Consider the following 72,089-nt stretch of genomic DNA (forward strand, 5'->3'; position numbering starts at 1 on the left):
AAGGGAGGTCCAGGAGGAATAATGTGAGAGTGGTGGGTTTACCGGAGGGCATGGAAGGCCTGAGTGCGGACTTATTTGTGGAGGTCCTGGTCTTGAATAAACTCAAACCAAAGTGATTGTCCAACTTCTTCTCAGTGGATAGGGCACACAGGGTCCCAGGCCTCCCACCAAAGCGAGGGGCCCCACCGCGCACCATAGTTGTCAGGATGTTGAACTACATGGACCTGCAGGCGGCCAGCGCATTTGGGGAATTTAAAACAGGATAATGAAATCATTTGCTTCTTTCCTGACTTCACCCTCTATGTACAGTACCAACGGAAGAATATTGAAGTTAAAAAAGCGCTGAGGGCCAAGGAAGTGAAGAACATAATGCTGTTTCCAGCCAGACTGCGAGTGGTGGCAGACAGGAAGACCTGGCACTTCGTGTCCCCAGAAGAGGCGTAGGACTGGCTGGAGATCATCAGGGAAGAGACAGGGAGACAGCGGGAAGCACAGACTCAATGACGCAGAAGGAGCTGCACAACCCAAGCTGGGTAGAAGGCGCGGGGGCGCCTCTCACAGTCAGAGGACTGAAGGACTCTAGGGAATGACTCTAGAGGTTTGGAGCTCCTGTGGGGCAAGAAGTCCCTCGTGAGGTGGAGGGCTGGGAGAAATACTCAGGGAACGCTTCACTGTATAGCGACCAAGGGCAAAACAACTAGCTGAAGTACAGGGGTAAACATTGGCTATTTGCTCAGATGAAATCTGCTGAGTGATACTATAGAGGCGGTGACACCCCACCAATGAGAAATGGTTTATTTAGGGTAACAGGCGCTCTGCAAGTTAGGGTGTCGGGCACTATCGAACCCATGAAGCAGGGTTGCTGGGAGGTGGTGAGTGGGGGGAATAAGTTTTACTGTTTGAGCTTTTGAGCGCAGTTATGTTTTTTATCCTAGTTGGTGGGCAATTTGGGTTAGCACAGCACCATTGGGAGGGACCAGGCCCCATGTCAGGGAGAGGAAGGGAAGGCCGTGGGGAAAGCACTCCTGGCCCCAATACTGGCAGATGGGAAGTACTTCACATAACTTGACCATATGGTCCTATAACATTAATGGTCTGGGTAGCAGGATCAAGCACAAGCTGGTCTTGCAGCATATAAAGAGTCGCACACCAGACATTGTTCCATTTCAGAAGACACATCTCCGAGGGAATTACTATAAGGCACTTGATCAATTTGGCTACACGCTCAGGGCACATGCAGGGTACACCACTGACTCCAGGGGCGTGGGCATACTTGTTAAGAAATCAGTAGCCCTCACCACACACCAGATATGGCATGATAATAATGAAAGGTATGTGGCGCTATTAGGGACTTGGGAGGGAATCACACTAAACATTTGCTTCTTGTATATCCCCCCTCGCCTCCAAGAGGCGGCGTTCCTGGAGGTTGGGGACCTATTGCTTGGACTGCCTCCCGGGATCCTCATCTTGGGGGGGTGACCTAAACTTGACTATGGAAGCGGGGATAGACAGGTCCGGAGGTTCAGAGGATGGAGAAGTCAGAGGGCTGCTTTGCCAGTTTGCGTGGGCACTGGGCTTGATCGATCTATGGAGGGAGGGCAGCCCCCACACAAGACAATACACATATTTCTCCACAACTCAAGGGAGCTTCTCCTGACTAAACTACATCTTCACATTGAGTGCTCATAACTCCTCATTCTGGGACTCGGCCATTCATGTGAGAGGGATCTCAGACCATTTCCCGGTTGAGGTCACACTGATGGGTTCTGTGCAGGACTTCACGCTACTGGGCTGCCTGGATGCCTGCGGCCTGCAGGATAAGGAGACCAGAGATAGCCTGCGAGAGGGGGTGGCTCTCTCCTTTAAGGAAAATCGGGGCTCGGTGCCCTAAGCGGCTACGCTGTGGGAAGCCTTCAAGGCATCTCTGCGGGGACAGGAACAGGCATTAATTGGGGTGACAAAGAAAGAGTTGCAGCTAAAGTGCGCAGCTATTGAGAGAGACGTAGTGAAATTGGAGTGAGTCGCCCTTGCTTCAGGGAGCCCAGAGGACCGAGAGAAACTGCAACTGAGACAACTGGAATTGAGGTCTCTGGTGGAAAACCATGGCAGGAACTAGGCTATCGTGGTCCACCATCGACTGTACGAGGTTGGTGAGAAAGCCGGCAAATTGCTAGCATGGCTGGAGGGAGTACGAGTGGGTACTAAAGGTAGAAAATGCTTGTATAGATAGATAGTTAGATAGACAGGTAAATAGATACATAGATATCAAAAACAAAGAATAACAATTGCCCAGTATCGAGACTCCTTTTTCCTGCCACGGTCATTGAAAAACATCTTAAGAAAACCTTGTCAAAGTACCTGGATAATATTACTATTTTGAATGAGTCTCAATTCAGTTTTAGATTAGGCCACAGTACTGAGTCTGTATTAGTAGCAGTCTCAGAAGAAATTAGGCTAATCATGGACAATGATGGGAGGGCTGCGGTGGTCCTTTTAGACCTTTCGCCAGCCTTTGACATTGTGAGTCACTCAGTGCTCTTGGAGCAGTTAGCAGAAATCGGTATAACTGGTTCAACTTTGGACCTCCTTTCGTCATTTTTGGAGGGCCGTGAGCAAAGAGTGGCCTTTGGAGAGTATAATTCTGAAGCCTTCACTCTTCTTTGTGGAGGCCCTCAGGGGTCATCACTGAGTCCAACGCTATTTAATATCTATGTGGCTCTCCTAATCAAACTCATCTACTAGTTCGGTTTTGTCACCATAGCATATGCTGACGACACCCAGATTGTTGTGTCTATCTCCAGTAATGTTGAGGAGGTCGCTGACCGATTCAACAAATGTATGCAAGCCATTGTAAATGGCTGAGAAATAACTGCTTAAAGTTAAATTCACAAAAAACCAAAGTCCTTCTTTTTGGGAAAGACCTTTCATTTTGGAATCAATCATGGTGGCCTCACTCTTTTGGTCTTCCCCCTTTACCAGTTTCTAAAGTTAGGAACTTAGGGGTTGATGTCAAGCTGTCATTTATGGAACAGACCAATAAATTAGTCTCATTATGCTAAGAAAGGCATTACCCTTTATCTCTCCCAAAATGCAAAAGTCAGTAGTCATCTATCTAGTTTATCTAGTTTAGATTATTGTAACGCTTTATATGTCAGCATCAAACAGAGACCACTAAATAAACTCCAAATGCTGCAGAACACTACCTGCCATCTACTTTAAAATATTTCAAAATACCAGTCTGTAAAAAATGCTTTGGTGGAGCTTCATTGGCTCCCTATCAAAAAAGGATTGATTTCAAAACATTATGCCAGGCACACAAAGCTTTGCATGGACACGGGCCTGAGTACCTTAAAAAGAAATGTACATGGTACTCGCCTAAAGAAGCACTTCGATCAGCAGCAACAAGATTTGTGGACGTTTCCAGGGTAAAGAGAGTAATGTGGGGCGGTCGTAGCTTTGTTCATTCCACCATCACACTCTGGAATAAGATGCCACTTTCTCTTTAAGTTCAAGATAATTTCCTCTGTTTCTGTAAGATGCCAAAGACTTGGCTGTTTATGACATCCATTTAACAAATGATGATCTCAAAGTTATTAACTCCCTGGCAGGCTATATGATGAAGGCTCCGGATTACGGTAGCACCAAGTAGCCAAGATGCTCCTCGGCAATTGCGTGCTCTATAAATTCAAAATTCAAATCAAATCATAGATAGATAGTTAAATGGGTTTAACTTACATTTAATAAACTTACCTTGCATGATAAAAGGTATACCCAATGCAAAGGCATGCATAGTAAAGGCATTGTGTGGTAAATGATGCTTGGTAAAGGCACGTGTGGAGAAGACATGTTGACAAGTGGCTCTAACAGACCTACTGTCAGCGCAGTGCTGGCTCTCCTCTCAATGTGAGATCGGAGAGTGTGGCTTCGGACAGAGTGTGCAGAGGGTGGTGTGGATGTGTAGCAGAATACCAGGTATTTTTTGGTCCACTAAGTTTAAAGAGGGGAGTTGTAGGGGGCATATGCATTGGGTGGTGTTGGTGGGTGGAAGGTATATATCAAGGGTGGTGTGATGGGAGGCCAAATTATTTTTTCTACTTTTTTTATAGGTCATCTATGGCTTACCCACTACTCCTCTGCCAGTGTGCATATGTTGCAAGCAGAGGCTGATGATTGGGGGGGGGCATTACAACACAAAACTAGACTAGGGTAAAATGTGAATAACATGATGTTCTTCAACTCAGGGATATGTCAGACAACCCGAACTGCACTCTCTTTGGGGCTGATTACGAGTTTAGCGGACGGAAATATCTGTCCACCAAACTCTTGATGAGGAGGTTACCGTGGTGCTGGCAACCGCCCCCGGCCCCATTACAACTTTCAGTGGGACAGGTGTGGCAGCATTGCTGCCGGCTCATAACAGAGCCGGTGGCAATGCTGCCGCATGCAGGGGGCACCAGCACCCCTGAAATGCGCTCTGTCTACAGACAGAGCGCATTTCAAGGGTGCTGTGCAGGGGAACCCCTTTATTGCCCATGCCATAGGCATGCGCAGTGCAGGGGTCCTCCTGTGGCCCCCTGCACTTGTTCTCCACCAGTCTTTTCATGGCGGTGGAACCCCCATGACTAGGATGGCAGAGAACAAGGTTGTAATCAGCAGGACGGCACTGAGTTCAGTGATGCCCTGGCTAACTACAACCTGCACTGCTGTCAGCCCGTCGGGACCTAGGATCCTGGCAGTGACAGCAGTAGTTTGGCGGGTCTGCCCACCAGCCTTCTAATGTGGCAGTCAGACTGCCACAGCCACGGGGGTCCGACCACCACCGCAAGTCTGCCAGTCCTAGGACCGCCAGACTCGTAATCGGGCCCTTAGACTATCTGATGTCACTCAAAACCCAGAGTGAAAAACATACCTGTCATTCACTGTTACCCATCATTCCATTATTAATTCTAACATCACATTACGGAAATAGTAAAACATAGCATGAAAACAAAGAGAAATCACAGCCTGCTAAAAAAGAGAAAATATAAAAACTGCTGGAAATACAGCGAGGTTTCAAAGAACAAAGATTAAGGTCTGCTACATCAAATTACTCTATTTAAGATGCCAGGAAGGATGTTCTGTGATCAAATTGTTTATAATACATTATTAAATAATGTTACAATATTTTTTATAATAATTCATGACTTAAGAAAGGTTATATCAATGATCTATATTATACTCTAGTTTTGACAATACGTCAGTCTTTGTGGCATTTTTTTTTTTTAGAGAACAATGGTAAACACATATTATTTGCACACCAGCAATAAAATGGTACATTTCTATTGAAACAATTCTCTTACCATTTTAAAACAGGTAAATGAAGGCAGTTTTAGATGTTGCAAGAGTTCGCGAACTGGAACAATCTGATTATTCTATTTTCTTTGACATTATATACTTGGCAAGCTTTACTCTTTCTTAGAGACTTAACCTCAGCAGAAAACATGTAAAAAAAGGCTCTTTTTCAGCCCGGTCATTTTAACAAGCCTATAATGTGCAGTTTCAGCACACATGATTGTCCACATTTGAAAAAAAAAGTTGACCTGATTAGAATATTAAATTAAGTTGAAAAGTAGTAAATTCAACAATGAGAGTGCATGATTATGTTTTGTCATAAACTGTTTTTCATTTAATCTTTCTATACATTTCTATTTCTTAAACATGAATACACATTAACAAATGTAGTAGTTTTTATGAGTTCGTTCACAGTTCTCAACTTTCTTTCATTCATAGTAAACTGCATAGACGTTTGCGACAGCAAACAAGGAGCTGTTCTTGAAAGCATAAGATGAAAACGTGTCATATGCGGGATCCCAAATGCAGCGACTTCCAATGCGCATGCTCTGATCATTTAGTTGTCCTATATGGATTAGCACAATAATTTTGTACCTCGGAATCATTAATTCTTTCACTCTAGCTTTAACCACCTGTAAAAAAAAAAAATATCTGCTTATTCAGGGGAAAACAAATTATACTTTACAAACGTACATACATACATATCTTTGGCCATTATTAGGTTTACCTTCTTGACGACTGAGCCATTACATTCTTGTACGTCTTTCTCGTTCAGTCCTTACTGCATGAGCACAGCTCTTCTCCCACATATATAGACAACTCTAGCCAGCCAGAAAATACACCCAATACGGCCATCCCTATCCTAGCATGCCATATAACCAGAAGCCCCACCTAACCACATCCTATTTTGTTTTTATGTGACCCATATTGATGCCTGACACCAGCCAGCAGAGGTAAGTGTTCTAGTGAAGTTTTCATGGGATGATTGGAATGATTTGTCAATTACATTCATCTTGTTTCCTTCTGTTTTTACTATTAAACCTGCTATAGCATTTTTTTGTATTATATGGAGTCTTACCGAAGCGCTGGGCGTGCGTTCGGGACTCTCACACAGGGATTTGGCCACGCTGGATGGTCCTTTGGTTTAAACGGCACTCAGTGACGATTCCATGATGTTTGGGTGCATTTGCTCCCTTTGCGCATTGGGGCAGTTTACTCTTAATGGAATGGCCGCTTTGCCTCTTCACGCGAGCTTTATAGCGTGATTTGGCGACGTTGCTTGGGAACACAGCCAGTTGCAGGAAGTTGGTACTGGGCATGCTGCCGGATGTCAAGGGGAGCTTTGTGCAAGCCACGGACTCGATGGACGTTCTGGCTCAGATAAGGGGTAGTGTGGGTTTTTCTGCTCCTGTGGAGGCTTCTACAGAAGAGGATTTTCTGGTGCAGTGTCATCGCCCTGAACCTGAATCCCTTCCTTTGCACAGTTCTGTTTGAAGAGCATTGACCAATGAATGGCGGGATTTGGAACACCAATCCTTTACTTGTTTCTTGCTGAAGAGTTATCCTTTGGAGGGGTTTTCGCAGGAGTGTCCTTCTAGTGTTAAGGTTGACAACCTTGTGGCAGGTCTTTCTACTCAGGGGTCAGTTGTCTCTGAGGATGCCCTTCTCTCTGAGCCTGTGGACAGGAAAATCGAACTGCTGTAAAAAGGTCTTATGCTGCTTCTAACTTTTCAGTCGAGGTTAATGCCTATTTTATGTACACTGTGCAGTCTCTGTTACTGGATTTTCGGGTGTTAGCTGAAAATATGTTGGAAGGGACTGATTGTTCCTCTTTTCTTGGCCATGGAGCAAAACAGGTCCATTATCTCTCAGACATTTATTTTGACACTTTATGTTTGTCGACAGCAGCATCTGTGGTGGCTTTTTCGGCATGCAGGAATATCTGAATGCAATCATGCAAGACAGATGCCTCACAGAAGGCAATACTTTTAAAATTGCCGCCTTCTGGGTCCAAGGTGTATGGCCAGGAAGTGGAGGATCTGGTGAAAAAAAATGTTGACAATAAGAAGTTGATCACCCCACCTAAACCTTTTGGTAGGGGATTTGGTTTTTGTGATTTTTTTGGTCAGAGCTCTACTATGGGTTCCTCTCAGCCCTTTTGAGGCAGGGGTCGTAGTCAGGGTACTTTGGGTTAGGATAAATCCCAGTTCCAACATCAATCCAGTTTCACCGGACCCACCCTCCCGCAGCCCCCTCCAAAAGCATGACTAGTGCGAGGCCGGCTCCAGGCTTACAGCCACATTTGGCTAATGACTGTTTCAGATGCTTGGGCTCTAGAGGTCATATACTGTGGTTACAGGATTATCTTTGTCTCTCCTCCTCCTTTTTTCAGGATCTCTCCTGTTCCACTGGACTTAGGAGAAGCTGTCTGCTGGAGTGTGTTCAGTTGCTTTTGGACAAGGGTGCAATTTCAGTGGTTCCTCAAGGGGAGGAAGGCTGAGGGTTCCAGTCAATTCTACTTTTGGTGCAAAATCCTTCAGGGGCTTTCCGTCCTGTGCTGGATTTGAACAGATTCATTCCTCACCAGTCATTAAAAATGGTGTCTCTCCAGTCCATGATGCTGTTAATTAGTCCAGGGGATTTCTTGTATTCCATAGATCCCCATCCATTCAAATTCCCATCAGTTCCTCCGGTTTGCAGCGAATGGTATCCACTACCAATTCAAGGTTCTGCTCTTTAAGCTGTCCTCTGCCCAAGGGTTTCACCAAGGTAGTGGCTCCTCTGATGGGTATTATTAATTCCACAGGTATTCGAGTTTTCCAATATTTGGACGATTGGCTCATTGCTTCTCCTTCTTCCTTTAAGGCACAAAAAGATATCCAACACGTCTGTGCAGTTCTGGAGAAGCATGGGTTTCTTCTCAACATGGAAAAGTCCCATTTGTCCTCTTCACAGTGGCTCCAGTTCATTTGGGCAGCGTTTCAGATGGATCTGGGACTGGTACTTTTGTCAGATGAGAGTAGGATAAGATTGATGTCTCATTTGACATCTCTGCTGGCTCAGGCAACTGTTCCTGTAAGGACTTGGTTGCGCACTGAAGGAGAGATGGCGCTGACTTTGCCCATCATTTCTTGTAGCTGCTTAGATTTGTTTCCTTTAGTTCACCACCTGATGCAGTATCGGGATCCATTCTCACAGGACTACGGGTTCCTGGTTCCAGTGAAATTGGAGATCAAGGCACATCTCCAGTGGTAGTTGGTGGAATGTCACCTGCTTCAGGGGTTTCTCCTGATTCCCATTCCTTTGTGCATAGTGACTACAGATGCAAGCAAGGAGGTCTGGGGGTGCCATTTGTTGGCTTCACTCAGCCCAGGGAAAATGGTTGCCTGCTCAACCCTCCCGGTCATCCAATTGGAGGGAGTTGGTGGCTGTCTGGATGGCTCTTCTCAGGTTTGTCACTGTGATCAGCTCCTGTGCAGTTTATGTCCAGACAACCAGCTGGTTCAGGCCTATATCAACAGACAGGAGGGTATGGGGCCTCAGAGTCTGAATCTCCTGGAGGATTTGCAGTTGGGCAGAGCCGGATTTGTTGGCTCTATCAGCAATGTATCTTTCAGGGAGGGAGAATGGGCCTGCAGATCACTTGAGCCGTCATTTTTCATCTTCGGTAGCCCACTGTCTGTCCTCTCCTTTTTCATCAGACCACTTTGAGGTATGGAGCCCCATGGCTGGACCTGTTTGCAACAGAGTCCAACACTCTTCTCCCCTCTTTCTGCTCCCTGATTCTCTCTCAGACAGCATAGGCCAAAGGCACATTGTCAGTGAGGTGACTGGCGGGTCTCTTTTATTGTTTTCCTCTCTTCCAGCTGATATCCAGGATAGTGAGGAAGACTGAGTCAGACCTTGCAGAAGTTCTTCTGGTGGCTCCAGGTTGGAGCAGGAGGTCTTGATTTCCCCTATTCATTCAGTTGCCTGTCCTATCACTGCTGAGGTCCTGCTGCCTGTCACTGGAGTTAGTGAAGGGACTGAAATTGGGGAGCTGGCATTTGAAAGGATTAGATTAATTTCACAGTGCTGATTTGCGGGAGTGACTGAATCCATTCAGCAGACTTGCCGTCCCTCTACATTGAAGACGTATGGGTGTAATTGAAGGAAATTTGAGAAATGGTGTGGAGATTAGGTGGTCTCTCCCTATGTGTGTGATCCCAGTATTGCCTTGAAGTTCATGAAGAATGGGTTTCTGTTAGATCTGGCAGTTTCCTCGATTCACAGCCAGTGGGCTGCAATCCATACTATCAAGGGTCCTGATGTTTTGGTCATTTCTGGTCTTGCTTCACAGTTGTTGCGGAGTTCTTTCCTTAAAAGGCCCTTTTTGCATTCTCTAGTTCCTCTTGGGATCTTCCCTTAATGTTGCATAGTCTTCGTGGTCCTCAGTTTGAGCCACTTGAGTTCTCAGATTTGAAGTTTTTATCTGCTAAGGTGGTGTTTCTGGTTGGCATCTGTTCCGGTAGACGAATTGAAGAGATTGGTGCTTTGCTGTCTTTCTCCTCCGTTTCTTCGTTTTTTTTCCTGATCAGGTGATTTTGAAACCTAGCCCATCTTTCATCCCTAAGGTGCCTACAGCTTTTCATTGTTCGGAAGACATAGTTCTGCCTGTGTTTCTTCCAGACCCTTCCTCAGATGAACCGGGGTGGTTGCATACCGTTGATGTTCATTGGGTTTTGTCCATTTATTTGTCTCAAACACAATGTCATTCAGAAAGGTGACTTACTTGTTTGTTATCTTTGGCCTCTACTAAAGGTTTTCGTCCCTCTTCTGCCACCTTGTCCAGGTGGGCTAAGCTGGCAATAACGGAGGCTTATAATTCTGTGGGTCGGCAGCTGCCTGCTTCTGTTCAGGGCAGGTCAACCAGGGAATGTCTGCTTCCTGGGCAGCAGTTAAGGGAACTTCACTCTGTGATATCTGTTGTGCTGCCACTTCGGCTTCCCCTCATATCTTTATGTCCCACTACCGGTTGCAAGTGGTCATGTATTGTCTGTTGTGAATGATGTCTGATTTTCAGAGTTCCGTCATGATTAAACACCTGGTGCTGCAATTATGGTTCAGTGTGTGCTCTTTTTGGTGTGTCGCTTCTTGAACCAAAATGTGTCTGTTTGGGTATTGGCTCATGCAGTAAGGACTGGAGAAGGAAGGCGTACGAGGAGGCCATGCCTGTTTTACTCACCAGTAAACTTCATTACTCCGAGTACAGATCTTCTTTGTCTCAGTCATGACTCCACGCTCCCACCCCCCAGTCCCATCCTGCATTTTGGTTCTTTTGATTTTCGCTATGTCAGGGTGTGGTTAGGTAGGGCTTCGGGTTATATGGCATGCTGGGATAGGGGTGGCCACATTGAGTGTATTTTCTGGCTGGTTAAGGTTATCAATATATGTGGGTACATCTGTGCTCATGTACCAAGGGCTGAGACAAGGAAGACCTGTACTCGGAGTAATGAAGTTCACCGGTAAGTAACCGAGCTTTGATGCCTACTTATTACATAGAACATACAAGAAGAGATTAGGTGGTTTATATATAGACCAGTTTATGATTGCTTGTGTCAAAATGTGAAATGGCATCTTGGCTTAAAAACTCAGTTTACTTTTCACATTTCCTAAAATAGTTTTCATCATGTTTTGCTTTGGGCCCACTGGACAATGGAGAAATAAATGGGCTGATTTTGTGGAGTGGAAACTGAGTATCGTCTGCACCTTGCCCTATTTAGGGCAGGACAAACCAAACATATATCAAGATGGAACCTACTCTGGCTTCATTACCGACATACTCTTAAGACATCCTAAAGGAGTATATGCTGTCAGTGGTAAGCCACTCCACAGTCCGCCCAATTTAAAGTGGGCAGTCAAATTACTTTTTTTGTTACTATTCATCACTGCCAGCGCTGAGGGACAGTAAAAATAAAATATGACCTCTACACCATGGGAGAAAACTCGATTGGTATGAGGGATACTAGTTTTATATTTTTGTAAAACAATTCAAAATTTTAAAAGGTTGACACCCAGATGTCGTGCTTGACAGCGCCATCTGTCTAAACGTTCAAATATTGACAAGAACTGCTGTGATTGCAGTTCCTGCCAATGTACAGAGATGTTTATCGACATCTGTAAATTAGATGGACAGGATGGAGTAGAGTACTGCTAAACTTTAGATCAGGCCCAAAGCTTTGTAGATATAGCATTTTGACGAGGCATGGGTTATGACAGCTCAATGATTCACAGCAAAGCCCTCTGCCAGATGATAATATCCTTATTTTTAAAGCATGCTTATCTGTGTGCCACCCTCTCCTCATATTTCTGTGTTTTGCAGTAATTGTCCAAAAGAAACAAATGCAGCAACAACGCAGTAAGAATGGTAAAAGAAGGAAAATAACTCTTGTAGAAGTTGCTATTCTTGTTGTCCAAACCAAACATATTTCATGTGAAAGTAGGAACACTAAATAAGACATCAAAATGCTAAATACACATATGATTGTGCTCAACATTTTCAACTTGTGTAAAGCTGAGGCATGTATAAATTGCTTCAAAGCAGGAATGTCAAAACAAAAAAACATATTTAGTTTGCTTCATGTAGAATGGGCTTTCATTTACCACATCAATACCTTTTGTGTATTGTATTCTTCAATTCTTTCGAGTAAACAAAGCATTTGATGAAAATAATTAGTAACGAGAAAGTCATATGTATCTATGAAAGATCACATGAGATCAAGACCACTTCAGGTCAAAATGCGTTGCAGCACAAAATGTAACTAGCTAGCAGCACGCTGTGTGTTTTTAGACTGACGTAATTGTACAGGCCCGGTCCACACAAGCTGAGAGTCTTACATTTCGTATTCTTCTTGAAAATAAAAAAAAATATATATGTATGCATGCACCCATATAGACATATATATATATAGATTTATATATATATATATATATATATTTATATATATATATATATATATATATATATATATACACACACACACACACAGGTATATTTTATATGTCTATATATTTTTTTCACTAAAAAACAAATAACGAAGGTTTAAGTAACATTTCATTACACAAAAATTTCAGTGGCGATGTGACGTTTTACACTAAAAAAATACTGAAGTTCACCAGTTACAGTTAAAAAACACTGAAGTTCACCAGTTAATTATCTCAACTAACTTTACCGCGTGCTCTAAAGCAACTAAAACACGAGCCCCTTCCATGCATCAATCATGTCATTTCAGCAGTTGCAGTCATGTTATCAATTGTTCTGAAGACCTCTAGGACCCGGGCTGGTCACCCCTGATTAGCTAATTTTAGTGTTCATATTTTATTATTTCAGTAAGGCTGCTTTTAGCGATGATTTTTACATACTTTTTCTCAGCTGGCTTAAATCTAAGAAAGCGAGGAACAAGCTGTTTGTTTAGTTAGCCTTTGCACAACAAATAATCAGAACTTTCTGTCCAAGGCTAAAGAACTCTGCATACAATATTCAGAGTTTGTGTGCCTGTTCAGGAGACTTCTTCTACCACTTAGATATGGCATTTCACCTGGACTGTACTTCCAACACGGTATGGTTTATTATATAAACGATGCACTGCCCTAGAAGGGGCAGAAGGCATTTCAGCCAAGACGATCCTGGGATGCATGCTGTGCAACACGCAGCACGCTGGCGATGATCTACAAGCCTCCTGAGGGGATTGTCGTCTACATCACAGACTCACTCCAGACACGATACAGGCACTGGGTTGAAGCTAATCCCTTAGATCAGACCGGCAACACAGTGCATCCACTAAGTGTCAGCAAATACAAAGGGTTAGGTAGGACCCTCTAGAACCACATACATTATGGCTTATATATTTTACCATATTCGTAATGCTGATTACCTTGCTGGGTTTCATCTGCCTAATTATCACAGCTCACTCTCTATATGATAGATTGTGATTGTTTCAATGAATGTATAGAAAACCTCTCTCACGTCTTTTGTGTTTTGCCTTGACACGCATGAGTAACAGTGCAAAAAGCGGTAAGATTTGTTCCTATGCCTTCCCTTTGGGAGTCAGTGTCATGTTCAGGTTGCCATAATCACCTTTAACCTTGGTAGGGTTGGGGTTCGAGTGAGGCCTTGTGAGCTACCCAGAAAGTAGGCCAACAGTTACTAATGGTGTGGATGGATTCAGTCTCCCACACTCAGCCATCCTAAGCACACAGTTCTATTACCAAAGTAGGAACCGCATGACACAATGATGTTATAGATCATGTTATGATTTATGTAATATAAGGGGTAATTAGCAGTGCATGGTAAGGGTGTGAGTTATAGTTACTCTAGGGCACGTTTATAGTTACTTGTGATAACTATAACCGGCGAACGTAAGTGTTTTTTGAGTTTAAGACTTTGGTCTCTAGCAGACTTACTGACTTTGTCAAAGAATCTCAACACCACAATATAAAAAATGGGCCCATTGACTTTATCAAAGGGTGAGCATATCAATATATGTTTGTTTTTCCAACAATCACCAATATTTGTATTCAAATGTATATTTTAGCAAAGCAGATAAAGCAATGTGGAATAACAGTGATTATTAGAAAAGTGTTTAATAAAGTTTCAATTAAAAAAAATATCAACACGTCGGTAAGTCTTTCTTTTAACATAGTTTTTATGATTGCATTTTGTGGGCTGAAAAATGTTAAAAGAGACTCAGACTTAAAAAAAAAAAAAAAAAATTACATCAACATATCTAAGGGCCTGATTTGGAACACGGCAGACAGGTTACTCTGGCACAACGGTGATAGATATCCCATCTGCCAAAATCTAAATATCTAAATCCCATTCTATCCTATGGAATTTAGATTTCGGCGGACGGGCTACCCGTCACTGTTGTGATGGAGTAACCTGTCTGCAGAGTTCTAAATCAGGCTCTAATTCTTTCTTTTTAAGTTTTTTAGGCCATAAAAAACAAATATATAGACTGAAAAAACAAAGGTTACAGGAACGATATAGTTGGTTTCTGAATTTACTCACACAAAACCCTAGAACGTCAGTAGTTATAGTTATCTGAAGTAATCATAACTTGTGCCCTAAGGAAACTTAAACTCACACCCTCGCCAGGCACAGTTTTCTAATCACTGATTTTATTGTAAATGTTGCAGTGAGAATATCAATGAAGCCATAAGAAGATGTCATGAATAATGTAATATGTGGGGTAATTAGCTGTGCATGGCGAAGGCATGAGTTACAGTTATGTTAGGGCACGAGTCATTATTATTATTAATTTGATAAAATGCACAAATCACCCAACGGGGTATCTTGGCGCACAGTCAACCTGAAGCGGCTGAATGCAAGTATTAGGACATTGACATTTCAAATAATTTCCTAAACTTGCTGTAATCAGGGCAGGTTCAAACAGAATGGCAATTTATTCCAAAGGGTGGGAGCCAAGTAGGATCTTCCACAACATCTAGTTTGTCAGTCATCAGGCATACAGACAATAACTCATTGTCACTGGAATGCAAATTCCTAAAAGGCTGGTAGCGCTTAAGCCTCTGACAAAGGTACTTAGGACCTTTCCCCTGAGTGGGTTAAACTGCATATTTTAATACTATTCTTTTCTTTAATGGAAGCTAGTGTAGAGATCGTAGAAGAGGAATGAAGGCCATTCTAGGAAGCGGATTACAAATAGCCATGTTTTGCACCACCTGTAACTTATACAGTAGTGACTCATTGGAGCAAGGCAATAATGCATTCCCGTATTCCAGCCAGCTCACAAGAGCCTGTACCAAGGTCTTTCTGTCTGGCAAAGGGACAAATGGCAGAGCTTTCTTCAGTAAGTGTAACATGTGAAAACAGGTACTTGTTGTGGATAGCACTTGTTGTTCCATAGCAAGCTTCTGGTCTACCGTAATTCCAAGGTCTTTACAACCTTAATTGGAGTAGGGGCCTTGCCTAACTCCGACGGCCACCAATCCGGAGTCTACAGATGTTGGGCTTTCCCAAACAGAATAATCTCTGTTTTCCCTGGATTCAGCTGAAATAAGTTATCTGAGCTTCACCCTTTGGTAGCTTTCATTCCAGCCAAAATGTGGCCCCTTATCTTGTCAATATCCTCATCAAAGGAAATGACCAACTGTGTGTTGTCCTATATAGATGTACAATAATACATATGAAAGTGCTCATTAATGTGTTTTTGATCATGGGAGAGACACAAAGGGTGAGCTGTAAGAGAGGATGAGCTGACATTACATACCCTTGGGGGACAAATGTGCTATATGTGCAATGTGTATTGTAACCACTGAACGTAATTCTACGTTTTGGGAAAAGCTAAATAAAAATATACTTTAAAAAAAAAACAGTGTGTCGTCCGCATATGATAGGATATCAAACCCAAGTGCTTTGATGACTTTGTCCAGGGGTGCCACATAAATGTTAAATAGAGTAGGGCTCAGACATGAACCTGGAGGTACTCCTTTATCGACCAACCTAGGCCTGAATTTGAAAGCTCCTAGTGAGACACGCTGCATTCTTTCTTTCAGGAAGTCCTGGAACCAGGCCAGGGCAAACCCAACAATCCCAATCTCTTGTAGTCTTAGAAGTAATTTAGCATGGGACACTGTGTTGAATGCTGCAGATAGGCCTAAGAGCAGGAGCATGGCTGTGATGTCTGCATCCAGCAAGTACCTGATGTCAGTCAAAGCAGCCATGGGCGACTCAGTGATATGCTTAGCTCTAAATTCTGATTGTGAAAGATCCAGGATCTTATTCTCTTCAAGACGGTCAGTCAGTTGTTTGTTAATTAGACCTTCCGGCTGCTTGCTCAAGAGTGGAGGTAATGAGATGGGTCTATAGTTTGAAATAATACATGGATCCAAGTTGCTCTTCTTTTGGATAGGGATGATCTGTGCCAATTTCCAGGCTGAGGGAATTTTCCCTGTCTCTATATAGATTCAATAGCGGTCTTATCGCTGGGGCAATATGGCTAGCCAATAGGTTTATGATCCTAGGTGGGCAGGGGTCCATTGAAGAACCAGATTTTGCACTTCCAAGCACATGCTGAATTTGCTTCAGTGTAAAAGTTTTAAACTTTTCCTGCCTGTAGCAACTGGAATTAGGAGAGGGGCTACAGTTTAACTCAGCAATGGATTGGAGTGACTTACTAGCAAAGTTTTGATAAATTAGCTTGATTTATTCTCAAAGTAATCAGCAAGGGAATCGCATAATTCCTGCGTAGCCTGAAGTGACTGGGTACCGGCAGGAGGATGGATAATTTCCTTAAGAGTTTTAAACAACTCTTTAGAGGGATTACCTGCCTGATCAATTGGCTTGCTAATAAACATTTTACGTGCCTTTTTAATATTTTGATGATATACATAGAGTGCCTTCTTAAGAGCAACTTTATCACCTAAATCATACGTCAGATGCTAAAGTCTCTCTGACGTCTTGCAGAACGCTTTTTCAGCTTTAAGCTCCATGGTATACCAGGGTGCAAAAGGTCTGTGTAGAATATTTGTCCAAGTTCTTAATGAAGCAATGTTATCAAAGGCGATACTTAAGGCAGACTGGAATTCCGCCAGCATTTGATTTACTTCTAGGGCCTGTCTAGCTGTGGAAATTCAAGGACGGCAGAGGAAGAATTTGGAGAGAAACAATGCCATTGTCATGTAGCAACTTTGTTACCGGGTTGTCTCAGATCTGGCTTTTCCAGATTAGCAATCTGGAAACATATCAAAGCATGGTCAGTCCAAGTAAGAGGAAGAGGCGGCTCACAAACTAATGCATTGGAATTAGTCAAAATCAGGTCCAAGGTGTGGCCAGCCGAATGAATGGGAATGAATTATAGTTACTTCAGATAACTATAATTATAACTGCTGAATTTCTATGGTTTCATGAGAGTAAATTCAGAGCCTTACTATAGCATCCTTGTAACCTTTGTTTTTTTCAGTGAATTTGTAAGGCTTTTTAAATGCTAATTCCCAACTATAACGTCCCTGTAACATTTTTTTTTTTCAGTGAATTTTTATGGTTTTTTTAAGGCATCAGCCCTAAACCCCCCCCACCCCCACCACCCCCATTCTTGCCTACAGCCCCTTGCGGCCCACGACCTTTGGTCGTGGGCCATGTCAGGTTGGTGCAGGGCTTGGCCTGTGGCCAGGTTCTGCACTCTTCCCCCCATATGCTCCCAACTCATCGATGTGCACAGTCTTTGGCTGTGTACAGCTGGGGTTTGGTCGCATGGCCTGGCCGCAGGGCAGGCCCTGCACCCAACCCCGTGCACCCAACCCCGTGCTCCCAACCCCGTGCTCCCAACCCCCGTGCTCCCAACCCCCGTGCTCCCAACCCCCGTGCTCCCAACCCCCGTGCTCCCAACCCCACGCTGCACACAGCTTTTTGTCGTGAGCGGCTGGGGGGGTCAGCAGCAGAGCTTCTTCTGCTGCCAGGCCACATGCCCAAACCCCACTTGTGCTCCCAACCCCACACAGCACATGGCCTTTAGCCGTGCACAGCTGGGGGTTGGCAGCAGGGCCAGGCCTCCCAGCCCCCCATGTACTCCTCACCCAACAATGCAAACGGCCTTTGACCGTGAGCAGCTGGGAGGTTAGCCGCAACCCCCCATGTGCTCCCAACCCCACACCGCACACACAAGTGAGTGTGCACTTTTTTGGGGGTTTATTCAACGATAATCGCAAATTCTTTGCGACGGTCCAGGTTTGCAGATATTCGCTTATTCGTTGTGACGTTACAAGGGGGGCCGTGCTGAGTGTCACAACAAATTCACGAATATCGTGTGTGAAACCCAAGAGGTCAGGGTGCCTTTATCTTGACCCCTTATACTACATTTCTTTGTTATTTTCATCCCTCTGGACCGTGTTCTGAAAGATGAAATGGCGTCCACAACTTTCTGTTCAGGTGAAGGTAGCATACCAGACATGGCAGGGATTGGGGAGATGGAAACCACTGTAAATGGTATGCATGTTTCTGGATATTTTACCTCGGAGATGGTCTTCGTCATTTGTCTACATAGTTCTGCTTCATATTTTTCTTCTTGGAGATAACTTGTAAGCACATCCTTTAAAATATTGTTCACTGTGGCCACGGGGAAACGTTTAGTAGGACCTATTAAAAACAGCACAATTATATAATATGAATGGTATTATGAACTGTTTGGTTTATGAACAGTTAAAAAACGCATACTTTGAAGTCAATTAAAGGATACAACATAGGAATTATTAAAACACAGAGACATATTTACAAAATAATGACGCAGCCGGGCACCACAAGCCATCTTGCAGCGCCAAACTGCACCATTAGGAAAGTGCAGAGATGTGTTGTATTTACAGCAATATGACGCATCGCTGTACTTTCCTCAGCGCTAGCACACAACTGGCAGCCTAGCACCAACACAGGCACCGTTGCACCATGGTGCAAGGGTTCCTGTGATGAATGTTTATGTGCAGGAATGGAACCTTTTTCTCCTGCTATGTGTACAATGCAGCACATGGGTACTCCTTGTTGCGCCACCTTTACGCCACCCCTGGGGTGGCATAGGAATCTGACACATTCCCAGCCTTGTAAATCTGGGAATGCGTCTGATTCCATGGTTGTTGCGTAGGAACACTCAAAGCAACACCCATGGAATGCTTCTTTCACACAGACTAAGGCCATGAAAAGCGATACAAGGCCAAGCAAAGCCAATTTGCAAGTATGGGCTGGAACACTGCACCACAGCAGCGTAAAAAAAAGTGATGCTCCGGTGGCGCTAGGAGCTTGTAAATATGCCCCATAGTATAATAATACCTTTAAAGTTATGATCATCACAAATAATAATAATTTACTTTTATTACATTTATTGTCACAGGCTTGTGGTTTTGTAGCACGGTAAGTATCAGATGTAACAATTAGGAGACCAGCACTATCAACAAGGAAATCACACGAAGGAGGCAGATGAAGATTACAAATAAAATGACTATTTGATCTCCATCCTGTCCAGGTGGGGAATGCAATTAACAAGGTATCTCTCCAACAGTCCCCTAGGCCACACTACCAGAGTGGAGTCATCGTCACTCAAGAAGACTTGTTGTCTTCACAAACATTAGACACTGAAATGGCTTGTACGTTATTCTAGACAAAGCAAACGTCATTAAAACGGGAAATCACAAAATGACAAGTTTGATAAGTATGGCAGACTAAATTAAACCTCTGTCTCCACGATATCGACGCATCCATGTGGATGTGAAATTCAATATAAACAGGAGTTTGACTGAACAAATTCACATGCTTAATTTGAGATCGAATCAATTTATCTACAGCGTATTCATTAATATGTATGAGTCACTGGGATGTAAATACACTGGACAGTCTGTATCAGATAAAAGTTATGTTCTTCAAGTATCCACAGGATTAGATTTACCAATCATCCTTCTCAATTTAAACTGTTGCCAAAACGATACAGCCCTTGGATACATCGCCAAGGCTAAACCATACAAAACCTCTTTTTCAGATCAAAAAGGCCCATTAATTGGAGTTACTGGACATTGGTTCTTCTGGTACAAATTTAGTGGTCATGCTGTACCAAACACAAAGGAACATCTGGGTGCAGGAAATGGCTGCCTAGGGGCGGCCAAGAACACTGTCACCTACAGAGGACTAAATTATGGCATGTCTATGCTGCAGTTACTTGACTAAAAAGCAGTTTACTCATCAGCCTCCGCTATGTTTTACTGACCAAACGCATATGTTCCACTGTCCTTAAAAGGATATCAGTGAAGGAGGCACACTGGGATTCGTTAGCCCCAACAAAAAGTTTCCTTCTGATGTTTCAAGTGCCCTTGGAACTTATAAAGCATCAAATGGAGCACACCATTTAACAACATATAAGATGGAACTCAAGTAATGGATGGGAAATGTCGTGGTTTTTCAAGGTTCAACTCTCAATTTGTATAAGTACATTACCATGCTAAAGGCAGAATATGTCTTCAGTGCATAGTTGCAGGGTTTACTATTTATCTATAATTCCACAGTAAGTGTTCGACATACACACAAAACACTTTATAACACCTCGGGAATCCTGGCACATGAAACCTACTAATAATGCAAACAGCACAAGTCTGTGACAAATGGAGACTGAACACTTGAACTTGGCTGTGAAGCAGTGCAACACACATAATTATCCTCAAGAATATCATAGGAGTTTGCAGAATTACTGGGGAATCAGTAATTTCCTGTCCCCCCATTAATTCCTAATTTTCCCAATATTTCACCCACGACTCCACTTGCTAAAGGCAGGTGGAGTTTCTGTGTGAAATACAGCAGATCATGAGATCTATTTGATTAGTCAGGAAGATCCAGTGCATTTTAAATGGGTGTGTACCCCAGCCGTGAGAATCCATTTGCATGTAAGACTGGTATCCCAACTTTTTATATTGGCCCCGTTTCATGCTAATCTAGCTAGTGGGCAGAGGCCTAGGTCTGCCCCTTGTAACTCAAAGTCCAGCACCTGTTCTCTGACCTGAAGGAACACTCAAAGCATGTCATTGCAACAGGCAAAGGACTACCATCAATGCCCTAGATAATTCACGTAAAGCGGTAGTGGCAGTGTACCAAGTTTTTGTAAATTTGTTGTGTTACAAGAACTTATTCTCTCTTTTAGGGAGAGAAGAGTCTAGTAACCCCTCTCATGTAAACTTCCAATGTTATGTGAAACCTAGAAAATTGCACTGACATTCCAACAGAGTATCGACAGCATTTATGTGAAGTGAGTTAGTAGCACATGTACAGTAGTAGGAATTTGTGGGATGCGCGTCTAAGTGCTGGACCAGTGGGCTCCATTGGATGCCTGCTGGTTTAGCTTGGTACAAGGTGGAGGTTGATACAGTTCCCTCCTAAACAGCAGGAGTTTTTTAACTGCTTGCCTGTGTTTGGAGTGTGGTGATCAATATATAGAAGTGAGGGAGGATGGAAACTGGGCTGCCTTGAGAAATTTAATGGGGTCCTTGTTAGCAAAAGGTTATGGTTAGTTCTTCCTGAGCACTGCCATTTGGGAGATTGTAGGGGTGAGGGCTGGCACTGCAATTCAGTGTGAGGATGTCTTTTAGCAGCACTTTCCCTTTTGTCCGTCCTTGGTTACTGCTTCAGAAAGGGTGATGAGCTAGGTGAAGACATCTCAGATTTTAGTGTACTCCTGCTTTGAGCCATCCCTACTGCTACCTGCTGTTGGAGTCATCACCTTGCATAATTGCTGTATCACAGGCAAAATAACATTTGAAATAGAATTATCCTAAATCAGTTCTGTGAATTTAGACAAGGGACCCACATCACCTGTCTGGAAAATGTGTGTAAAAGTGGGTCTGAACTACCCATCTTTTTCCCAGTTAAAAGCTTTTCTTGACCAAGGAAGGAAGTCCTTTGCAGAGTACTCGAAGAGCTACTGTATGACCAGTGGTGGTATCTGCATGATGCCAGTCTCCTGAAGATGAGTGGACAACACCTGAAGTTTGCAAAACTTGCTGGAGAAGGTGAAGGCCAGTCTAGTGCAGGGGTCTCCAACCTTTTAAATACATCAATTTCAATTTTGGAAACATCTAATTCAATCAAATAAAATATTTTAATTTACTAAGATAGACTACAAGCAGGGGAGCTACTTGTGCAACTCCCAAGCTATTCACTGGAGAACACTGGTCTAGTGCTTAGTAGTCTGCATAACTAGAGAGGGAAGGAGTATGCTTGACCCTGCAGGATTAAAGACTGTCCAGGAGGAGAAGCCAGCTGTGCCCCTGAAGTAACCCAAAAGTTGCTGACTACCCTTAGAAACAAAGTCTGAACTGAACCCTAATTTGAGGGATCTCATGTCGCAGCCCACACTGTGGATGCATGCAGATATCAAACCAGAGAAGTAATCCCTTGGAAAATCCAAAGACTTGGTACCACTGCTGCTCAACTGCAAGCGAGTCCATTGGAGGAGATGTGATCCACACAAAGGCAGAAGCCTGATCCCAGCCGGGAGGCTGCACCTGCCAGACAAACACCCTGAATGAGCCTGATTGGATGCTGCAACTGCCCGCAATGAGCTCCCCTTTCAAATCGTAGCTCAGAATCTTCACTTGTCAGGACAGGTGCTGCTCATCTGTTGCTTCCCGAGGAAAGCCAACACTATGGTCCCATGCAGGGGAGTTGCTGTTGAAAGTGCCGGCCAGGACTGTGTTGTGCAGTGGCAACATCAACTGTCATTATTGGAATCCCATTTTGGGTTGGAACTGTTAAACTGAACTACAAAATACTCAGCAGGAGTAAGGACACAGGCTTAATTTATGCCTATTCGTATGCTTCAGTAGAAGACACTTGAGGTGGTCCTAAAATGGGGAGAGGACTAGTGTGTACAAGCTTACCTAGGTAGAGTAGCTGAAATCACAACCCCATAGCTGAGCCCCATTGAATTGTATAGAATTAGCGATTAAAGTGCTTTAGTTTTACTAAGAAAAGCAATGGTCTGGACAATGAATTATTTTGTCTACTGTCTGACTTTTGGGGTGTGAGCCCTCATGACCCATACTATCTCCCTGAAAAGCCATTGACGGCTCACCATCGATACCTTGAGATTTGAGAATAGAAAGTGTTTACTTGGCCCAAATTGCAAAGACATTCTAGGATGGACCCTGGACACCAGTGGCAAATTACCTCAACCGCAAAGGCTGGGACTTAGTGGTCCCTATAAACCCTGTGGCTGCCCGAACTGGCTCCACACAATGTTTAGTCATACCGCTTGTTAGTGTTCAAATCAGGATTAAGGGCAATCTTGTAATGAGGTCCTAGATACCAGCAATGCTTGTTCAACTTGCTGAGACACCTTGTTGCTAATAACTCATGAAGGGAATATAACTAGTTTATTTCATCCAAAAGCTGTGAAGGGCATATTGAGATTTTTTAAAAATCTGTTACAAGGTGTTTTGTATGCGTGTGGGCCGTTTAATGGGGAGCTATAAATAAGACATCTTGAAACTGTGCACTGAAGACATATGCTCTCTTTAGTATGGTAATGTACTTATCCAAACTTGGAGTTGCGGTGGTATGCATAAGCCAATGTTGTAACTGAAGATGGCGTTAATATTTTTTTTCCAAAGACAAGTATGGCAACGGGGAAAGCTTGTGATTTTATACTTCCTTTGTGACCCAGTCATACTCACTCTGATCCTTTGGACTCACATTGTGATTACTATATTTTTTGGTTTGTTTTCATTTTCTGGTATATATCCCATACTTCACAGATAGGTCTTATCTCTGTTCTTTTGAAAAGAATGTACATTTAGAGCACACATCAGCTTACATGCTTAGAAGCAGTCAAAGGTGGTTTAGTTAAACTTGAATGGAACATTACTAGGTTGGGATAACGTCTGATCAGCTCAGCAGTCACGTGGATTGCCTGACTTATCCTTTAGTCCACATCATAGGATTTGCTGTCGAAATAATTGGTTTTATTTGATGCTAAATAATTCTCTAAAGAATAAGTGTGCAATAATCACATTTACATGTTTCATAAAATGTTTCCTCATTTTAGGCAGAAAAAGCACCTGTAGATTTCTTGCATTTTGCAAATATGTTCTCTTATGTTATGTAGCTTGTCAATACTCATTTATAAATAATAACATTGACTTAGGATCCGAAAGATTAAGATTGAATAGAATACCAACTAGTTCCTAAATCTACACCTTTTAGAATAGCCTGTTAAAAGTTAACATAACTTCAGCTCTTCGGCAAGTCATTTAGGACATAAAAAAGCCAAAAAATAAATTAGAGCAGATAATTTGCAAGTATTATTTGGTCAATGTTCAACCTGTATTACTAAAACATATAGTTCCATGATTGCGTACTCTAAAAACCAGAAGCAATATCTATGCTACACAATGTGCATGTTCCCAACATATTCACTGCAACCATCTTGAAAGAAGAGATGGATACGAGTTGCTTACCTAACTGATAAGTATTCTCCATCTGAACAGCAGGACGGGGAATATCATCATGGTGTCCAGGTTCATCAATATAGGAAACTGTGCTCATGGAACTGTGAGTAAAACAAGGACGGTTTTGTGATGATTAACATTTAGATTCATAAACACTTATTCGCCAGACCACCATATATTAGTGAAAAGGTTTGCAAAGCTATCTCTAGCTATGAGAAGACATTACAGTCATCCCACTTGGTAGGTAACCATGCCCACTGCAAGCCCGGCTAACTACAATGTGCCACATGCCCTCGCTTTCCCATGAAGGTAGATGATTCGGTATCTTCATGTCCAAAAGCACAACCTGTGCCTAAGTTCATGAAGAAAATAAGTTCAGGAGCCCAAGGTTTTTTTTAGGAGGCAATCGAATACCGAGGTTGTTAAACACCATGGCTCCCTAGCCTTGAATTCACATTATGCCTCTTTCTTCCACCACCCCACACTTCCTGTCTAATTATCCCCTTCTGCGGGTTCTTTTTCATCTGTGTTCTCCCTTTGGCAACATTTTCCTGTTATTGTCTTCCTTCTTTGTCCATTTTCTGTGTTTATCTCTCTTGCTGTGGCTCAAACTCAAATGATGAGCAATAAGCCCCAGTCCCCAAAAATGAGTGCCGGTGTCCATTACCTGCAGCTACCTATACAAACTAAGCACTAGTCAAAAACTGCAAATTAATGAGAACTAAGGGCCTGATTTAGTGTTTGGCGGACAGGTTACTCCATCACAAATGTGACGGATATCCTGTCCGCTGTATTACAAACTCCATTGGCTATTATGGGATCGTAATATGGCGGATGGGATAGTCGTCATGTTTATGACAGTGTAACCCCCCTCTGCCAAACTCAGGCCCTAAGTTATTAGGCATGGCAGCTGAAATAACTAGCCAAGAAGACACAGACCTGGTAAAGTAAAAAAAGATCTTTATAAGTTAGTCCTGTTCTGTTGATGACCACAAAATCAAACACAATGCTCGTAATAAGTAATGCAAATACTGCTTCACCTTCTCAGATTTCTGTAGGAGAATCTCTACATCTATTGTTGATACTGAGTAATGTTTACAATGATGTCTGTACATTGTGTATAGAGGTGGACATTACGGATGGAAGATAGAAGAATTTAAAGATGTCTAAGGATTACCAGGGGGGAAAACCAATAACAATTGAGTGGTGTATTTTCTCAAGAAAATGTGCCACTTAAAGTGTTGGCTTGCGCAGGACATAAAAACCTGAATGAATTTTGCTATCCTGCACACCTACTCTTTTACATATGAACGCACACATGGCATACTGTGAGATCCTTAAATAACAAATGAAAGTGCAAGGGTGAGAAGAGAGACAGAGGGGAGAACTAAACAGAGGAGAGGAAGAGAAAAAATGAGATAGTCAGACCTCACACTAGGGACATCCCTAACATAAATGGCTTACTTGACCCTTGGTCAGATCTTGAGTGCTGGAAGCTTAGACTCGCCGCCCTGGAATTGGAGACCTCTAGGACATGTCTGTCAACACCCTGGGGCTTGTTTCTCCCTGTTCCTTTTGTGTAAACGCTTCCCAAAACTCCCAGACTCTTAGAGTTAGAGCAAAATAGTTTGCAAACAACTCCATTTTTCTGTCTTTCCAACCCTCTCTCCAACTCTGGACAGAAAACTATATAAATGAATAAGATGGTGTATGAAGTTCCTGTCCCTCTGGCCTTCTTGGGCAGAGTTCTGGTAAAACAACAACACTGGGACAATAAAAAGACATAACAGGTCTGGAAATATGCCTGAACAGAGACAGGAAATATGCCTACAGTTACAAGGAAGGCACGAGCTCTGGCACAGGGAGGGCTCTGGCACCAGGTGATGGTATATACTATCACAGTGACAAGGAGACTAACATTGTAATTGGGAGCCACTGACAATGGCTTAGATGACATACCAACTACAGCAGGCAGTCCATTAGCACTGGGACTGAGAATTCGTATAAACCATAGATTTGTTGTGTAATGACTTTTTGGAATTTATTATGAAGATACCGAGGTGAGTGTTGGACCTGACCACCATGTTGTGGTTTTCCCTCACCTTTTAGCCTTCTATGCTTCTGTTTTTAACTCATCTTGTTTTTGCTGACTTTAGGACTATGCACACCTTACCACTGTTAACCAGTGCTAAAGTGTGTATGTTCTCTCCTTTAAACATGGTAACATTGGCTTACACCCAAATGGCACATTTAATTTACTTGTAAGTCCCTACTACAGTGGTACTACATTTACCTACATCCTGTGAAATAAAAGCACTTATTCTGCCATCCACTTAAGTAGTCTCTTCAACATATCTCAGGCCTGCCATTGCAGCCTGTGTGTGCAGTTTTAAACTGCCATGTCGCCCTGCCAAAATAAACCTTTTGCCAGGACTAAACCTTTCTTAATTCATACAGGTCATCCCTGGTTGGGCCCTAAACAGCCCAGAGGTCAGGGTGCAGTGTATTAAAAAAGTTGGAAATGTACTTTTAGGTTTTACATGTCCTGGTAGTGAGAAACTCTTGATGGACCATCTCTGACTTGACAGGGGGAGAAGCTATCACCTACCACACTTGCACATCACAAAGCCTCTGCCTGAGCGCACACACAAAGGGTTTGACATTACTCTTTAGTGCCTCCAGACAAGCATGGCAAGGACAGAGAGGCATAATATTACAAGCAACTCTGGTGGTGGATACCTTCCAGGAGTGATTGATATTCATAGGCAAAAGAGGTGTTGCCCTGGCACCCTTTGGGGAGAGGCAAGATCAGGGAAATAAACACAGAGCGGGTGAAAAGAAATCACTGCTCTGAGACAGTGCTGAATCTCTTGGGTAAACTTTAGTGAACTTTGAGGATGTCCTACTGCGAGCGCCAGTCGGGCGAGGTTTTCTTCGACCTGCAGGCACAAGCTACAGCAGTGACATCATCTGAGAGGGAGTGCTGAATTACAAAGCAAGTGATCACGTTGCTTTTGGGGAGTATAAACCGTGGCCCTGGGAGGATTTACAAAACTCCATTCACTTCAATGGCTGGAGATGGGGCAGGCCAATGAAACAAGGAGGGAGAGGTGGCAACAATTTGTTGGTCATCACAGATGGGGCAGGTTGTAGGAAGGTGGGAAGACGGGGCTGATCTCCTGGCAGTAACAGACATTTAGTACTGCATTTGATTTCACTTTGAAAATGGAGCTGAGCACGACAGAGTAGTCCTTATTTTGATCGTGGAGGCCCAACACAGGGCAGTAACCAGCTTCAGACAACAATTGCACTAGTGGACTAAGAGGTAAGTGTGCAGTCAAGCTTCTGCCTGCATGAGGGGCTTCCTGATCCCCTCCCCCAGATCCCCTCTCCACTTCAGCAGCTACAGTGGGGTGGGGTTCTTGATGGGCCTCTATTGTCTGCAGCTGCAGAAAAAGGCTCGTAGTTTACTTAGGAGGGTGAGATAATGAAAGGATGGATGAGTGAAAGGATGGCTGTAAGAATGGAAGAGTGAAAGGCAGGGAGGGTCTATGAGTGAAAGGGAGGATGGATGGAGTGAAAGGGTGGGTTGATGGATGGTGAGAAAAAGCACGGATGGATGGTAAAATGAGTGAAAGAATGGATTGAGGTGTGGAAGGGTAAATTGATGGATGTGTGAATGGATGGGTGGATGGAGTGAAAGTATGGATGGGTGAGCAAAAGGATGGATAAGTGAAAGGATACATGTAAAGATGGAGGAGCAAAACAATGGATAGATGAGTGAAAGGCAGGGTAGATAGATGTCTGGATGAAAGGATGGATGAGTGAAAGGGTGAATTGGTAGATGGATGAATAGATGGATGAGTGAGTGAAAGGACGGATGGCTGAGTGAAAGGGTAAATGGAGGGATGTATGAATGGATAATTCAAAGGATGGAAGATTAAGTGGATGGATTGGTTTGATGGACAGGTGTCCCTGGACCAGTGGCAGCTCTCCTTTATGGGCTCTACAGCTACACTAAACCCTCCTTGTTTTGTTGTCCATTTTTATTGTATCAAGAGGGTGAATAATTATTCACTCTTGAGGTAATAAAAATAAAATGCAGACCTACTTCGGGTCCAGCAAAAAGAGGCAGCTAGTGACATTGTTTGATTGCTGACACAGGTGCATGAAGTTGCCTTCGGCTGCCATCAGAGATACTGTTCAGAGCCGGTGAAATTCCAGCACTGTGAGCATGTCTGTGTGACTATGTGTGCGAGTTAAGTGAGAGAGAGTCAGTAAAGGAATGAGTCAGAGTGAATGAGTAACACTAAAAGATGAATATGTGTGAGAATGAATGTGAGTGAGGGAGGGAGAATGACAGTGAGGGTAACTGAGTGCTACTGTGTGTGAGACACAGTAAGACTGAGTAATTCAGAAGGAGTGGGACTGAGTGTGAGTGGGACTGAGTGAGACAGAGTGGGTCAGCGTAGAATGAGTGAGACTGCATGAATTAGTGAGACGGAGTGAGTCAGACTGAGGGATTAAACTTAGTGTAAGAAATTGTGAGGGAACCCTTCAAGAAAAAGCTCTTTGGAATTCGAACCAAGGATTATGTCCCACCACTTTTAAAGGTCACCAGCCTCCACTAATACCTTCAGAACCTTCTCCTACCTCAAAGCTGTCATCAGGTATAAATATTGGACTCTCAGAACCAACTCTTCAGGACTCCTCTGGACCTGTGGAAGGCTCAGAAGGACTGCTGTGCTGTTCTGCTGCAAGAAAGACTGCTATTCTGCTGCCTGAGTGAAAAGTACTGGGCTTGCTTTTTGAACCCACAACCACCAGAGTGACTCCAAGGACTAGTTGGCTGGCCTTCTGATCAAAGCCACAGAGGTACAGAAGGCTCCCCCTTGACCCTGGCATCTGGACGCTGTCTGCTGTGAGTCCTACCCCCTGGACCTTTGGAAGTGGGCCCTAATGTGTTCTGCAAGCCCAGCTGTGATCTTTTAGGCAGAACCGATGCAGTGCGATGCATCTACTTGCAGCACTATATCGGAACTACTGCTTGGCAACACATTCCCGAAGCAGGACATTGCATCATGGCCCGCAGCTCTTCAGAACTGCAGCTGCACAATACAACGCCACGCTTCACATCGGAAGCCCCCATTGGGGGCCTCCTTGATGACGATGCAGGACATTGCATCACAGCCACAGCCCATAGCTACGCAGAACCGCCACTGCGCAATACATTCTCGATACAGGACTTCGCATCACAAGCCCCCTGTCAATGGTATCCTTGACGTTGATGCATGACCTTGTATCGCAGCCCCACAGCTCGTCAAAGCTGGCGCTGTGCAATGCATCCTCGACACAGGATCTTGTAACACTACACAATCAGGATTTAGGGTACTTCATCCGGAAGGCCTAACGTACCTGTACCAACCCTGCTTTCCACCACGGTCAGCCTGAACTTGTGAATTTGTCCCAGATAACTACAGTTGTCACTTGGTGCTTTTAGGCACAATTTTCACTTACATCTCCGGTTCTACTGATTGAATATTTGTCATTTTGGTGTTCAAATAATTTATTATATATTTTCTAAATTGGTGTGGAATTTTTCTTGTGTTGGGTTTTCACTTTATAAATGATTAGTGATGCAAAAATACTTTACACATTGCCTATAAGTTAAGCCTGACTGCTTTTGTGTCAAGCTACCAGAGGGATGAGCACAGGTTAATTTGGGGGTTGCTTGTGTTTTCATCCTGACAAGAACTGTGGTTGCTGCTTGAGTAGGGTTACACCTCACTCATTCAGTAATCCAATTTCCTACACTGAGGATGTATACAGTTGGCATACAGGATGCTTAGTAAGGGATGGGAGTATAGATTTTATCTCTTAGCCCTTAAAAGGAGTCAAGATTTAGGCCAGCCGGTCACATATCATCATGTATGTAAGAGTAATATGTTGACATACATTACTTAATGTCTCTCGAGATTCTTGCATTGGCTTTTGAGGGTCCGAAGCCCCAGGTGAACCAGTTAGCCTGTTTGGTATGTTTGCTGGTGGTGGTGTTTTTCAGGGGGGCGATGCTGTGGGCGGCTAAGGAGAACCAGTTGGTGAAGTTGTATACGCTGTTTTCTAGGATATTTGTGGGATGGGGATGGCTTCTTTGAGGAGGAGGTCCAGATGGGTTCTGTGACCTTGTCCCAGCTCCAGGAAAGGTGGCTGGGGGGTGCTGCCTGGGCTTTTTGTTGGCCGTTGATTGTGAAGTGGACGATGCAGTGGTTTATCCAGGTCAGCTCAGTGGTGTGGGAGAATTTGACTCTGTCGTTGGTGGAGAAGATGGGGTCAAGTGTGTGTCCTAAGCTGTGTGTTGGGGAGGTGACCAGTTAGGAGAAGCTGACGATGCTCCTGTTTTCCAGAAGCGTGGTGGAGTTGGTGCCCTTGAGGTCTTCGAGGTGGAAGTTCAGGTCACCCAGGAAGATCCAGTGGTTGGAGTCGATTGGCAGGGGGGCGATGAAGTCCGGGATGGAGATGCAGAAGCTGTGGTAGAGGCCGGGGGACTGTATGCAAGGGTTCCTCTGATGGTGATTTTGGTATCAGGTTTGATCTGGAAGTTGTGGTGTTCCATGATTAGTGACATGTCGTCGTCGTCCGAGGCGGAGCAGTTGAGGGAGTCCTTTCTGTGATTACAACGCCTCCACTGTGTCTGTTGAGGTGGTCGCAGTGGATCATCTTGTATCTGGAGGTGTTGCTGTAGCGATGTCGGGAGCAGACGTGGGGGTGAGCACGTTTTGGTGATGAACATTACCTCGGGGCAATGGTAGTTAAGGTATCCCAGATTTCCATGGCGTGCCTGCTGACGGATCGGATGTTGAGCAGCGCCCGGTGGAGCTGTGGTGTCTGGTCAGGCGTCTGCTGGGTGGTGTTCGTGGTTGTTCTTACGTTGCAGTAAAAATGTCAGTGGTGGCAGCTGAAGCGTCCTTATGTGGAACAACGTGATGCGGTGCAGCAGTACCTGATGTTGTTCTTGGTTGAGGCCTCGGAGCTCATTGGAGGAGTACCGTGGCGGGCTGGAGATCCAGGGATCCTGGCGCTGGGCTCAGTCCAGGTGCAGTATGTGCAGACGGGCTTGCCGTTGATGCGCCAGTGGTGTGCACACCCGCTGTACAGTCGCGCATTGACCGCCATTAAGTAGGTCTGGTCTGGATGGAGGGTGAACGAGGAAGCTGGGAGAGGGCAAGGGAAGGCGGGAAAACAATGGCGAGTGAGCGGGGTGGGGCTTAGCAGTGGCCTGGGTAATGCTCGAAGGAGAGGCCAGGCAGGGTCAGGAACCCAGGGAGAGAAGGCCTGCAAGGCCAGGCAAAGTCAGGCAAGGTCCAGTGGTGCCTTTGGTAGCAATGGCAACTAGGCAGCAACACCAACATTAGGCAGCAGTTAGGGGGCTGACCACGCGGAGGGAAGCTGGTCGGGATATGGTCAATGGGGTCGCGCAGCGACTGCCATTAAGTAGGTCCTGAGGTGGGCGGGGAAGCTGGGAGAGGGCATGGGGGAGGTGGAAAAACAATGGCGCGTGATCGGCATTTGGCTTAGCTGGTGCTTGGCTGACACTCAGAGGAGAGGCCAGGGAGAGAAGACCTGCAAGGCCAGGCAAAGTCAGGCAAGGCCCGGCGGGGCCTTTGGCAGCAATGGTAACCAGGCAAGAAGACCAACGCTAGGCAGCAGCAAGAGAGAAAACCACACATCAGTGGTAGAGCGTGGAGAGCGGAGGACAGCTGGTCAGGTCAACCACATCTACTACTAAGTAAAACTTAGGTACACTACAAAATCATGTAAATATATAATTTACTAAATATATAACATGGTCACATAGCTTGAGAGTCGTAAAATCAATAGCTTTGCAATCATAAAACGTGTTGCAATGCACAAAGCATGTTTTTCAAGTTTGAAATGGTTTTCTAACTCACCTAGATGATCAACACATAAATCACACATGAATCACAAAGGACAGGGAATGTGTAATGGCATTCTTCTCTCCTTTGTGAGTTGTATACAAATTAGTTAAGGATAAGGACAAGTCATTGTTCTAGATTTAACTTTTGTGAACCATTATGTTATGCAATGCGTAAAGCTCAGAAAGGCTATCATACCAAATGGATTTTGAGAGACCTTTGTGCTACAACAACCACACAGGCTGTCCATCTTATTTCTGTAGTTCACATGAAACATCTAGTACTAGTGATAAAGCACGATTACGAATTCAAAATAAATAACTGTCATCAGTATTGCAGTGTAACTTGATACAGCATTTATAATGATTCACACTCACAAAGGCAGATCAAGCAGGTGTAGGCATTTTTTTATGGGTTTGAGTATGCTGGCAGTTTTTAAAACCTCTTTTTTTTTTTATAACTCTGTTTTATTGAATTTATCAGAAACAACCAAAATAAAAATAAAACAGACAGTGCATTTTCATATGAGATATCTGAATGTCCATTGTTCTCACGGGCGGAGGCTGATGAAACCTGTAGGCAGAAACATGGGACATCTCCAAGCAGACTAGCAAGAACTACCCCGCTCCCCTCCCCCAGGACCTCATATGTAACCAAACGTTCATACACCTCATTTACAACGTGACTCTTTTACCACAGTTGGTTGGCACTTATACGCATAGTATAACATCCCATAATAAAGGATCGTCATCTGTGCTCCAATCAGAACCGGACTCCTGGGCACCCGTGAAGCATTATAACAGTGCACTCCAGGCCGTTATATCCGCCAATGCCCCTTCTTCCCTGCGTTTGAGTCTCATATTTTGTTCTTCGGCTACACCCCATTCCAGAACATCACAAGACCAGTGAGTGGGGGATGGACTTTGTGTACCCATCCAACCCATAGCCACCCTTCGCTTAGCCAAGACAAGAGCAAGCTGCGTGAATCTGTAAGGGACGCGCCTACCCTAAGGTCTCTGTATTATACTCAGGAGGCAATCTGATGGCGTTGCCTCAAGCCCCAGACAGATAACCCCTTCCAACTTTCGAACCACCACCCACCAAAATTGCTGTACCTCCCTACAGGCCCAGGCCAAGTGAAGAAAAGAGGCACCTGTCTCCCACATCTAGGACACCCTGCCTCCCTTGTGGAGTCCATCTTATTAAGTCGAGCAGGCGTAATGTATACATGATGGACAAAATGAAAGTGCAATAACTTAAATCTGTGGTTACAGGAGACTGTGAGTACCAGAGATAGAGCCAAATTCCAGTCCATATCTGCTATGGGATACTCAAGCTCTCAATCCCAGGCCCTGCGCGCTGCACACTCTACCCCCACACTATCCCCATGTAGCGCTCTATAAAACAGAATCACCAAGTGGGAATCATCTCCCCAATTTAGTAACCCGTGCAATATCTTTGATGACACAGGGGCCACCGGAAACCCAGACCACTCGAGCCACACTCTCAATCTTGTCATATTGCAAGAACTGGCCAGCGCTCAATCCAAACGAATCACGCGCCTCCTGAAAGGAAATAAACTCACCAATGGGATATAGATCACCGGCCAGCAAGCATCCACCCATTCTCCAAGCCTCCACTGACATGAATGTATCCATATCCCTAAAGGGGGCTAGACTCCAAATCTTCTGTCTCCTATCAAAGGGAGCACGTTGGAGTATCCTCTTACCTGCCTCTTCCCAGATCCCAGCTGTATTCTTGACCAGGTAAGGGACAGGAGTCACCAACCTACCACCTGACATTAATGCGTGCACCAGAGCCTCATCTCCCAATATGCCCGCAAACAGACGCTTCTTCCAATTATCCTTCTGCGTCATCCACTTAGCAGCATGTTGTAAATGAGCCGCATTATAATAAAGTCTAATATTAGGGAGTGCCAAGCCTCCATCTTCCATATCCCTTTGTAACGTGGACAACGTCACCCTGCTACAGCGGCTAGCCCAAACCAAGGAGATCAACAAGCTATCTAGATGACTAAAAAGCCGAGCATTCAACGGAAACAAGGAATTCTGGACCAGGTAAAGACACTGTGTCAAGAATACCATCTTGGCCACAGCCGCCCTTCCCATCACGGAGAGAGGCAGCTTATTCCAGAATGAAATAGAGCGCTCCAACCCCTTCACCAGCCGTTCCACATTATGCGTCAGATGTGCCATCACCATATGTGTAACCCATATGCCCAAATAACGAAAACTTTCAAGTTCCCATCTGAGCCCCACCTCAGGCAAAGCCATCAGTGGGGCATCACACAGTGAACCCATAGGAAACAGCAGTGACTTCTTCCTATTCACCCTTAGCCCCAACACAGCCCCAAATTCTTCCATCAATTGTAACAATAGGGGAACCGAGACACGTGGCTCACGGAGGTACAGCAACGCATCATCGGCATACAGGGAGACGATATGAGTGGCCTGACCCACCTGAACACCCCTGGGCCCCAATTCCTCATGCAACCATGTCCCCAGTGGCTCAACCGCTAAAGCAAAGAGGAGCGGTGACAATTGGCATCCCTGCCGGGTTCCCCTACCAAGCATCCAAACATCCAATGGCTCTCCGCTCACCAGCACGCATCCAGTGGGAACAGTGTACAATAAACGAGCCCAAGCACAGAATCGAGAGCCAAAGCCCATTCCCCGCTATATTGCCAATAAGTATTCCCACTCCACGGTATCAAAAGCCTTCTCTAGATCCAGTGATAACAATGCCAATTTATCTCCCACCTCCGCAGTTTCATGTAAAACGTGAGCCAAGCGGCACAAATTGTAATTCATACTACGGCCAGGAATGAAACCGCATTGGTCCTCGTGTACTAGACCCCAGATCACTCCACGCAATCAAGTAGCCAAAATTTAACACAGGATCTTGACATCCGTATTGAGCATAGTAAGCAGGCGATATGAGGAGGGGTCATCAGGATTCCCCCCCCAGGCTTAAGCATTAAACAGACAACACCCTGTTGCATGGTCTCAGGAAGACTACCCCGTTCCTGAGCTTCCTCAAACACCGCCAACAATCTCTCCCTCAACAGAATAGGAAACGCCTGGTACAATTCAATCGGGAAACCGTCCCCACCAGAGCTGCACCCACTTCTTCAACTGTGATCTCAGCATCTAGGCTCTCCACCCCGTTCGGCTCTAGTCGTGGAAGGTTCATACGTTTCAGAAACTCTCCTAATCTAACATTCAAGACAGGGGTACCAGCCCTAGACAGCACCTGCAAATGCTCCACTAATGCCTGAAAAATGTCTATCCGATTAGTAACCTGTACCACCACAGCATTTAAAAACCTCTTTAAGTTCCATTTTGATATTTGTTATGGTTAACTGGTTACTGCACTGGTTTATCCAATCTGAGATTTCATGTACAGTTGTGGTCCTGAGCTGCCATGGTTAGAGAGAGAGAGAAGTGGAGAGGTCTATTGGGATGGGCATCGTTATTATCATCCTACATCTGAGTGTCATTGGGGATGGGCATCGTTATTAGCATCCCACATCTGAGTGTCATTGTGAGCTGTAAAGAAGTGGTCAGGATGCATAGATATTTGGGACCTGCAGTGGCGGACAAATTGGCCAGCAGTGTGTGAAAGAGCTCTTCAGTTATTCCATGTCTATTCATTTTGTGACTGCACAGTACCTGTGACGGACAATCCTTGTAGCAGACATGTCTTATGTGACTGTAAGCAATACAAGTTAGTATTTGCTCTTGACCACTTCGTATTATGGTCTTAGTATTATTGTGGGCTCTAGCTGTTATATGTGCAAGTATATAACTATACAATGCCACGACAAACCATTGATTAGCCCTTCTTAGCATACCTGCATATCGAAAGCAGGTTTGTGGTTGGACTGTTTCCAATCTGTGGGTTGTAAGCTGAGGAATGCACTTGAGGTTGTGTTTGTCTTTCTGGGCTCTTTTGCCAGGATGTAGGAATATGGAGCTATCGAAGAAATCGCTATGTTTCCAACTGTCTTCAGAAGTGTATATGCTCCTGGGTGCTGCTACTACTGGCTGGTAGTGAGTTCCATAGCTCGGCAGCTTGTACTAAGAAAGAAGTTCTTCCTATGGGTTTCTTATGGTAAGGTGGTATTGTGATAAGTTCTATATATTGAAGGTGTAACTGTGTTCATTTAGAGAAAAGGGTCTAGCAAAATGGTGTGTCGAATATCCCCAGTCAATTTGAGCATGCAATGAGTAAGAATGTTTCCACTATTATTTCTACTCCCTTCGAGGGAGAGGATGTAGCGCAGTGGTCAGAGCGACCGCCTCGTAAGCCGAAGATCCAGGTTTGATTCAGGTGCAACGTCCTGTGATTCGGAGCAACTCACTTAATCTTCCTGTACCTGTGAACAGCGCCTTGAGACCCTCACAGAGGATAAGCTGCGCTACATAAAATCTACGTTTCATTTTATTTCACTATATGCTTGGCAAGCATGGCCATGTATGTCATACTTTTTCACTGTTAAGAATAAAACCATAGCAGGAGACACTAGCCCAACACAGTCTCCCTCGTTTCCTGTTGTTTTCCTCACACTTTAATTGTCTAATTTAAGTAAAAGCATGTAGGTAATGCGCTGGGACATGTTGGGATGCTAACCATTGTTGAGTCGACATAAAAATGTGCAAGAGGCTCAAATCGTTGTAGTCAAATAAAATAAATATTTACAATTGTCCCATTTGTAATAAAAAAATGCAAAATCCTCTAACAAACATTTTACACATATTCTTATGGAGACTTTGTACAAAGAGCCACGTGCAGGCCTAATACAAATAAACCACAAAAGTAACTTACTCTTTGGTCTTCCCAAAGCTTTCTTTCGCTCTGACGTCATGGCTGCTTAAAGATGACACACTACCTCTTTTCTTTAAAAAACGAGCAGCCTTATCCTTGGCAATTTCAGACATGTCTGGGGAAAAACAAATCGATAAACATGGTATTTTATTCAATAGGCAGCATCATTCATTTTTTTATAGGTATTTGATGAAGAGCAGATATGTATTCAGTAAATACAGCTGAGCAGTACATAGAACATTTGTAGGTCTCTCACACCTAATGGCTGCTTATTCTGTGTGTTTGGTATCAGACTTATTATAGCTAATACTTATACTCAGAGTTAACTTTGAGGCCATCCCTTATTCATGAGCCATGGCTTTCTTGTTTTGCGCAGCTGCAAGCTCCACATTCAAGGACTTTCCTCACTATTCTTACGTGGGTCTAGACTAAAGGAGCATTTAGGTCTCACTGTCTTTTGATTGGGGTAAATTGTATCCCCCCACTGCTCACATGACGATCTTGCACTGCACTTTGTGAGTGACCATCTTCCCTCGCTCTATCTTCCTCCTCACTCTCCATGTTCTTCTTTTTCTGCTAAACTGGTGAGATTTAAAATCCCAATTTCCCTCAGCTCATGCCCGTCTACCAGTGTTCCATTATCTGTCTGCTGTGCATACTGCAGCAGGCAGCCATCTTTGAATGTTTTCTGAACAATTCCAAGATAACCACTCAGACAGGAGCATTCATGCTCAACTGAAGGAGCAATTTTCAATCCCTTAAGGAGGTTTTGAAGATGATCCTTGAAAAAGAGATACTAAAGGCTTGTGATCTATGGCAATCTGGAATTCGCTGCAAAAGATGTACAAATTAAAATTACAGCACTCCCCTAAGAATGATATTGTTTATTTGTCAATTTGCTCGCACCTCTGCTTGCTGGTGCACGAGTGTGAGAATATCATGTTCAATGGGGGGCCATTCTTCCATGACTTGTTACTGGTGGATGAGCCTGTACCAGTAGAATAGACATCTACTGTAAATTCTGAATCTTCTTGGATATTAGCACTACACCTTTGGATTACCTCCTAGGGAGTACCACGAAGTGCCTTTTGCGTGCATTATTCCATTCCAATGACGAGTTTCCTTTTGAAAGACATTTCTTAGATTATTTTCAGTACTCTGGAATAGTGGATCATTTGTCCCCCAGTATCGAAGCATACCCAGAAAACTGCAGACTCCAGTCATTGAGGTGACTGTGATGTTGTTTACATTGCACTACAGTCCAGTATAACACTGTCTGCATAATTCTGATAGCTGTAATTTGAGAACTTCACATTTGTTGCAATGCAATGGCAAATTGCTGTGCGAGATTCTTTTGAGTACTGCCAAAGCCTACTAAGGGTGCATGCACCAGGATGTCATCAATACTATTTAGAACTCTCATTAGGATCAACTCCACCACCTGCGAGCAGCTGAAAAAGTCCAATCACATATGGCTTGAAAAGGTGGTGATAGATTGTGAAGATTTGTTTGAAGAGAGGTGGTAGCACTCCAAATTAAGATAAGTGTTTGTGGACCACTTAGAACCATTCTAACTTATCCATCCTCTTCGGGTGAGTTTGTTCTGCAAGAACATGCTTCCAGAAAACCAAGCTGTGCCAAGTAGCTTCATTTTTTGTGTTGACTACCGGGAAGACTCATGGTTTTGGGAAATTCGTCTCTTTAATTATTTCCATTAGTTCCAGTTGTTTGAATTTGTCCTCTACTAAGGTCCACATGTAAAATAACATATGGTAGTGTAGTAGTGCAGCTCATTGCACTGGCTCATTAGCTTAGGAATATATGTATTTGTGGAAAAACATTTTGACATGGCTCTTACTAGACTCACCTAAGTCGGTTGGTATAACAACCATTTTCAATCTGTATTTTGCATTTTGGGTATGATTTCTGTTTTATGGTTCAACCACCAAGCATTAATATTATATGGACATTCTCATCCTTGACCATGCCTAGCTCTACCAGAAGTGGTTTTGCATTGTCTGGCAGTAGTGTTCTCATATTTAATCACAAAGGTGCTGTTCACATTTGTAGCTTAGGAGTTCTGATGCAGAGGGACAGACTTGGGGCTGGTGGTTTACTTTCCTGCAAATCCAGCAGCTTTTTCCTTTACAGGAATGTCTGATTGTAGGACGACAATATCAACCGGGATTTTTCTTTCTAGGCCTCACATTCTGGGTTGATTGAATAGAGAATTAATTTACCAATGCCAGAGAGATAGCCTTACCAAATACCCAAGCAGTGATTTTCTCAAAATGGGATGCACAAGTCTATGAAGGTTCAAGTGATTGCCGCCAGGGTCATCTTGTTTGGTAGTGCCATTCACAATTCTTTTAGGATTGATTGGGTACTTTTGTGAAGCAGTAGCCTTGAATTATTTGGGCATGGATGCCTTCCTATGATTTACTAAATGTAAACATGTTGTAACCTTTGTGCAGGGGAGTGTGGAAAGAAATAATTGTTTCTCTGGCCTTTTTGTTTGGCTTGGTGGAGGGCCTATCTCATAGTCAAGGTTGACATGGGGCCCAAAATTTATGTTAAGCACCACTTGTGTCACATTATATTCATCCACTTGGCCAGCGACTGCAAGAGCAAGAAACAGCTCATAAGCTTATCCCCTGTGAGATGCAGACGTGATAATGTTTTGGTAGCATTCTCTATTACTTTATTATTTCATAGTGGCTTTCCAGAAGAGCATCAAAGCAGTCCTTGGTCCCACCTTCTTGAACCATCAATCCACTACATCCTTCTGCCCCGCTATTGAAACCACATCTTACTGTACACTTCTTTGTTGATTTGTAGCTTGGTTTGCACTACATGAAAAACATAAAATGTATACATGCCTAATTAATTCATACCAGCGCTCCCAATTTAGACGGAAGACCCCTGATTCTTTCAGCAGAAAAAAAAAAACATTTTTCCTGTATTCCACCTAAAACTTCCTGTGCTACAATGAACGTACATAGGAAAATGAATTCCCCAATGTTTTCTCCAAATCTCCCCCTACTGCTTTTGTACATTTTGACTTGGATGATAGTGTAAACGTGGTACTCTTGGGGGCAGATATGCTTACATGTTTGGGAGCATCTTACACATTGAGACTAAATGCTGGAGATTGTGTGATCAAATCTTACGGTCACATGGAGTCCACAGGGCTGGACACATGGAAAACCAGGGTTTGGACACATGGAAATCCACCAGTAGAGTGGAAACCAGAGAACAGCTTTTAGGGGTGTTTGGAGGAATGGAGGGACCACAGCTATTATGCCTGGCAAACAACCCTTAGACCCATCCAATTTTCTTGTTGATTCGTATATAATTTTCCATAGAAAGTCCACATGTAGATGGTCAGATTGACTACACGCAGTCAGTGCAACAATAGGAGCTGTTATGAACAGACTTTGCTTCTAGCACACATGAATGCTTGTACATCGGCGTCTATCAATGAGGGTCAATGATCGGTTTAGCATTAACGTACTTACTTACCTTGCCAAGCAGATTATAAGATACTCACCCATGGACAGAGTAAGGCCTCCAATGTGGCTGCAGCTACAGGGGCTTATATCCAGGTAGGATGGAAGGTGTTTGCAGGCAGGGATACATGCTAGGAGTCAGGGGTGTAGACTGGTCAGTAAGATTGGCAGGGTGTTGAGATTCAGATTTTACAACAATCACACTGGCATATCATGATAAAATAAATTATATGAAAAGCACAGCATGAGAGGGGCTTAAGGGACAGTCAAAAGGGAGAGAAGTGAGGATTGTTACAGTAATTTAAAACTCAGATGCATATTTATGAGAGACTTGCGCCTCCATGGCGTCACTTTTAATGATGCAGCGTGGCACAAACCTCTCAACTATATCTAAAAGGCCACCCAAATCCACTTTGCGTGGCTTTGAATGGCCTCATAGATATGGAGTAGGGCAAGGCAGGGCAAGTCACTGCATTGCCTTACTCTGCGCCAGGGAAGTGCTCCATGGGCATTGCGATGGATTTTCCCATGCAACACCAATGGATTTTGACGCATCCCCAGATTTATGAGAGCCTGTAAACCTGGGGATGCACCAAAACCTTACGCCTCCCCAGGGGAGGCGCAGTGAGGAGAAATATCTTCATTTCTCCTTGTTTTTCCTCTTTCTGTGTGCTGCATTCTGTAGCACGCACAGAAAGAGGAAATACCTCCTGGTGAATCTTCCTGCACAAAAACAATCCTGCTGACAAAGCAGACACCCTTGAACCATGGTGTAAGGGTGCCTGCGTTGGCGCTAGGCAGCTAAAATTGCGCCAGCGCAGTTGGAAGGGACAAGAATGTGTTGCATTGAATAGATATGGCACTTTTCCGCCATTTCGCTGATTACAGAGAGTCGGCTCTATGATTGGAAACATTTAGTTGCTTTAGTATGAATCAAAAGGTGGGTAGTGCTACTCATAAGGCCGGCCATATATTGGATGGCATCTTTTCAAACAATCCCAAACTCACTGTAACAACAGTGCTGTCTATCACTTGGTCAGACCATGCTGCAATACACTTTAGTCTTGACCTGTCTTTTTTTAAACCTTTAGGGGCCTAAGCTTGGATGGTAAAAAAGTGGAGCTAATGGAATAAATTGAATTATGCAGAGTTTAACAAACACCTAGAAGCTTCAAGGCCATTACATCCTGATAATACTAATTAAGCCGCAGCACTGTATAGTAAATGGTTATATGATGCAGTCATAGAATTACTTCCAGAGAAAAAAGTGAAAACATTTAGAAACCATCCCTCAGCTCTTTGGTTTTCTCACCATCTACAAGTACTGAAACAGTAATGTCATAGGCAGGAAAAACATCTGGAGATCTCAGTATGGAGTAGAGGATAAAGTCAAATACAAAAGCCTAATCCAGGAGTATAAAAACATATTGTTGAGGAAAAATCTATGTATTACATGAAGTGAATTAATCCGCCTGCTAATGTATCTAAAGAACTCTTTAAAACTGTTTAGTTTTTGGCTAAGCCTAGTTCTTTGACTGCCCCCCCTCTCTCAATTAGTTCTTTTGTGCTAAACTTCTGACCTATTTCAAGGACAAAGTCGAATCAGTCTATCACGAATTTGACCTTACTAGAACTTCTCATGGTCAGACGAAGGAAGTTGGTTTTCCTATGTTGGGGTCGATTGAGCTGTACAGCTTTTACCCTCCGACTGAAAACCAGGTGGTCAAACAAATTTGCACACCAAGGGGGTGATTCTGACTGCGGCGGTCATTCTGGCTTTCCCGCGGGTACCGGCGGGCGACCGCCAGAAGACCGCCGGCCGGCCCAGCGGGAAACAAGGGAAAGCCCCGTCAACAAGGAAGCCGGCTTAGAATTGAAGGGGTGCGACGGGTGCAGTGGCACCCATCGCGATTTTCACTGTCTGCAAAGCAGACAGTGAAAATCTTTGTGGGGCCCTCTTACGGGGGCCCCTGCAGTGCCCATGCCATTGGCATGGGCACTGCAGGGGCCCCCAGGGGCCCCTCGACACCCCATACCGCCATCCTGTTCCTGTACACCGCCGGCTTTCCGCTTCTGGCCGCGGCTGTACCGCCGCGGTCAGAATGCCCGGCGGAGCACCGCCAGCCTGTTGGCGGTGCTACCGCCAACCTCCGCCCTGGCGGTAATTACCGCCAGGGTCAGAATGACCCCCCAAGTCTGGTGCTCCCTCAGACCTGTTACCACCTAAAGTAATGCACACTGCGGTTTACAAGATATTACCTGTATTGCAAACTTATTTAACAATGTGCTGGAAAAAGGATCTTTTCCTTTGGAGAGGAAAATAGCCTCAGTTTTACCATTGCAAAAAAGTCTTCCCTTGATCCAGCGATGAAGCATAATTATCGTCCAATATCTCGTCTTTCTTTCCCTACTAAGGTTATTGAAAAACACATTAATTAAACTTTGTCAGACTTTCTGGATAAAAATAAAATTCTGATTGAGTAACAATTTGGTTTCAGATCCGGCCACAGTACTGAAACTGCTTTAGTTACAATGGCAGAAGAGTTCAAACTGATTATGGACAATGATGGAAGGCTGCAGTGGTTGTTTTAGACCTCTTCGTCTTTCATGAGGGCTTACATGAGTGACTAGCTGAAATTGGGATCACCAGTTTGGCTTATGACCTTCTCTCCTGATTTCTAGAAGACTGCGAGTAGAGGGTGACCCTCAGGGACTTTAATTCTAGAGCCTTTATTTTCCCTTGTGGTGTCCCCCAAGGGTCTTCCCTCAGCCGTATGCTGTTAAATGTATATGTGGCTCCTTTAGCCAAACTTATCTATTTGTTTGGTTTTACCAATACAGCGCATGCCGACAATACTCAGGTCTTAGTTTTACCAAGCAATACCACAGAAGTAGCAGACCAGTTCAACAACTGTATGAGGCTATTGTAAATTGAATGAAAAGCAATTGTTTAAAACTAAATTCACAAAAACACAGTTCTTTTATTTGGAAAAGATCGCACTTTCTGAAATCAATTTTGATGGCCCCAATCCCTGGATTGTCCCCCTGTGCCAGCTCCGAAGGGTAGGAACTTATGTATTAGGTATTATTTTTGATGCAGAATTATCTTTTGTGGATCAGATAAACAAACTATCATCATTGTGTTTCTTTGTTCTAAAAATGTTAAGTAAAATGTGACCTTCTATTCCATCTGAGCTGCAAAAACTGGTAGTCTTATTCCTAGTGTTATCTAAGTTAGACTATCGTATTGCCATATATTTGGGCATTAATCAAAGACCATTAAATAAGCTTCAATTACTGCAAGACTCTGCTTGTCACCTGCTTAAGAGACTGCCAAAGCGTCATTCAGCTAAGAAAGCTTTAGCAGTGCTTCACTGGCTTCCTGTCAGAAAGAGAATTGCGTTTAAAACACTATGGCCCCACTTACGACTTCGGCTGTCTTTCAAAAAGACCGCCAAAGCTGCGGGTGCCACTATACCGCCAGTGCTGGCGGTATTGGTGGCTCCCTATTATGACATTTCCACTGGGCCAGTGCAAAAGTCACATCAACATTGCAGCCGGCTCATAATAGAGCTGGTGGCAATATTGATGTGCAGCGGGTGCAGCAGCACCCGTCGCACATTTCATTGCCTGAAATTCGGGCAGTGAAATGTGTGATGGGGCTGTGCCTGGTGGCCCCTGCACTGCCTGCAGGAGCCCCCAGGGGCACCCTGAGTCCACCTTACCGCCAGCCTTTCGGACAGGCTGGCGGTTGGGGATTATGACCGCCTGGCGGTCAAGTGGAGGGGGCGGTGGTATGGCCGTGGCTAATGTGCCACGGTCATAATACACTGGAGGAACACCGCCAGCCTGTTGGCGGTTATTACCGCCAGTGTACCGCCGGCCGCCAGGGTCATAATGAGGCCCTATGTTTGGCACTTAAAACCACAAAGACCACTCAGGTCTGCCACAGCAAGAACAGTGCAGATTCCTAGGATTAAGAAACCTACCTGGGGAGGTAGTGCTCTTGTTCATATTACCATTCAGCTTTGGAATAGACTGCCTCTGCCACTTAAATTCCCAGGAAAGTTATTCTTTACAACTTCAGCATTTTAAATAAGTTTTTTGTTGCTGTTGGACGTAGTTAGGTTGCTAGCGCCATGATGCCCTGTGGCATTTGTGCACTTTAGAAATTCAAAAATCAAATAAATGTTTTCCTTTTGACGCAGGGCAGCACAGCAAGATGGCTTGCTGCTCTGCCCCGCACCCAAATTTCATAGATTTGGCCCTCTTTTTCTAAAATAATATGTTTTAAGATCTTCAAAACAGAGACGTGTGTGTGTGTGTGTATATATATACCTAAATTCCCAAGTGAAATCCGACAAATACCTAACCATACCCGACTGAAAGCACCTGTACCCCAACAAGTTACTATAGAATTCATTTATTAGAGGGTATAACGCCCCAAACACCCCCTCTCAATCTGCGCCCCGGCGTAGTTAACAGGGTCTGGGTGAAATGATCCAGCGTACACTAAAACTGGAGCCATCACAGCATGTGTGGGCTAGGCCACATATCTAACAACTGTCCTCTCTTCACCAGCCTTTGGTCTGGATTATGAGAGGGCCAGGAAAGGATGAGCCATATATAGCACTCTATAAATACTAACACTAAGGGGTTCCGTATTTATCAGCTTCAGTAAATACCCTTTGTTAAGGGTTTTATGTAATATTCTGTTATTCACGTGTGTTGTCTCTGCCAGGCTCGTGTGAGTCTTGGCAGAAGGCAACGCTCGAATTGTGAAAGTTCCACGATATTATGTAATAAATGAAAGTTGGAGAGTGCGACGATGCTTTTTACGGAGCTGAGTTTATGAGGCTCCGACGCAGCATCTTTTAATGGAATAAACTTACCTGTATATCCTGATCGGAGTTCAGTGCTTTGTTACTACAGTTTTCCCTAGAAATATTATTAATTACCTGAGGTAATTTCCCCACCAAATTCTACATACATCGAATTTAATTAATCTTTTCACCCGGTACAATTCAGCAAGCTTTACTAGCCGAAATTCACCGGAGGAAATCTGCAATGGTGCTGGAATTGCCCCAATATTCATAGCCTTCATCCCTCTGCTGCACAAAAACTCAATTACATAAGGATGCTAAATTAGCATCCCACTCACAAGGGACTTGGGGTGCTTGATTGACACTGCCTTGAGCCGGCGCAAGACGAGATCACAGAACACGGTATGATGTGCAGCACGCCAGTGTCCCCTCGCACCACTATTTTTCAATTTATTTACTACCGATATGTTATCCAGGTTACACCAGAAGGCCATGCCCAGAAGAGGTACCCGAGGGGCTGCAATAGACACTGTCTAAGATGACCAATAAAAGTAAAGCATCCCTTGTCTGTATGGGCACAGATAGAAACAATCCAATGCAGGAGAAAAGTACCCACCCTGAAGGTTCGATTGAGGGTCAACCCTTTTACCAGCAGTTGAAAGTGAAAAGGATTGTTGACGAACCACAAATGTTTGAGCAACAGGACAATGAAAATGTTAAAATTAAACGAATTATCTCATGAAATTATTAACTGGCAGGGAATGACAAGGATTTGAAGAAACTTTTCTAGGAGACACCTACATTTGCACACTATAGAAATAAGAACATTAAAAACATATTGCTCAAGACCACTGAGTGCAATTATGCAGAAAAGGCTGACATATTCAAACAAATGGGCATATGCCCTTGCCTAAATGGCATTTGTTGAAACAACATTGTAAAATTAACAACTGTGACTTATCCAGTCATGCGGAGAAATTGCCTTAAATAATTTACCACGTGACACAATGAACTTCACATAAGTCATGAAATGCCACTGCGGCAAAGCATTTGTGGGGAAGGTATCATGGAAAGCAAAGACTAGACAAATGGAACTCAAAAGCAAAATGAGGAACAATAACCTCAAGGTAACCACAAACTGTTCCCTAGAACACACCCGGCCATAACATTAACCAAATCAGATTCTACATTCCGGAACATGAAGCAGCACTAAGCAGAGGCATGATATGAAAAGGCTTTTAGCAATGCAAGAACATTATTGGATACAGCACTTAAACACTATAGCTCCGTTGGTGTGAATGACAAACTTGAACTAAAATGTTTCATTTAATGTTAGTGACTAAAAATCCAGAACAAATCTGAGTTTTATCAGGGGGTCTGATGCAGAGTGGTAGTGGGGTGGGGAGGAGTTGCAAGCGATAGAGGATTACTTACTGAGTTTAATTTTTCAAGACGTGAGGGGATGATGGGTGGGCACATAGCAGATGCTGAGCTTTAGTCAAAATAGTTGTGAATTGGATTTTGGTGGATTAGGTGCATAGAAAGGGGAAATGTTTTTGAGAAAGCAGCTCTGCAAAAAAAGGTATGGCATGCACAAACACACAGGGAATAGAAGAGTTGTTCTCTAGGTCAAAGTAATAACAGTCTTTATTGCTGTACCGTATGAGCAAGCACATAGTGTAAGGAATATCTGGGTATAAAAACAATAGTCTCAGCATCTGCCCTACAGGAAGAGGGACGTGGCTCAGAGAAGTTGGGAGAGAGTAGTTACCAACTCCAGAAAAGGAGCGGCCTGGGTGCCTTTTTGTCTAAGCATATGTGTATTTAGATAATGGATATATAAACATGAGCTCTGAACTGGTGCATATGAAGGAGTATGACTCACTAGTACACAAGAGGTGTAGGACTGTAGGGACAGAAAGTACAAGGTTAAGCTTTTGAGGAACTAAAATTGTGAGATGGGTGGGCCACATCAGTGCAGTATGACTACAAGTATGGCCTTACAGGCGTCAGTTGGGTAATGACTGCAAGTATGAATGAGCTTGTGTTGAAGGGGTAATGTTCGGTAACTGAGAAGCAAGATAGAATAAAAAATAAATGGAGGCAGCCATGAAAAGGAGAAAGTTAAGCAAAGCCTTAAATATGAGGAGTAGGGAGACGTGAATAGTACGAATGAGAGAAGCATGTTTTCCTATGGTGTGGGTATAGAAAAAAAAATAAAAAATCTGCATTTGGTGTGCAAGATCAGAAATGTGAGGAGGAGGGTTGATGAATTATGGCAGCACATATGGACAAATACGTGAGATTAGTAATGTCTGACAGGAGTACAGAGAGTTGGCCTGACAATGATGCTACATTGTGCATGGAACCAAAAGAAACATGTAGGGAGGGCATTAGGAGATTAGTCTGCTTGCTTAACAGCATTATATATTTATATTTTATATACAGTTACACAAAAAGAAGACTAAGGGGGCTGATTTCGAGCTTGGCAGATGGAATACTCTGTCACAAATGTAAAGGATCTCTAGTACAATGTATTAGAAGTAGATTATATCCCAAGGCACTTGTAATATGACACTATATCCAAGATGTTTGTAGAGACTATCCGTTTCACCGAACTCTAAATCAGGCCCCAAGTAAGAAGTTCTTTTTGTTTCTTCAAACACATGGCGCACTAAGATCAGTAGAATACCTGCTAAAGTGGTCTGTTGGGCACGGTCTTACCACCAAGGTATATGGAATCAGGTAATCCCGAACATTCAGTTGGTCAGAACAGTTATTTTTATGAAGACGGAAATTATCGGTGATGGGAGCACAAGAGGAGTAGAAGTAAGTTATCGATGGAAAGCAGAGGAGTCACTGTGAGGAGAGTACGGTGTGACCTGTGACTCATAGAGATAGGACAAGAGTAACGGATATTTACTAGAGTAACAGCTCCTAAATTTAACAAGCATGGGAGGGAGTGGGAGAACCAATGACCATTTAATTAATAATTGGGAAAATGTGGTAAAGTACATAGGAAAGTGCATTGTTTAAGTTTAATGGCATACGAATATTATATGTTGTTATTTGAATCGAATCACGTGTGCTACACTAACAGTGATAATTCCAGACAGCGGCCAGTGAGTTGTTAAGATCCACAACGGTTGGATATCTTGCATCGTGGGCATACATTTGTATGGAATAAACCTGCTGTTCCAGTTACTTCGTCAACTAGACCCTTCATTGGAATCCACTACAGAAACACCATAGAGGACCCTTAACACTAATCAGTGAAACATACCGAAGAGGACTAAGACAATATATTTGTACCCTGACAGTGAGTGAGTACAAAGGGGTAACACTGTGGAAAAGCGAGCACAGTTGTATCAATCTTTTATGATGCATACTAGGTTCTATGCATCATGCATTCTGGAAGGGGAGGTTCACGAGATTCCGCAGTGGGCGGTTGACCGGGAGCCGGAGTGGGAACCAGACGGCAGGTTGTGTCGTTGACAAATAAACTTACTTATATAAGTTTATACGTTTTCCCAACTTTTCTTGTAACATTTTGGTGACAAGCTTTAAGCGAAGACACAACCTGGGTCGGCTAGACGCTTACCTGCTGTTACCGCCGTGAAGCTGTTGTCGGCGGCAGTGATGAGGATGATTAACTGTTGGGCTGTTGATCCGATTGAGTGCCACGCCAGCTTGCACTCCTTCCGTGGGTGCTCCACCTCATCGGAGCTGGTTGCCGGAGGCAGAGCAGTGAGTGTTGTCGGCCCTGAGGCGGTGATTGTGGGAGAGCGGCCTGTTCCGGTGAATCTCGCACGACGAACAGCAACTGCTGTTCGCTTTGAGGCAGTGCGGCGGAGGAGGTGTGGCAGCGCAGCTGCATTGATGAGTGTTGCCGATCCGTAGAAGTGTAAGTGAGCGCGCTCTCACTTATTTTAAAAAACTAGACTGCACGCCAAGAGTTGTTCGCTTGGAGGCAGTGCGGCGGCGGAGGTGTGGCAGCGCGCTAGCACTCATTAGTGTTGTCCGCCCAGAGGAAGGGCAGGGGGCGCACTCTCAACTCTTAAAACTAGACTGCTCACTCATTTTACTTTGAATTTACACCTGTGGTGGCCATCTTACATTTGAAAGAAAAAAATACACCAGCTTATTGATTGTTCTACTTTCCCTTCAACAAAGACTGCACTGCTTATTAGTGTTTATTTTAGTTCATTGTATTTATTCTGTCATCATTGTGGTTCAAGGAAAGAAAAAATTGAAAAGTTTTTGTTTGTTACATTTATTGTTGTGGTGTTTGGGCAAAGTTTTGGTGTAATATTGGACATGGCTTCAGTTGGGAACATTATTACACCACACTTTTTCATACAATAAGCAGGTCAACCCGACATTTGTTGGGAGGATTGGATTGAAATTTTAGAAAATTACATCATAGCACTTGATGGTCAGAACTTTTCATCGGCCAGGAAAAAAGCAATTTTATTGAGTGCTCTTGGCAATGAGGGGCAGGGAATTTTTAAGTACTTGCCAGTAGCATTAGGCCCTAATGGTCAGCCTATGGATGATATTTTCAAGGAGCCCGTAAAAAGGTTAGAGAACCGATTCGCAAAGGAAGTTAATTTGGTCATGGTCAGATATAAATTTTACACCCAGCCTCAGGGGGAACATGAGTCCATTGATGAGTTTGTGGCCAGACTAAGAGAACTCTCTATTAAATGCTGTTTCGGTAATATGGTGGAGGAATTGATCCGAGATCAGTTGATTGTGCAGTGCAGGGAGAAGAAAATACAGGAAAGGCTATGGACAGCGAAAGACCCCTCACTCATGGAAGCCATTGGAATGGCTAGAATCACAGAGGTGCATGAAGGAACTTAACAAAAAAGACAGGGCAACTGTGATTAATCTGGATCAACAGGACTGCGTCGAGAGTGAAGTCTATGCAGTCAAGAAGAAAGAAAAGAAAGACTATGGTCTTACCAGAAACAAGGGGGAGCAGAGTGTTCCTAGTGTCAGGAGCAAAGAGGACTGTACCTGTTGTGGTAGCAGTTTTCACGATGCTGACTCAAAAAAATGTTTTGCTAGTAACAAAATTTGCTAGGAAGTGTGGGCGGAAAGGTCATTATGCAAGAGTATGCAAAACAAACAGGAGTTCTAGTGTGGGCGTGGTCGAGAGTGTGATGGGAAGTTTGGGTACTGACAGGGTTCTCATAGTAAATGAGGATCTCAAAACTAAAAATGCAGCCTTTCTTGAGAAGAAAGGGAGGATGTCCAGGCCAACAGCAATTTTTAATGTGTGTGGGAAAAACATTGAACTTATGGTTGACTCAGGATCCATGCACACCATTATACCCAAACATGTTTTCAAAATGTTGTGGCAGAATGTTAAACTTACGCCTAAATACATAAACCCGGGGGGGGGGGGTATCAAGGCGAATCCATAGACATTTTGGGGTACATAGAAGGTAATATACAGTATGGCTCAAGGTGTACCAAGGGTAAATTGTATGTGTTGATTGAAGGACCGTCAATCCTGGGGTGGATGCACCAGTTTGATTTGAACATCATGCTAAATCCCAGAGCTCCTAATCAGGTGTTGGTTGTGGACGAACTCTCCCTGAAGAAGGTGTTGTCTGAAGCAGAAAATGTTTTTAGCAAAAAATTGGGATGTCTTAGAGGGTACGTTCATAAAGTAAGAGTGAAATCGAATGCCACTCCGGTACAGCATAAACTAAGGCGGGTACCACTGTCGGTTCGTGATGGATTGAAGAAACATTTAGCAGAGATGCTGGAGGATGGTTTTATTGAGCCTGCTGAAGCGTCAGAGTGGGTATCGCCTGTGGTTATTACCAAGAAAGCAGATGGTCATCTAAGATTCTGTGTTGACTTGCGCTCTGTGAACCAGAATATTATGGTTGATGTCTTTCCGCTTCCCAATATAAATGAGTTACTTGCTTTGGTGAAAGATAAGAGATATTTTTCCAAACTTGATCTGAGGAGCGCTTATCACCAAGTAAGGTTACATGAGAGCTCCAAATCACTTACCACATTCATCACTCCAGAGGGAACATTACAATTCACTTGGTTGCCATTTGGTTTAGCATCCGCTGCTAGTGTTTTTCAACGAGAAATTACGAAGGTTTTGGGAGGGATAAGGGATGTAATTTATTTCCAAGATGACATTCTGGTCATGGGAAAAACGGAGGGGGAACATAACACCACCTTACACTTAGTGTTAAGAAAACTGGAGGAATATGGTCTCACAATTAATCAGGAGAAGTGCACCTTTCTGGCTGAACAGGTGGAATATTTAGGTTATAATGTTGCTATGGGTTCAATCAGGCCTATGCGCTCTTTGTTGGATGCCATAAGTAAGGCACCTATTCCAAAGGATAGAAACCAACTAAGGTCATTCTTGGGGTTGGTGGAATACTACGCTAAGTTTGTTGAAAATTTTGCAGAGAAGACAGAAGGTCTAAAGAAAATGTTGCGCAAGGGCAGCAAGTTTGAGTGGCAGGACGAACAACAGCTATGTTTTGACAACATTAAGAAGGAAATATGTCAAGCGGGCATATTAACAGTGTTTGATAGAAGTCTAAAATCTGCACTTACAGTTGAGGCCAGTGCGTCTGGTATGGGTGTGGTGCTTTCTCAATTTCATGGTAGTGAGGAAAAGACTGTGGTGTTTGCTTCTCGTACTCTGACATCAGCCGAAAAAAACTATTTGGTCATAGAACGTGAAGCCTTGGCAGCAGCTTGGGGTGCTGAATATTTCTGTGTGTACTTGTGGGGCTTGCCATTTGGTATACGGACAGATCATAAACCGCTGCTGAGAATTCTAGCTCCAGGTGGTGCAGGGAAGGGTTCAGCTAGGTTAGCTAGGCTTGCAGCAAGACTTCAGGAGTATATCTACACTGTTGAGTTTCTACAAGGCTGGAAGAATGTTCAGCCAGATTGCTTATCTAGATTATCATTGAACTGGGAGGAAGTGGATGATGTTGTTGTGAGAGATACAAATGTGGAGGGTGCTGTTGCCCGTACGAGATGCAGTGGATAGTGGAACTGGTTCATTTTCGGGGATGCAGTGGGAAGAGGAGATGAAAGAGGATCTGGTGATGAAGGATGTAATTAAAATGATTAAATGTAGAAAAGTGAGGGAAAGCGTTCTGGCCCCAGCTGTGAGACCCTATTTGAAAGTGCTGGAGGATCTATCTGTCTGTGGTGATGGTGTGATCATAAAGGGGGATTGTTTTGTTCCTCCTGTGGGGTTGCATTTTCGGTCATCTGGGGCAAGGACTGACCACCAGGACGGTGAGAGCAAACTTTTGGTGGCCAGGGATGGACAGTCAGATCAAGGAATGGGTGCGAAATTGTTGCTTGTGTAAAGAGAGTGAGAAGACGCTAGTTCTTGAGAAGTGTGAAGGTGGACATTTAGAGAATCCTGGAAAGGCTTGGCATACAGTCTGTTTGCATTTTATTGGACCACTGAGGGAATTGTCTCAAGATATGAAATTTGCACTGGTGGTTGTGGATATTCACTCAGGGTGGTTGGTGGTGGAATTTTTGAAAGATGTCACCACAAAAACCACCATTAGGGTATTACATTTTTTTATTAAAGGAGATGGGTCTTCAGCAGTTCTTAATACGGACAATGGCACACAACTTACTTCACATGACATTGTAACGTTTTTAAGGGCTTGGAGAGTCAGACATTCTTGTACATCCTCATATAATCCTAGGGGAAATGGAGTGGCTGAGAGAGCTGTCAGACTACTCAAAAGACCTATGCAGTTGGCTTTGGCGAACCAGTGTGATGTCAAAGAAACCATTTTAGACATGGTATGGGCATTTCGTACCACCCCACACAGTGTTACCCAGAGTATCCCTTTTGTGCACATGAGGGGCCGATTGCCCAGCACCAAGTTAGAGCCAGACTGGTTAAAAGGGATCTTGTATGATGAAACAGCTATCAATGATTCAGTTAAGTTCCCCAAGAAAGATGAGATACAAGCTAGTTTACGTGTAGAAGTGGGAGATTGGGTCAAAGTGAAGTCGGGCAGGATACAGGGAGGTTTAACCAAGTTCAGGGGTCCTTTTTGGGTTCAACAAGTTGGTACACATTTTGAGATTTTGGAGAAAGGTGAGAGGTGGAATTTCAGGAATGTAGCCTGTTGTGTTCTTAGTGCGTTCTTCAGAACGCAAGCTGTCTGAGCATTCCGGAGATGACAGTTGAATCTGTTTCTCCGGAGTGGCTGGACGCTAGGTCGCGCTTACGAATAAAGTCGTGTTTTGACTTACCTTTGCTGTGGACCTCACCGTCTTTGTCCACTTCAGTTTGGTGACGAGGGACTTAGCGCGACCTACATCCAGTTCCTGCTGTTTGTTGTTGTGGACCCCAATCCTGTTCCTGCCGCCGGTTCCTCCTGCCAGCGGCAGTGATCTTCATTTGTTCATTTGACAGCTGGTCGCTAAAGCCGGCAAGGCGTTTTCCTGGTTTCTGGAGCGTGTGCCAGAGAGGAGCAGAGCGGAGAGCCGGCGGACCAACACTGATGCGTCACGTGTGCCAGAGAGGAGCGGAGAGCCGACGTACCAACACTGACGCGTCACTCTTAATTTTTTTGGGGGTTGCCCCGGCAGCGTGTGTTTACACGTACATTTACGGGCGTCTTGAGAGCTGGCGCAGCAACCTGGTAAAACCGGAACTTATTGTGAAGGAAGTGGATTTCTGGGGTGGCACCCCAGAAGTATTCCTGCCTTTGATTGCATCAACGCGTTTTATTGGATGAGGTGGAGTTTGGAGGCGGTCATAGGAGCAGTGAAGTGGAGATTATTTTTCTGCTCAGAGTATATCGTGTTCTTTACAGACAGGCTGCCACTTTGAGATTGCTGGCTAAGGAGGGTGTGATTCAACTTCAAAAGAAACAAGAAAAAGACACTGTGAGAACGTTGTACTGTCTCTGTTAATGTGCATGTAATTGCCGTATTGTGAAAAGTGTAACATTTAATGGCAGATAGACACTGTGAGAGTTGTGTATTCTGCTACGGTTCATCTGTTCACTGTATTTCATTGTTCATTCTGTTTTTAGTACTAGTTTGGGTATTGTTGTGATGGCTTCTCACTCCAATATTTCTCCACCACTTTTATTTCTACCAGTTCCAGGCATGCCAATTCTTCCTTGGGAGGATTGGATAGAAATGCTCGAGAATTATATTGTTGCCTTGGATGGTCAGGGTTACTCACCTCAAAGGAAAAAAGCTATCCTTTTGAGTACTTTGGGGTGTGAGGGCCAGAGAATTTGTAAATATCTTCCTCCTTATATGGGGCCCAATGGTCAACCTATGGATGATGTTTATAATGAAGCGATTAAAAGGTTGGAGAACAGGTTCGCAAAAGAGACTAATTTAGTTTTAGCTAGGTACAAATTTTATACTCAACCTCAAGATCATCATGAGTCTATTGATGATTTGGTGTCGCGGTTGAGGGAACTGTCTGTTAAGTGCAGGTTTGGCACCATGACGGATGAGCTAATACGAGATCAACTTATTGTGCAGTGCCGTGATAAAAAGATTCAGGAGAGGTTATGGGCGGCAAAGAATCCCACGTTGCAAGAAGCAATTGACTTGGCAAAAGTGATGGAGGAATCGAAACGCTGTATTAAGGAATTGGAAAGGAAAGAGAAAACTGTGGAAGTTATGGCCTTATCAAATGATTCTACAATATTACGGCCAGAAACTGGAAGTGCACCAAAGAAAGGCGGGTTTGTCAGTAGTAAGGGGAGGGAGTGTTTTAGGTGTGGTAGTACTTCGCACTTAGGGGACTCCAAGAAATGTTTTGCTGTCACCACGACCACAACCATAAAAGTTTTAGAGGATATTTTCATGGAGGAAGGCATCCCCAGGGTCCTTATCACAGACAAAGGCACTCAATTAACTTTGAATGAGATGTGTTTGTTTTTGAAGAATTGTGGGGTGCGACACACCAGGACGTCCCTATACTATCCACAGGGTAATGGGATTGTTGAGAGAATTAACAGATTAATCAAAGGAACAGTACAGTTAGCTTTGGCTAATCATTGTAGTGTGCAGAAAATGATAATTGATGTTGTACAAGCATATTGCTCCACGATTCATAGTGCTACTGGCGTGTCTCCTTTCCGAGTGATGAGAGGGAGATCGATGGGGTCGAAATTGATTCTTGGCTTCAAGAGTGGGTTGCATCTGGTGGTGAAAAGACGAGTGTGCCCTCTCAATATGAACATGGATTGATGGTGGCAGACTGGGTCAAAGTCAAGTCAGGTAGAGTAAGGGCGGGTGTTTCAAAATTTAGAGGCCATTTTCGTGTGAAGAAGGTGGGAAAATTTCAAATTGAGATTGAAGGTGGAGAGAAGTGGAATGTGAGGAATGTGGCCCTGTATCAGAGGGGTGGAAAGTGTGTTTCAAGTCAGGTGGAGGATGAATGTCCTAGCTCCTTCTTCTGGGGTGATGAAGTAGGATCTACAGGAGGATCTACTTCTGTGTAAGTCACGGTACTGACTGACTGACTGGAGAGAGCAAATCACAAGGTACCAGTGCAACTCAAGAGAGAGAGAATTCTCAAACAAAAGGAGTTGTTCGTGAACAATCGATGAGGTCTCGCAAGTGTCCTAGTTATTTGAAGGACTATATTTTGAAGTAATTACGACTCACAAATGATTTAATTATTTGAAAGACTGTGTTATGAGGTACAACTTGTCTGCTTTAGATGTTCTCTGTTTTAAGTTAGTTATTTTCTTTTTTACATTATTGTAATTTTAGAATTTTTTTCTGTTAGTTGCTTTATGTGAAGGCAAGAGGATATGTTGTGTGTGGGTTCTTAGTGCGTTCTTCAGAACGCAAGCGGTCTGAGCATTCCGGAGATGACAGTTGAATCTGTTTCTCCGGAGTGGCTGGACGCTAGGTCGCGCTTAAGAATAAAGTTGTGTTTTGACTTACCTTTGCTGTGGACCTCACCGTCTTTGTCCACTTCATAGCCCTATATTAAAAGAGTGGAATGATTGATAAGGAATTTGATGAAGGCTGCTCAGGAATGATGTTCATGAATGATGGTGAGGTTGTCAGTGAGAAAGGAGGTATGTCTTTGGATGATTGTGCTGATGTTGGAAATGAGTGCGGTGATGGTTCCAACAAGCTAATGATAGTGGGTAATTTTCCTTCTGTTCGTGCAGTTGCTGCACTTACTGAACGAGTTTTCAAGCATGGCAACCGCCAGGGCCCTAATTGGGAAGAAAAAATTGGGGGTCGCTAAATCGGGCGTTTCCTATATAATTAGGTGTCTGACTTAAACATGCCAACTAAAATTCCCATGGCGTGCCGCCCTACCCATACATTTGCAGAAAATCACAAGTGCAATTTGCGTATGTGATCATCGGTCTGTATACAACTATCCAAGGACATCTTGGCGCTAATAGCCGGAACAAGTACCCAGTCAACATGGGAAAAAAGGCCAAATGGAAAACAGCCAGGTCTTCATGACTTCCCTGAAAGCGTTATCGTTTTCAGTAAGCTTAACAGCTCTATGCAGCGAGTAAGCATGTAGGCACACAGACATGAACGCTGCGAGTATGAGAGTGGAAACTGACATTTAATTTTTTCAAGGAATGGTTGTAACCATAGACTTGCGGGCAGCCCTCCGATTTGAACGATTTGCAATTGATTAAAATTAACCATCACCTTTCGTGCGACTAATATGTGTGTCGGGTGACAAACACCCCTCACCCATTTCCGATAGCAAAGCCACGCAAAAGTCCCAATCGAGCGTAAACGGAGTATGGCCGTATAAAACGACATTGAGGTTTCAAAATAATTATACGCGACAAAGGCAGGACGCAAACCACAGAACCTTAATTCCCAAGCCTGGAAAAGTCGTAGGTGAAGCCGAACGACATGATCAGTAGAGTATAGTTACCGTATCCTTGCGCAGCCACCCGCTCTTTCCAAAACTGTACCGCGTCCGGTTGCCAGGGCAACGCGTACTAGTATGAGGAAGGCGGGCTCCTGTTAGTCCCACCAATCAAGTCCAGCTCAGCGAGCTTCATATCCAACGGAAGTTGCAGAAGAAAGAAGCTGGCCACTCAGCCTAAGAGGAGAAAATAGCTGCAGTCAAGCACGGATGTGCAGTGGGGCCAGGAGCGACTCAGATCAAATTGCATCCAGACGATTGTTGCCAGAGGTAGTATATATGCACACACTGTTTTTGTTGTAAATGGAATTATTTTCCAAGTAGAAAAATAATGTAAAAATGTATTTTTTTTTTTAGCAGAAGATCGCCTTTAACCCCTTTGCTGCCAGGCCTTTTCCCCCTCCTGTGCCGAGCCTTTTTTTGGCTATTTGGGGCAGTTCGCGCTTAGTCACTCATAACTTTTTGTTCACATAAGCTATCCACGCCAAATTTGCGTCATTTTTTCCCAACATCCTAGAGGTACCCAGACCTTGTGGATTCCCCTGAAGGAGACCAAGAAATTAGCCAAAATACAGTGAATTATTTATTTATTTATTTTAATTGGAAAAAAGGGTTGCAGAAGGCAGCTCGTGGTTTTTTCCCTGAAAATGGCATCAACAAAGGGTTTGCGGTGGCAAGATCACCATCTTCCCAGCTTTCAGGAACAGGCAGGCTTGAATTGGAAAACACAATTTTTCAATACAATTTTGACATTTTACTGGGACATACCCCATTTTTACGATTATTTGTTCTTTCAGCCTCCTTCCAGTTAGTGACCAAAATGGGTGAGAAACCAATGCTGGATCCCAGAAAGCTAAACATTTCTTAAAAGTAGACAAAATTCTGAATTCAGCAAGGGGTCATTTGTGTACATCCTACAAGTGTTTCCTACAGAAAATAACAGCTGAAATAAACAAATATTGAAATTGAGGTGAAAAAAAACAGCAATTTTTCCTCCACGTTTTACTCTGTAACTTTTTCCTGTGATGTCAGATTTCTTAAAGCAAATATACCGTTACGTCAGCTGGACTCTTCTGGTTGCGGGGATATATAGGGCTTGTAGGTTCATCAAAAACTCTAGGTACCCAGAGCCAATAAATGAGCTGCACCTTGCAATGGGTTTTTATTCTATACCGGGTACACAGCAATTCATTTGCTGAAATATAAAAAGTGAAAAATAGGTATCAAGAAAACCTTTGTATTTCCAAAATGGCCACAAGATAAGGTGTTGAGAAGCAGTGGTTATTTGCACATCTCTGAATTCCGGGGTGCCCTTATTAGCATGTGAATTACAGGGCATTTCTCAAATAGATGTTTTTTTTACACACTGCCTTATATTTGGAAGGAAAAAATGTAGAGAAAGACAAGGGACAATAACACTTGTTTTGCTATTCTGTGTTCCCCCAAGTCTCCCGATAAAAATGGTACCTCACTTGTGTGGGTAGGCCTAGCGCCCACAAAAGGAAATGGCTCAAAACTCAACGTGGACACATCACATTTTTTCACAGAAAACAGAGGTGTTTTTTGCAAAGTGCCTACCTGTGGATTTTGGCCTGTAGCTCAGCCGGCACCTAGGGAAACCTAGCAAACCAGTGCATTTTTCAAAACTAGACACCTAGGGGAATCCAAGATGGGGTGACTTGTGGGGCTCTGACCAGGTTCTGTTACCCAGAATCCTTTGCAAACCTCAAAATTTGGCCAAAAAAACACTTTTTCCTCTCATTTCGGTGACAGAAAGTTCTGGAATCTGAGAGGAGCCACAAATTTCCTTCCACCCAGCGTTCCTCCAAGTCTCCCGATACAAATGGTACCTCACTTGTGTGGGTAGGCCTAGCGCCAACGAAAGGAAATGGCCCAAAACACAACGTGGACACATCACATTTTTTCACAGAAAACAGAGGTGTTTTTTGCAAAGTGCCTACCTGTGGATTTTGGCCTCTAGCTCAGCCGGCACCTGGGGAAACCTAGCGAACCAGCGCATTTTTGAAAACTAGACACCTATGGGAATCCAAGATGGGGTGACTTGTGGGGCTCTGATTGCTTGCAATCCGGCTGCTAAAACGCTGAGAGAGACTTCAAAGGGAAGGAAATAACTTTCCTTCCCTTTGAAGTCTCTCGGCCTCTTCCACGTGATCGGAAGAGAAATGCCCTTGCATTTCTTTTCGGATCGTGTTGGAAGCTGAGCTTCCAGCGCAATGGGAGGAGGCCTTCTGACAATCAGCGCGCGATTGCGCACTGACGTCACGGGGGTGGAAGGGGAAGGGCTTCCCCTTCCATTCCTGCCTTGGGTGGGGTGGAGGGAACCCCACAGAGGGAGCGCTAGCGCTCCCTCTGGGCTCTGCTACCAGGATGTAATGGTTACGTCCTGGGCACACGAGCACTGTGCCTCAGGACATAACCATTACGTCCTGGGCACAGAAGGGGTTAACACTTATAATGTAAACAAGAATAGAAGCCTGAATCATCATAGGTACGCACGTATTAATTAGGGCATGAGAGGCAGAGCAGTCGACTTTGGCAGTCAAACTGAGGAACTAAATTTAAGTCCAAGCCTCAGTTCAACATCTTGTCATGCTGGACAAATTACTTAATCTTCCTAAGAAAAATGTCCAATGTAATCTGGCGTTCATGTAAAATGCCAAGATTTTACCAGAGCCAATGTCGCACTATACAAAACTGCAAAAATAACTATGCGATGTGATGTTTATCATCCTAACAAGAATAGTATTTTTAGAAATTCTGTTTCTGCAAATATATTTTTGAAACAATTAAAGGTAGGTTTTGAAAAATTATAACCTACATGTTTTTCCCAAACTTTGCTACCTACAGAAAGTTTGCAAATGTTTGAGAAAACATCACGAAGTTTGGCAAAGAAAACGTTCGCCATTTTCTGCACTCCTATTGCGGACCGAAAAGTGATAGTGTAATGATGCGCAGGACACGGAGAGTACTTAGGATGAGTTTATTCGGAGACATGAGAGGAAACCTGAGACCGATCTCACCACTTCACTTCAACCGCCCTCTCACCTACGTTCCACTCCGAGCCTGGTGCCCAGTCACCATAGCGATAGTAACCTGGTCACCATTGCGATAGTAACCTGGACACCATATCTCCTCCCTTTCATAATATTAAAAACTTTATACAAATATACCTTCCACTAAGAAAGCCCTTCTGAAATTACATATATGAGGGTAACATATACTTAACACCTTGGCTAACTGCATAACTATAACATTTGGCTATTACATCACATAACATATCAGTATGTTACACAAAACTTGGCTAAACTTGTCGCTGCCCCACCCATTCCTTTCACATGACAAAATCTTTGAATTTCTTTGGCACTATTACTTCCCTACGTTTACCAGTAGTTTTATGTGAATGTATGCAAGGCTCATTAACAGGTAGTTGCAAGTTATGAGGAATATCCACCTGAACACTTGAGGTAGTCCACCTAGATACAGATGTGTCACACCGATGAGTGGAATTGTTCATAATATCATCCCACAACCATCCTGTGTTGTCATCCTGTACCTTCCTCTTCCCATATAAATCCTGAACCCTCGAATCATCACACGTGAACATTCTGCACTCAATATTGTTATACACTTCACATACCTGTAATGGGACAGAAAATGTACTGCTGCCCTTCCTAGTTCTGTAACCAAGCTTCACTTTAACCCAATCTCCTCTAGATAGATTCACTTCCTTGACATATGTCTCTTGTCATACTGCTTTTTACACCCTTGTTCCATTTTCCTCAAATTGCTTCTGACTACAGAGGGTGACCATTTACTGTATATTTTGTTATTCTGCCACACTATATTGTCCTTTGTGAATGGTTCGCTACCTCTTAAGACCCTAAAGGGACTATATCCAATTCCAGTTGGAGTTATCCTGTAAGCCCAAATAGTTTTGGCTAGCTCTTTCTCCCAATCCTTCCCACTTGCAATGGCAGCCTGTATGCTGCCCATAATAACTCTGTTAAAACGTTCTACAATTCCATTCCCAGCTGGATGATTAACTGGTGTTTTTTTTAGCAATTATGCCATTCCTTCTCATGAAATTAACAACTTTCTCAGACACTAATTGTGGGTGGTTGTCACTCAGTACATATTTAGGAATGCCTTCCCTTAAAAACAAACTGTCAAGGAAATTGACTATGTTCTGCCTGAATAGTTTCTGTTACCCTGATCTCAGGCCACTTGGAATAATTGTCGACAGCAAAAATAATGTATTTAGCATTACCCACATCATTCACGATGTGTCCCAATAAATCTATACTCACTTCTTCCCACGGGTGTTCTGGAAGAGTGGGTTCACCCATAGAAGGACTAAACACGGAATGAGATTTATCTGCATTGGAACACACAGTACAATTGTTCACGAATCTTTCAATCTCAACATACACACCTGGCCACCAATACAGCAATTTCATTCTCTTCTTCAATTTCACAATTCCCAAATGTCCTTCATGATTCAGTTCTAAAATTCTTGATCTTAATCCTTTAGGAAGTATCAATTTCTCATTCCTGAAAACATATCCTGCCATACTCACGGATAGTTCCTGCACTCCTCCTGTAGTTTGTGTTTTGCACTCCACCCTTCTACCACCATTTGCTTAGTGATATTCAAATTCACATCTTTCTCGTATTCCGGATTCCACTCCTTTTCTAATATAGCACCATGTACATCATTCACTACAGTCACATTGTAATCATTCCATTCTGATTCAATTTCATCTATGGGTAAAGGAGATCGACTTAAATAGTCCGCAACTTTGTTCAACCTCCCCGGTAAACATGCCACATCATATACATAGTCCAGTAACTTCAAAGTCATCCTCGCAATGCACAGCATAGCTTTGAAATTCCCATTTGAAGTGAGTACTTTCACCAGAGGTTTGTGGTCAGTACTTAATGTGAACCTAGTCCCCCATATATGCTGTCTAAACTTCTCCAACCAACATCTTTCTCTCTATCACAGAAAACATTTCTTCAGCAGGTGATAAATAACCACAACGCATATGCCACTGTCCATTCTCTGTCATTCCAAGACCTCTGGGTGAGTACAGCCCCAAGGCCCTTCCCACTTGCATCTGTTGTAATTATACTGTGTGCACCTATTTAAAATCCTTGCAAGGGACCAGCTTCACAAATATCACGTTTAATATTTTCAAAATCCATTTGCAATTGCTTATCCCAAATGAAATCTCGCTTAACTTTTAACAATTGCCTCAGCTTGTGTGTTTTCATAGCAAAATTTCCCACAAACTTAGCATAAAATTCTGTAAGTCTTAAAAAAGATCTCACAATGTCCTTTGATGTCGGTGCTGGTGAATCTCTAATCACTTTGATAACTTCCTTCTTAGGTGTGATACCCATACCGCTCACCTCATGGCCTAGTCAACTTACAGATTGCATTGCCACATCATTTAATTTCTCCAGTACTACATTGAGCTTATGGTCATGTTAATCTCTGCTATGACCCATAATCAATATGTCATCTTGAAAGTAAATAACCTTACCAATTCTCTTGAAAAGCTTAAACTTCAGTCGCTGGAATACAGCAGCCACTGACGCCAAACCAAACAGCATTCTGACGAACATGTAACACCCAAAGGGAGTAAAGAACGCCATTAAATCCCTGCTAGATTCACGTAACCAAACGTGGTGGTACGCCGAAAATAGATCAATTGTGGAGAACCATTTAGCGCCTTTGGATTGGGATAGTAATTCATACATTTTTGGAAGGGGAAACTTGTCAATAACAGTATTTTTACTTAATTCCCTCAAATCAATGCAAAGACGCAACCGTCCATCCGATTTACGAGCGACCGCCAATGGGACCAACCATTCTGCACTTTCTATAGGTTCAATAACCCCTTTCAACTCTAACGTCTCAAATTCTTTCATGACTTCATCCCTTATGATCATAGGTATATTTCTAAACTTATGACAAACAGGGATGGCGCCTTCTTTTAATTTGATCTTATGTGTGAATCCTTTCAATTCCCCAACAGTGCCTGAAAATACACTAGGAAATTGTTCCACAACCGTTCTATCAAGGTTCATGGTTGAATCCTTAACAACCAAAACTTGGTCCCCACCGCCAGGATCCAGCACAATGCCCAAAGCTCCTTGCTCTGTCGAACCAAGAACTGATGGACCTTTCTCTGCAATGTATAATTTCCAGTTAGCTACTCTATTTTTTAATTCAAAAACTACTTTTTTAAACCCCACCATGGGAATCCTTTCGCCCGTGAAGGTGACTGGATGTATGTCAGTGGGAAGCAATTGTTCTCCCGACACACCTGTCCCATACGGATGGCTGAATAATTGAGTACGGAGACCCTGAGTCTGCTACAACCTGTATGTTAACCCCATTTATGTTTGTCACATTTAGGTTTCTTCCTAGAGTCACAAATAACATCCAAAATAGCTCCACCATCTCATATCATTAATACAGTCTCATCACTGGTGGATTCTTGTTCATCAACCTCCTTCCCCTCCAATACGCATATCACTTAACAACTTTTTGTCTTTTCTTTCCTTCTACACACTCTTTTGTAATGCCCCACTATTCCACGAAATGCACATTTAACCTTGGCCGCAGGACAGCATATGTCCAGAGCAAAATGTCCCTTATTGCCACATCTAAAACATACAGGTCCTTTATCTGGTTGTTTGTAAAAATACTTGCTCACTCTCTCTCTTTTATGGAATGATTATCCCTCTTTTTTCCCTGATTTTCACGATAACTTATATTATATACTGCATCTTCTCCGTTCTTATTTTTCAAAACAACATTAGCGCATCTTTTGGACATGTCTGCCTTTTTGACGATCGCAACCACCTCATTCAGAGATGACTCTCCGCACACCCACAATTTCTCTTGTATGCTAGAATTGTAAGAATGCATGACCACTTGATCTCTAATTAGATTATCGTGTAATACTCCAAATCTACAATTAATAGCAAGTTTTTTTAAACGCTGCAACATAGTCTTCAACAGTCTTATTAGACGATTGTTCCCTTTGGAAGAATGCGTATCTGTTAATGGGTTTGCAGACCATAGCTTGATAATGTGAGTCTAAATCATCCAATGCATCCTTGAATATATCTGTTCCTCCCGTCTGTCTCTCCTTCTTCTCCATCTGAGTATAAATGCGTAAGCCTTCTGGTCCCAGGCAGTGTAATAAGATCTTCTTTTTCCTGGAAGGAGAGAATTGCTCATTATTTTCGTCCTCTAAAGCAGACAAGTAATTCAGGAAATACTCCTTCCAATCCGACCATTTAAGTAAAGGCTCACCAGGCCGAGGAAGAAATGGCACTGGAGGAGTTAAACCACAAGTTTGAGCACACATCTTCCTTTAAGTACTATTTCTAACACTACTTGTTAGTAGTTGTTTATTATTATTAGTATTTTGTTTTTAATTTAATAATATGAAAACTCTAGTCCACAGGTTCCTTAACGTCGATTATCCAGTCCGATTTGTGGAACAAAGCAGTCTGGAGCAGTGCACGCGTGTCGTTACAGACCTAAAAAGATAATAAAAAAAAATGTCACATGCGGACAGTGCACAGCTGCATGTCTCCACAGTCACAGAGGAACCACAATAATGGTGGCGCTACTCGCGCAGCCCTTTCAAGTCATCGCGTGCGTACAGTGCACAGCTGTGTGTCTCCCGCAGCACTAAAGAATAACGGCAATGGCCGCAACGTCTCGCGCAGCCCAGCGTGTGCTCTGAGCTCAGCTGCCCAACACACAGCTAAATCTAGCTAACCTGCCCTTGTCGTGTGTTCCAGCAAACTTGCCAATCCAGCTGACCAGCCCTCGTTGTGTGCTCCAGCTGACTTGCCCTCGTGCTCCAGCTGACTTGCTCTCGTCGCACCGTGTCCCTTTAAATCACAGTTTCCCCTCTTCCTTTTTTCGAACGCATCAGTGACTCCTCTTCAGTCCCGGCTTGCTCTCTCCACAAACGTATCCCATCTGCAATCGCCATTCCGTAATGATGCGCAGGTCACGGACAGTACTTCAGGGTGAGTTTATTCGGAAATGGGAGAGCAAACCTGCAACCGATCTCACCGCTCCTCTTCAACCGCCCTCTCACCTGCATTCCACTCCGAGCATGGTGCCCAGTCACCATAGCGATAGTAACCTGGACACCACAGATAGCCCTATAAAACAAAACAGGTCCATAAAAATGTTTTCCTTTTCCAGCATACACATAGTTTGGGGTTGGATCTGTTTATTTCTGCAAATTGCTGTTGTTGCGGCTGGCAATAGTGAGAAAATAAGGCAAACAGTAACTTATTAGACGTCTCGTGAGACGGTGCCAGCTGCTGTCCAGGGGCCCGTGCCTTTGTTTGGCTATGGTTTAGTCCCCATCGTATCACCCAAGTCCACTCTTTTCACTGTGACACTTTTATCTTTGCACACCTTCATTGCAGTAAGCACAGGTTTTTGAAGATCTCCGCTGGTTTTGTTGTGATTTTCACTGGAGGTTGAATGGCACCTTGAGTTAAGTCCACTGGGATGAGCCTTTTTCTGCGTCGTCATGATTGACGACCTCCATAGGCTGCACAGCTCAGTATAGGGAAAGTCATAATTTTGTTACAAGACCGGAGGCTCCTATTATCCTTCCTTTTCTTACTTTAATTTAAATAGCAGCCAAGATAAAAAACGTAAACTACATATCCGATGAACCCTTGTAAGCAAAAAGTGATGAATGAAGTCATAAAGGAACAACCAATAGGGAGATCTCATGTACGATAACTGTCTTAACTGCGAGCAACAAGTCCTCTTTTCTTGCTGCTCGCAGTCAAGGTAAGTTTTTCATGTGCATGCTTTTATAATTATTTATTTATTGGTTGTGTTGATGTTTATTTTAATATGTTTATAACCTTTCTTTAATAAACGTGCTGTCCATTGGACGCACAAGTTCTCAACTTCTTCCATTATTTCTGAGGCAAACGCTCTTCTCGAGTGTTCGCCTCTCTTCGCTCACTGTCTTCTGAGGAGAAGCGCCTCATCGGAGCTCCCTCACGCTTGTCGTCCTTCAGGTAGAAGATGCTTCTCTGCAGTGCATTTTCTGCCAGTTTCATCTGGTTCTTGGACCTTCCCTCACTCCAGGAGGAGTCTGTTCTGTTCACTCTGCCTATTTTCAAACTTTTTTGTGGTTTTTGGGAGTGTCTCTCTTTGGAACACTCCCTTTGCCCAGCCTTTTCTCCTCAATAGTATTTTGTACACAACTTTTATTTTATTTTGTACTGATATTTATTTGTAATTAATAATTAAGTTAAATTGGGGTTTTATTTGTGAGCTTTCCGGCCTATATTACTATTTTAAATAATTTGTAAAGATGTCAAAAGACTGCTCTGAGGCGGTTAATGATGATGAGGCTAAAGAATTTAGTGCTACTTTGAACACTTTTATTCAGGACTCTGTCCAACAAGCTGTTTCAGCTTCCATGTTACAATTGTCTAAAAAAAATTAGAAATCTCTTTAAAAAAAATTGCTTCCCAAAATTCTTATATTTTTGATTTAAATAAAGTGAAGAAACTTACCCTTTCTAAGGGTCAATCTATCCCATTCACTACAAGTTCTGGTCCTTCCCCCGTAAGGAGGCTAATACGGTGGACAAGGGTCCCTCACAATTGAATATTACCCAGTGAGGGACACTGATGATGATATGGAGTTTGATGATATGGATGATGATAATGACCAGGATTCTGACAATCTCTGGCAAGGGCCTCTGGATAAAAGGCGAAAAATATCTCTATCGGATTTGGATAACTCATCCAATAACGCAAATTTCACTGTTCTGGATTGTATGGGGGAACATATGTTTGATCCTACCTTAATACATCACCCAAATTCTTCAGAATGGTTCCCGTCTGATCATGTGGCTGATTATGTTTCTCTCCATTTGAGACATTTATTGGATAAATCCACTAGAAAAAATTACGTTCCAAATGTCCCTGTCCCTCACTTCCTCACAATATTAATTCCACTCCTGCTATTGATCCAAATATGGTCCTTTTTTCTCTAAGTATGGTAAGGACCCTAAAAAAGGGGTTGATAGGGCCTGGTGAGTTTGTCAAGACAGGCTTCTGGATTTAGTAGGTCCTCTGACTAGAATCCTAGATTTAGCAGACAAGGCTAGGCTAGAAGGTTCACAAATAGATCCAGAAGTCTAATCAAGCTGGGGTCAAAGGGCGATATGTATTTTGGGCAATGCGAACACTGCCATTTCTCTGGAAAGGCATAAAAGTCTTTTGTTAAAGATGGACCCTAAGTTGGACAGCTTGGCTACCAGGGAGGAAGGGCAACAAGCCAATGGCCTTCTTTTTGGAGACTCTTTTCTTAAAGAGCTGAGCAAGTATGTATCTACTTTTGCCACTTTGGACAAAGCTCAGTTCTCCCTGAAAAAGATCTTCAACTCCAGAGTTTTTGGCAGGGACAGTAAAGGGAGGAGCCGCTTTACCGGCCGTTATGCCTCCCCTGGTGGCAGCTACTTCAGAGGCTCCTCTTCCTTCTCACACAAATACAAACCCGTTCTACCCTCAAAGGGGGAGAGGATTCAGGAGCAGAGGCTTCCCTCAAAGAGGAGGCCAAATCTCAGGTAAGAAATTTAATTTCTGGTCCTCTTCCTGTGGGAGGGCATTTGGCACACTTTCTTCCAAATTACTCCAGACCCATGGGTTCTTCAGATGGTTCAGGGGTATTGCATAGACCTTTATCAGACCCCTCGACTAACTCACCCTCCATCTCCTTTAAGATTTTCCCAGGAACAAACCCACTTAATCAAACTGGAGATTCTTCTGGTGCAAAAGAAAAACAAAAACAATGTGTCCCATAATCAATCTAAAAATGTTCAACCACTATGTAGTGTATAATCATTTCAAAATGGAAACTATTCCCCATCTCAGAGACATTTTGTTGGAGGGCGATTGGTTGGTTCGCTTAGATCTCCAAGATGTTTATTTCAGTATTCCTGTCCATCCATTCTACCGAAAATTCCTACAATTTCAATGGGAAGGTTCAATCTTCCATTTCACAGCTCTTCCATTCGGACTCGCTTTAGCACCTTGGTGCTTCATGAAGGTAATGAAACCAGTGGTGGCTCATCTAAGAGCACAAGGATTAAGATTCATTATTTATTTAGACAATTTCCTCATTATGGCCTAGAACAAAGATACCCTTTTGTGTCACTAACACACTTGTCTCCAACTTTTGGATTCCCTAGGTTTCCTAGTCAATATGGAGAAATCTTCTCTTGCTCCCTCAACTCAGACAGAATTTCTGGGATTTCTCATTGATACAAAAACGGCCTCTTAACCTCTCCCTCCACAAAAAGTCAATCAAATGAAACACAAACTTCGGCAAGTTCTCAATTCTTTCTCTTCGATCTCTAGGAAGGATCATGGGTCTTTTAGCCTCTTCTATCCAGGCTCTTTTTCTTCGTCCCTTACATTACACAGCCCTTCAGAGATTCAACATCGTCGCAGGGGTCTCCTCTATTCGAACATAATCCATTTAGACCAGGAGTCTCGAGCAGAACTCTAGTGGTGGATAGATCACTTGGACGCCTGGAACTTGAAGAGCAATTTTCTCTACAGCCCCAGATCTAGTATTAGAATCAGATGCAAGTTGGAAAGATTGGGGTGCAAGATGTGGCAACATCTCGACTGGAGGCGTATGGTTAGAGAAGGAGTCTGCACTGCACATTAATTGTTTAGAGATGCTTGCAGGCTCCTTTGCACTGCAGACTGTCTCAAAGGACAAAGTAAGTTGTTCTATTCTTCTAAAGATGGACAGTATCTCCACTGTAAAATACATCAGTCATCTTGGAGGAACGAAGTCAAAACCTTTAGCGGACCTAGCCAAGAGTTTTTGGGAATTCTTCCTTCTTTGGAAACTGTCGGTCTGAGCCCAATATCTTCCAGGAAAACTGAACACCATAGCAGATTGGTGCTCCCGGCATCTAAGAGACTCCAGCGACTGACGTCTTCATCCTTCAGTATTCAACAATCTTTCTTTGAAATTGGGCATCATGGCAGTGGATTTTTTCACCTCTCATTTGAATTCTCACCTTCCCAAGTTTTACAGTTGGAGACGAGATCCTCAAGCTCTTGCAACAGACGCTTTTCTCCAAGACTGGTCTCTTCACCTAAATTATGCCTTTCTTCCTTTCATGGTGATAGCCAGGGTCTTAGCTCAAATTCTCCGTCAATGAGTTTCCCTAGTTCTATTAACTCCCTTTTGGCAAACTCAGCCTTAGTTCCCTTCGGTTCTAGAGTTGTCAACTGATTTTCCAGTTTTAATTCTAACATTTCCCAGTCTTCTTCTCAACCCAGAGGGACGTCCTCACAACATGATTCTTAATCATTCACTAACTTTAGTAGCATGGAAAATTTCGGGACATCCGGGAGGACCCCTGGAATTTCGGCAGGAACTCAGATCCCTTTTCATTTGATGTAACTTTAATTATTACTTTTTTAGCCTCTTTAGCTTCTCAAGGTAAGGTATACAGAACAGTAAACACTTATAGATCTGCTATTTCTGCTGAACATCTTCAAGTGAATGGAAAACCTGTTGGCGAACATCCTTTGGTATGTCGTATTTTGAAGGGAGTAAGATTTTCTAATCCTCCTACTCCTAAATACAGTAATTTGTGCGATGTTAATTTAATTTTGAATTTGATTATTTCCTGGCAGGATAATTCATTTCTTACTCTTAAATACCTTTCAGCAAAACTAATAACAATGCTATGTTTAGTTTCATTGAAACGTGTATCTGATATTAAAGCGCTAGATGTATCCTCAGTACAGTTTTCTCCTAATGGAGTGTCTTTCAGAATTCATAGAAAAACAAAAACAAACCTGTCCATGGTACATTAGCCATACTTTCCTTCACATCCTAAACTCTGTGTTGTAAATTGTTTAAAAGTTTATATTACAAAAACTGCAGATTTCATAACCTCCTCCTCTCCCCAATTGTTGATTTCCTTCTTGAAACCTTTTAAGCCTGTATCTTCGCCTACCCTTGCCCATTGGGTTAGGTGGATTATGTCCCTGGTGGGTATTGACACCAGTTCTTTTGGAGCACATTCCGACAGGCGGCTATGGCTTCTAAGGCGTTCTGGGCAGGTGCTCGACTGGAGGACATTCTCATATCGGCCGACTGGTCTAATGTTTCCACTTTTAAAACCTTTTATTGTAAACCAAGTTCAAATGTTGTTGATTCTGTTATTAATATGCTTTAAACAACCATAATAGGAGCCTCCGGTCTTGTAATAACATTCGGATTTTCCTTGCTTTAGTAAAGGAAAGTCTAGATCTTCTTAAAAACACAGAGGCGAGTATTATCCCACCGCTTCTTTATAACCCTCCCTATTCTGTTTTTCAGTGCCGGTTCCCCCTGCACCACCTAATTCATCATAAGGATGTCCGTGCTTCTACCACGTTCCTCCCACAAGATCTGTCTGCATCTTCACCTCTGCATGGTTGCCGTCCTCTATCCTCCTGCCATCCTTTGGAACAGCTGAACATCGTTTCTCCTTCAGTATTGGACTTCGCGAAATACTTTTTTACTCTGTTACTGGCGGTTTCTATCGTGTTTACTATTATTCCATTGTTCTGTTTCCCTTGACATGCTCCCGCAAAAAAAGAGGACTTGTTGCTCGCAGTTAAGCAAGTTATCGTCCATGCAATCTCCCTATTGGTTGTTCCTTTATGACTTCATTAATGACTTTTTTCTTACAAGGGTTCATGGGATATGAAGTTTACGTTTTTTATCTTGCCTGCTATCTAAATTAATTCAAGAAAAGGAAGCATAATATTCGCCTGTGTCTTTAATAAAATATAGATTTTCCTTTACTAAAGCTAGGAAAATCTGAGTTATTTGTTCATACTCCAAAACACCATTCTAGACTTATTCAGAGCTGTTGTTATGAAACCTCACGGAAATATGAATATGTGTCCTCGAACACACACTGTCAACAGTACATTCAAGTAACATATCATGGGAGATGTATGGAGCACGAGGTAGCAGCAAGCAGCTAAGAAGGGGTGGCAAGCATCAACCGACTGTCTCATGTAATGTCACCATGTCTAATTAAGAAAGAAAAGAACATGAATGTAATGTAATTGGTACTCTTGTAAAGCGCTCAGGTTCGCACTATAAAACATTGCCGTTGCTGCAGCTGACAAAAGTGAGAAAAAGAAGCAAGCAGGAACTTATTCACTGCTGCTGTTATGAAATGCCACAGGAATATGAATGTGCCCACAACCACACAGTGTCTGCAGTGCATTCAGCTAGGACTCGATGGCAAGCATTAACGGGCTCTCTTATGTAATGTCTCTGTGCCTAATTACAAAAAACAAACTAATAAACATTAATGTAATGTAATTAAGATTCTTGTAAAGCACTCAAGTTTGCGCTATGTAACAATGCCAAAACAAGGAATAAATAACACCTGAGAGGGAGCAACATCAAGAACGGGGTAAGTGGGAGTGGAAATACAAAAAACATGCTGATTGGAAACAAAAGACAAGGAGTGAGTGAAAACACAAGTGCTTCTGAGAAGTACTATTTAAACAAAGGAAAAAGTAGTGCCTAAAACAGTTGCTAAAATGGGAGCAGTGGACGGTGTAGTAATTGGATCATGCTCTCAGGGAGGGCTTAACACAGGAAGAGGCA

The 72,089-nt window shown here is 43.4% G+C and overlaps 1 protein-coding gene across 1 annotated transcript; it reads right to left on the reverse strand.

Annotated features, from left to right (window-relative positions):
- Positions 1–5,072: 5,072 nt before the first annotated feature.
- On the reverse strand, positions 5,073–57,444 carry DYNLT5 (dynein light chain Tctex-type family member 5). Its single transcript, XM_069232483.1, has 5 exons — positions 57,350–57,444; positions 37,086–37,200; positions 24,313–24,404; positions 18,342–18,466; positions 5,073–5,963 (listed from the first exon to the last, which is right to left on the reverse strand). Exons 2-5 carry the CDS (start codon positions 37,196–37,198, stop codon positions 5,760–5,762), a joined length of 534 nt encoding a protein of 177 aa, XP_069088584.1. The 5' UTR covers positions 37,199–37,200; positions 57,350–57,444; the 3' UTR covers positions 5,073–5,759.
- Between the last annotated feature and the right edge of the window lie 14,645 nt (positions 57,445–72,089).

This window comes from Pleurodeles waltl, chromosome 4_2 (assembly GCF_031143425.1).
Source record: "Pleurodeles waltl isolate 20211129_DDA chromosome 4_2, aPleWal1.hap1.20221129, whole genome shotgun sequence".
NCBI lineage: Eukaryota > Metazoa > Chordata > Amphibia > Caudata > Salamandridae > Pleurodeles > Pleurodeles waltl.

Coding starts and splice junctions, on each gene's coding strand:
- DYNLT5 (XM_069232483.1), bottom strand. CDS start 37,198: ATGTCTGAAATTGCCAAGGATAAGGCTGCTCGTTTTTTAAAGAAAAGA. Junction 24,405..37,085: donor AGCTTTGGGAAGACCAAAGA/GTAAGTTACTTT, acceptor TTTTACTCACAG/TTCCATGAGCACAGTTTCCT. Junction 18,467..24,312: donor GGAGAATACTTATCAGTTAG/GTAAGCAACTCG, acceptor TGTTTTTAATAG/GTCCTACTAAACGTTTCCCC.